Here is a 72,089-nt window from a genome sequence, read left to right on the forward strand (position 1 = left end):
TATGAGATGAGACAATTTGAGCCATTCTTTCTGGCTGTCTCTGAGGTAGGAAGGGAGGAAAGCTAGCATGTATTTTTAGTTCCTGTGAGCCAGTTTAAGAAAGAGAACGTCTGCATTTTATGACCTGCCTTGGGGAGAGAAAGAAGGAGGAGAAAGGAGGGCAGGAGGGCAGAGAGAGAGATTTTGCTTTCTGAGTCCTAAAGCACTCTGACGTTATTCTAGTCACTTAAATAATAAGAACTATGGGAGGTATGAGTCACAGACCATGGCAAAATAATTAAAAAGTATATGTCAAAATACCACACTACTAGTCTTAACTTTTTCTGTGTGAAAGAGCCCATGGTTGTAGGTTTTCTTCTTTCTTCAAGTTGAATTAGTCTTTTGTCAATTAATAAGGAAGACCCAAAGGACCACAATTTCTGTCCTTTGGCTATATTAAAATATTATGTTGGATAAGATCAGGAATATTCAGGATGGTTTGTCCACTGACAAAAAAAAAATATCATGTTGGACTTTTCTCTTTTCTGTGTGTGGTGGTGTGGGGTGGAGGTTGTATATGTTGACTCCATTTAGTTCCATGCCCTGGATGGGTAAGCTGTGTTATTCCTACTTGTTCTGCAGCTTCCCACATACACAAGATGTGCTAAGACTTTCCCATGCTTTAACTCAATATTTTCTGACCCATCTCTTAGATGTCAGCTGCTGATAGCTATATGCTTTCAAACATTCAGATAATCAGCTATAGTTCACCCAGATAATCCCTGTTTAATGTCTGTAATCTTAAATATATGTGCAGAGGTCCTTTTTTCCCTATCTAACATAATAGTCACAAGATGATCAGTGTTTTGCCTGTTGGCAACATTCAGTCCTATGCATGGTGGCGTGTGCTTAAGCAGAAAGGCTCAGCACACCTATAGCTCACAGACAGCAGCTATCAACTCCAGGCTTCCTAGAGCTTTGAGGCATAAGAATATTATAGTTTAAATAAGAAAGGTACCCTATATGCTCATGTGTTGAACGCTTGGTCCCTGGAGGTTGGCACTGTTTGGGGAGGTTCTAGAAACTTTAGAATGGGAGGCCTAGTTGTATAAGAAGGCCACCAGGGATGGATTTCTGATGTGAGATTCCCCTTTGCATACTGTGAACATGTTTCATTGCCATTGGTTAATAAATAAGCTACTTTCAGCCAATGGCTTAACAGAGTAAAGGCAGGCAGAAAAACCAAACAAAGATGTAGAGAGAGAGTAGGCAGAGTTGAGAGATGTCATGTAGCCACTGACGGAGAAAGATGCCCTGGAACTTTACCAGTAAACCACACGCATCATGGTAAAATTCAAAATAATAGAAATGGGTTAATTTCAGATGTAAGAGTTAGCTAATAAGAAGCCTGAGATAATAGGGCAAGCAATGTCGTAATTAATATAATTTCTGTGTGATTATTTCAAGTCTGGGCAGCTGGGAAATGGACAAGCAGCCTCCGACTACAGGTCTCTGAAGTTCCACCTGGCCCGCAGTCCCTTCCTGTATTACGCTTCTCTCCTAGTTAGGCGAACACATTCCTCTTCTTCGTGTTCCCACCACCGTACTATATCTTACCATGAGCCCAGAAATCGGGAAATCTCAGAAATCAGGAGCTAAAAAAAGTCCTTGTTCTCTTAAATTGTTTTTGTTAGTTGCTCTGTCACAGAGGTACAGAGGTAATCAGTATAAAGAGGAACCGAACCTAGAGGCTGGGATGATGGCTCAGCAAGTAAAGTGACCTCCATGCAAGTGTGAAGACATGAGTCCCACCCCAGAAGCCATTAAGGAGCCAAGCATGCTACCACACTCCAGGAATCTCAGTTCTGGAAAGGCAGAGACAGGAGGATTCCTGGCGCTTGATGGCCAGCCAGCCCATCCTAATCCTTCATGAGTCCCAGGGCTCAGAATGAGACCCTGCTCAAAAATCAAAATAGGGGATAGGTAGGTGGCTCATTGTTTAAGATCACTTGATAAGCAAGCATGTGGACCCCAGTACCTATGCAAAAGCCAGGTGCAGATGCTTGTATGTTTATAACCCTATGGAAAGTGGAGACAGGTGGATTTCTGGATGACAGTCTAGCTTTAGGTTCACTGAGAGACACTGTCTCAAGGGAATAAGGCAGAGTGATAGAGGACATCTGACATCCTTTTGTGGCCTCTATATGCATGTGCACAAGAACATATACATGCCCTGCCCTCTTCCCCCACATACCCAAGGTGGATGACTCCAGAGAGTGACACCCAAGGATGTTCTTTGGAATAATAAGAAGAGTCCATGGTGGTGTATGTGCAACTTAGCTTCCTAATAGCCTCAGTTGGGAGGCCAAGGGTATTTGTTCCTGATTGGATACAGTTTCCCAGCAGAGCTGAGCAGCAAGCCAAATGGAGGGCATGCTGGTAAGGTCCATGGTGGAGATTGTTTCATTTTCCATCTGAATCTTTCATTCTTGATCTCTTATATTTCCTGGAATCAATTTCCAGATAAGCAGCTTGAACTTAACTCCGGATTTTAATGGTCTGCTTCTTAGGAGGTATGAACTAATGTAGCAATATACTCCCCCATGGTATCTATTTTTTAGAAAATAAAATTATTACTAAATTATAAATAATTTTAGAATACTAATAGTAACAAAAATTTTCAAGACTATGTCATATATCTTCATATTAGCACCATTGTATATCCATCATGTCCATATTCTCAATGGAAAGTCAAAGAGTCAGGGCTAAAGAAATGACTCATTGAAAAAGATTACTCATTGCTTTTCCAGAGGAGCTGAATTCAGTTCCCAGCACCCCAGCTTAGGAGCAGACAACTTCCTGTAATTCCTATTATCTGATGTCTTTTTCTGATCTCTGTGGGTATTATTCTCTCTCTCTCTCTCTCTCTCTCTCTCTCTCTCTCTCTCTCTCTCTCTCTCTCTCTCTCACACACACACACACACACACACACACACACATACACACCCCAAAAACTCACAGTTGAAACTGGATAATGTCCACTGCGCTGAAAACCTGAGGCTTAAGATGATGTAAGTTGGTCAGAGGCTCATGTGTGTTGCAAAGAGGAGATTTATATCACGTCTACTTGATTCTGAAAGTCATTCACCTCAGCAATCCTTAGCTTCCATGTTAGCATCTCTGCACAACATATGGCACCATGAAAGATCTCCAACAGGCTCATGTTTTGAATGTGCGGTCCCCAGGTTGTGGTTCTATTTCAGAGAGAGTGGATTCTTTAGGAAATGGGACCTGACTGGGAAAAGTAGGTCATTAGGGGTGGAACCCTTGGGTTACACCTGTGTCTTGTCTCAGCCAACCTGGACTTTCTATATTCTGTCTGCTACCGACATGAGCAAGCCTCCATTTCAAAACCCTGCACCAATAACAGGGCCACCTCAGCCTCCATTCATTCCCCTCCTTGATGGACTGAGACTCTCTGAAACCATAAGCCAAAATAAATCATAACTCATTTAGAGCTACATTTATTTATTTTGTGTAGGGGTTATAATATGCCACTGCACAGTGCACAGGTGAAATGACACCTCTCAGGAAACTAGTACTCTCCTCTGCTACCGCGTGGGTCCTGGCACTGAACACAAGCCACCAAGCTCTACCTGAGCCAGCTTGCCAGTTGGTAAAGCCTTGCTTAGCCTAACAATATAGAAAGTAATTAGCACAGTGTATAGGCTGTAGCACTGCTGAGTCAAAGAATCTTTTTCATGAAATTCTATCTCTAAAGATTATGTGTGTATGTGTGTGTGTGTGTGTGTGTGAGAGAGAGAGAGAGAGAGAGAGAGAGAGAGAGAGAGAGAGAGAGAGAGAGAGAGATCCCATCAGTTTCAGTGAAACAGATCCCAAGCTTTAAGGACTAGGCTTTCTCACTGCTCAGTCTCCCCTGAAAGAGCGCCAATGTGTGTTTGTGAAGTATAGGGACCCATCTCCCATCTCTTCCATGGATTATAGCTCCTTCGCTTCAGGACCCCAGTTAGGTTCCTTCTATTTCCTCATTTCCATCTTAATCAGTATGTTATCTCCGTAGACTCTCATTAGGTATGTGAGCAAAGGCTGCTTTGCCTGGCTAGTTCCTCACATTTCCTGGGCTGTCTAGTCCTGCCCTGAGATACCTTCTGCTAAGCTTGAGCACAGGCTGAAAGCGAGATAAGAGGAGCAGCCAGGCATAGGCTCCCTGCTCCTTTGTAGGGAAACCCTCCCTTCTCCTGTTGTCCCCCAAAGGCTATTCTGCCACACCAGCTTGAAGATACAGGGTAAACATTTGTATGCATTATTTTGTACTTCCCTGCAATCTCTCCCAAGAACTGGTCATGAACAGATGGCAGGATTGGCAGAGAGATCACGAAATGAAATTCTTTACTGAAGATCGTCCATTGAAAGAGTGATAACCCGGTGATAGTGATAACCTGCTCAATTTCTCCTAGCTTCAGGCTCATGGCCAATACTAAATAGTACTGCATAGTGAAGTTTCTTCTTTAAACACAGGTTCATGAAATAACACTTCTTGCACAGAGGATTTTAAACACTTTACAGCATTTATTCTCTCTCTCTGTCTTTCTGTGTGTGTGTGTGCGCGCGTGCACGCATGTGTGCGCACACGTGTGTATGTGTGCTTGTGTGTGTATCTGTGGGCATGGCATGGCAGCCTTGTGACAGTTAAAGGCCTGCTTTTCAGAATTAGTTTTCTTTTTTTTTACTCTGAGGGGCCCAGGGATCCTTCTTGGGTCATCAAGCTTGGCAACAAGCGCCTTTTCACCTAGTCCTACGCAACGCACTTTTATAGGGATCCTGAAGACCATTATCTAAAATAGACTTTGAATAAATTGTGTTTCCTTTGGGTAGAGTAATTCCTCACGCTCAGCCCCAATCAGACATGAGAAAACATTAAAAAAAAAGGGGGGGGGGGTAGGAATAGGTGTCGCCTTTCAAAACAAAGGAAACAGGGAGCATTAACATGAAATTGGCTCAAATAAGTCAACTTTTGTAAAATATTAAGCATAGCATCTAACAATTATCAATCCCCATAAATGCTAGCTCGTAGTATTACCTATCACTTTACAGTGTATGCCAATAGTTGAAGAAATGGCGTGCCATCAACACAAATGCTAAATAACCTCACAGGCACATGACTTCCAAGCCCCATGGAACAGGTTGGCCCAGCAGACACAGAATGACTGCTTTGGGACCTCAGCTCAGTGTTATTCTCTTGGCACTTCTGGAGAAATTTGCTCGTCTAGTATAATAGTCAGCTCTGGCTTCCATGGCAAAATATGAAAGCTTATGGAATTTACACAGCAGAAATGTATTCTCTCGCAGTTCCAGGGGCTGGCATCTCAGACAGGAGACTGATACGGTTGTAGTCTGATGAGGACTCCCTTCATGCCTCGAAGATAGTTGCATGCTGCCTGTGCTCTCAGGGATGGATAAGAGGGATGGAGTGTGAGCCTCTGCTCTCTCTCCATTTGCACATCTGAACTTTTAGTCTCACAGCAAGGACCCTGTGTTACTGTCCTGATCTAATCCTTTACATCTACCAACGGCGCAGTCCCGGAATACGTTTGTCATTAAGACTTAAAGTTTCAACATTTTTGAGTTTTAGGAGGAGATGCCAACATCCAGTTCATAATGATAGACTATTAGTTGTTTGTTGTCCTGTTAGAAGTGACAACTGTGTAAGGTGACTCATGGGTGTGGACTGGAGATTACTCACCCAGGGTAGGAGGTGGGTGGTCAGGCTCCCCTCCCTCTTCAGCCATGTGGGACACTGCATCCATGGACCATCTCAGTAAGGAAAGAGTCAACCAGGCCATCCATTACCAAGTCCTAGGTCTCAGATTCCATCTGAATAATTAGCTGTGAGGGCAGGAGTTCCAAACTTTGCTTCTTTTGCATGTTGTGTTACTATTAAATTAGGTTTTCCAAATAATTGATGTTTTACACAGTATGCAGAATTTCAGTAGGAAGAAAATAAATATTAAACCTAATTAAAGCCCTGAAAAATATACTTAGGACTAGATTTGATTATGCTATTATTTATCATAAATTATGAAATAGACATTCTAATATTTTTCACAGCTCTTCTGATAATTTTAACCAGAAACTATCTACCTCACATTAAAATAGTTTAGTGCTGTCTAATTTCAGAAAATAACTAGCTACAAATTAAATTGAAAGTATTATTGAAAATAGGATAATTTCAGCAAATTATTACATTATGTTCAGTGAGAGCTCTAGCTTTGCCTTATTTTGAAAAACATAAAATTATTTAAAATATTTTCAGTTGCCTATTACCTAAGCATGAAATAAAGGCACAAAAGAGCATAGAACAATGTGCTGAGAACATTGAACTTGAAAGAAAAAGGTTTCTCTTATGCTCCTCAGCTATTGAGTAAACAATGTGAATTGACTTTCTGGCAGGCCAATCCACCATCATGAGAATTAGTGATAAGTCTTTCTCAATGATAACCTCGGTAGCATGCACTCAAGAATAAAAATTCGCAACTGTTAGGTTAAGATCTCAAACATAACCTTGAATTTTTCCAAAAAAGAAACAGTCAAGGAACAAAGGAATCAGTTGTCTAATTAACATCTTCAGAGGTTTCTATTTTCTGTAACAATACTCCTTGGTACCCAGGCATTAAGCTGGCAAATTAATGGAGGAGGGTGGTGAGTGCATCTTTTTAGTTTTGCTCCATATAATTTTCAACTACTAAAGTCTTCTAAAAGTATCTACCCAAGCATGGCTGGTGGGAGAAAAAGTGAAAAGCTAAATAAAAAACACATTATGCAGCAGGACTCATTTGAATGATTTATTTTAAAATGTTACTGAAGAGAAGAAAGAAAAAAATCCTTTAGTACGCAGAATCTATCTCTGAAATCCTTTGGGGAGATACAAATTTATTTTGCTCACATAATCTAGGCAATAAAATTATGGCATAATCATGGAAACGTTTTGTAAAATAATGCCTATGACTTGAGCAATGCAAATCACGAGACAATTTCCAGATATCCATATTATTTGCATATTTGGAGCAAGGCTACCTCTAGAAATCATTTATGGAGGGACTGAGATGTGTGCACCAATGAAGTAACGACGCTAAGAGTTATTAAGAAATTATTCTGCCTTTCCGCTTACCATACATAACACTGACAAGCATACGGCTCCATACATCGCTTTTCTCCCCGTTTTCAGCACCCAACAAGACCATTCTCCCTACAAGCAGACAGGGACACACACCTGCCTTGCTGTTTGTCCTGGTAACAATGACCAGAAAGTAGTGATTCTGTTTGTAGAAAAAGAAATATTTCATTAATGTCATCATGCCTATATTTGGGCTGCTAGATTTGAAGAGATGAGAAGCATACAAAAGTAGTAGATTAGTAAAAAAAAAAAAAAAAAGTTCCATTTTTATGAGCCGTAAGGCACAATGGATTTCTTGACTCTTTGGGTCATGTATTTAGTTTATTCCTATTGTCACATCATTATAAACATAGGCACTTAAGCAACAAGGAATTGACGATCTTAGAGTTCTAAGAAGCTGATATAATCTTACTGGCCTGGCATCCACAAGCAGTAGTCATCCTAAGCAGAATTTTACAGTATCAATTTCCTTCTTTTTTCATGTATCTAGAATTTCTGGGCATGGTTTGATCTCTTGCTCCTCTTCCATTTCCAGACCTGCAAATGCATCACTTTGACCTCTGACTTCTGAATAGTAGTTGGCTTCAGTTTCTGTTCTGTGGACACCCACCCCCCCGCCCACTTCCTCCCTTGCATTCTAAGGAATATTCTGCTTACTGTGTGTCCATCTGAGTAGTTCAGGGTAACCTCCCCATTTTGAGAGCCTGAACCACATTTTCTAAGTCTCTTCTGCCATTCAGATTAACATTCGCAGACTGTAAGGATTAGAATGCAGAACTATTTGGGGGCCCATTATACTACAATCATGGGCAGTTATGCAATTTACCATCATAAGTGGAAAAAGTAGGGCTGGCTGCTGAGTATGACTCAGCCCCCGCTTTTTTGAACAAGAGTTCCTTTTAAATCTAAGTATATATATTGGAATGCTTTACCAGGATTTTCTAAGGCAAAGGTTTTATTTGCAAACTGTATACATTTTACAAACTAGGCAATCTGAAGTGTTTTGCTCAATGTACATTCGTGACTGACCACAGCAGTCAAGACAAAAGGTTTTTCAAATGCTCTAAAATCAAATGCCCATAGAGCTTATTCTACCTCTAATGTCTTTTTATTCTAGAAACGTCTTAGATGGTATTTATCTGATCTACCATTACAGGTTTTAAGAAATGCACATGTATGTATCTTGTGTGGGTTCCTTGTTTTTTTTTTCTATTTTCTAGACCCTGCCTGAATTATTTGACACCATTTCCCTGGGTTTTAGCTAAAAAATGCACCACACCTAACTTTCCTGGATTCCACGTGTATGCATCTCTCACTTTGATATTCTAGTATATACACCTGATTATAGTTTCTGCATTATAGCTTCTTTTAATTTATTTTATTTTTTAAAAACGAATCTTTTCTCATTTTACATACCAATCCCCAAACCACTCTAGGGCATATACCCAAAGGATGCACACTCATACCACAAAAACATTTTCTCAACTGTGTTCATAGCAGCATTATTCATAATAGCCAGAACCTGGAAAGAACCTAGATGTACCTCAAATGAAGAATGGATATGAAAATGTGGTACATTTACCCAAAGGAGTATTACTCAGAGGTTTAAAAAAAAAAGCAATGGCATCTTGAAATTTGCAGACAAATGGATGGTACTAAAATTTTTTTTTTCTGAGTGAGGTAACCAGAAAGATTAACATGGTTTGCATATAGTTTCTAGAAATTTATTTAAATTCTCTTAAAGGATACGGATATTAAACTCTAAATACCAGTGGGCTACAATTATTTGATAAATTCACTTGATTTTTTTTTCCTGAGATGAGTCATTGTTACCTAGATGTTTTTTGCAGTACTTGGTTTGAGCCTGGAGCTTTCTTCACATATGAAAGTCATCCACCAGTGAGCTACATGCCAACCCAGACTATGTTTCTCAGAAAAAAAATATTTCAGTGTATATCTGAGATCTGTGAAATAGAATTATTGCTAATGCAATACTTTTTCATGTGATTCCTGTATGCTTACTTTTATTTACAAGACATGTTGATAAAATTAACCACAAAATCTTGCTTTTAAGAATATGTTTACAGCCAGACCTTGATTGATGTCTTAAAGAGACAACTAGTTTTTTTTTGGTTGTTATTATTTTTTTCCAACTTTAACAAATTATCTATAAAACCATCTCAGACATATAATAGCAAACAAAGCCCTAGAAACTGAGCATTAGATCAAGTGAAAATGGTACTTTGAGCTTCAGCCATGATCATAACTCTGAACAAGTTGGCAAACACAAATAGAAGCATTTCATTTGGGATCTTAGTGAAGGACAGGAAGAAAAATGTTGCTAGACCTAAGTCTAGCAACTAGCGGATGGTATGGAAGTTTTACCAATGGTCTGAGTTAGCACAATCTGCAAGGTTCCTGAAAATAATGACAGGAAAATGCTCCCAGACTAACCAAGAGAAGGGACAGTGTAGAAGCTTGTCCTCTGGATGGGCTATTTAAGAACAAAGAAGGTGAACGCGTCCCTCATGGTTCTGACTTTCTCATGATCTCTCTCCATCCGCTCCTCATCAGAACTTTGGGAGCTCAGTCCGGTGCTCCAATGTGGGGCTCTGTCTCTATCTCCATCCATCGCCAGGTGAAGGTTAAGGCTCACAGTGAGCCCGTCCATGCTGTAGAGTTCACATTCATTGCCGTTGTCCTTGGTTTCTCAGTCCTCCTCCACCGTCAGCCACATTCAGAGAGCCCGGTTTGGTCCCCTGTTCCATCAGTTCCATTCCAACTGGTCTTGGTGGTCTCCCGTTAGATATGTCCCACCGTCTCAATGGGTAAACGCACTCCTCACGGTCCTGACTTCCTTGCTCATGATCTCCCTCCTTTTGCTCCTCATCGGGACCTTGGGAGCTCAGTCCGGTGCTCCTATGTGGGGCTCTGTCATTTTCTCCATCCAATGCCAGGTGAAGGTTCTATGGTGATATGCAAGATATTCATGAGTATGGCAATAGGATCTGGCCATTTCTGGCACCCTCTCCTCAGCTGCCCAAGGACCTAGCTGGGGGCATCTTCCTGGACACCTGGGAACCCCTCTAGAGTCAAGCCTCTGCCAACCCTAGAATGGCTCCCTTAAGTAAGATATATAATTCCTTGTTCCCATATCCACCCTGAGCAGGACAGAACTAATGGGAGACCACCAAGTCCACTTGGAATGGGACTGATGGAACATGCGACCAAATCGGACTCTCTGAGGGTGGCTGATGGTGGAGGCTGACCGAGGAGCCAAGGACAATGGCGATGGGCTTGGTCTCTATGACATGGACGGGCTCTGTGTGAGCCTTGTCAGTTCGGTTGCTCACCTTCCTGGACCTGGTGGGAGTTGGGAGGACCTAGGTCTCAACATAGTGTAGAGAACCCTGATGGCTGTTTGGTCTCAAGAGGGAGGGAGTGGGGGTGTGGGTGGAGGGGAGGGGAGGGAAGAGGGAGGAGGAGGGGAGGAGATGGCAATTTTTAATAAAAAATAAATAAACTGGAAAAAAAAGAACAAAGAAGGTACCACTGGTTAATTTAAAATAATGGGAGAGACAAAACTATTGTAAATGAGTGAAGACTGACCGCAGTTCTTTTTTTTTTTTTTTTTTTTTTTTTTTTTTTTTTTTTTTTTTTTTTTTTTTTTTTTTTTTTTGGTTTTTCGAGACAGGGTTTCTCTGTGGCTTTAGAACCTGTCCTGGAACTAGCTCTTGTAGACCAGGCTGGTCTCGAACTCACAGAGATCCGCCTGCCTCTGCCTCCCGAGTGCTGGGATTAAAGGCGTGCGCCACTGACCGCAGTTCTTATGGAGAGATGCAGTTAATCATCCCAGATACACAGAGGGGGATGGCCTCAAATGGAAATGAGTGGTTCATTTTAAGCAGCTCACTGTTAACATAAGGATGCATCTGCTATGCACGACAGTTATTAGCTGGGCTAATGACTTCACACTTGTGTAAAGAAGAGTCAAGTTTTCATCATATTTATGCAACAAACTTTGAGACATGATGACAAAAGCTCTTCTTCCCAAATTGCCTTTTACATAAAAACCACTTACAATAATAAAGAAATCCTTAATGGTACACCTACAAACCAGTAATGGGCTTTGAGTAATTACTATTGATAAGATTGTATACATAATAAAAATTATTCTACAGTTAAAACCGTTTGGAACTTGTCTGTAAAAGAACACAACTTAAGGAACATGCTTTCTGATGCCAGATAGTCAGGGGGTTGGATTTTGCTGGCCTCGGCATTAGCTGTATAAACAGAGCAAGCTGTTTAATTGCTGTCGTTTCAGCTTTCGTCATGTGTGAAATGGAAATGACGTTGGTCTCACCACATCCTTATGAAGATTAAATGTGTTCTTAGTTTTGACATGCGTTTAAATTCCTTCACTGCAGCAGCTTCCCATCAGGGTTTCCTTTTCCTCTATCACCTTTAGTCGTTCTTTGGGGAAAGGGTAATAGTTGTATATTTTAAACTCCAGAAAAGGAAAAACAAATTAATAAAAAAAAAAAACAAATAAGGCTCACCAGAGCCAAAGGAGTCAGGGATCTCATGCTCATGCATTTATGGACATTTGCTCTGTGACGAAGAGAACCATGCTCTCACAGGCACATTGGTCCATGCTTAAGCAGTTCTTTAGCCAACATGGAAGACCCTCCTTAAATGGCATGGGCATGGGTGCAGATATACACAATTCTGCATGATCCAAACCTGGCAGCAGAAGTCTAGGGACTGTAAAGACTAAAAGCTGTCATCCCAAGAAGACTAGAAGAGAATAGAACCCTACCAAGATTCAAATGACACATAGCCTGGAGAGACTCAATTTTCTAGCCGCTTGAATTTCTTCTGATGTGCAGTAATATTTTCTCTGTATAAGAGAGGCATCTAGAAATAGATTGTGCCATGTGTTTTTGTTTGTTTTGCCATGCAATCCTTGACTATGGGGTCTCAAACAAGCTAAGCAAGGATTCTACCACCTAGCCACACCCCTAGTTCTCTCTTCTGATCTTTTTAGTAAGCTGAACACACATACTCACTCACCTATTTATTTGTTATAGGTCTAAGCACAATTTAAAAATCATGAAGCATTGCCTCCTGAAATAATTTACTAGGGCTAACATTATTACAAATGTATACATTTTAAGTACGTTAGTGTTGTCCCTGTTGTTTCTGGTTACCACCACTGCAAATAGACCCTTTAAAAATACAAGACCAGGTTTGTCAATAGCTAATTGTGGATCAGGGAGGGATTTATGGGCAGCTGTCCGACCTCACTGAAATACTGGCAGTTAACAGGTGAGGTCTAAAGAAGGGACAGTCATTTCCTTTACTTGCATACCCACAGGGATCCAACTTGATGAGGATACAGATAGTCCTGGTTCACAAAACAGAACAACAATAACGGGAATGAATGTGGGAAGGGGCCTGGTGGGAAGAGATGAGAGTTACAGAGGTAGGAAGGAGATAAGAACAGATAAAGGAATTAAAGTAAATAGAATTCACTATACACATGTGTGAAATTGTCAAAGAACAGATTTAATCAATACGAAATAAAAAATAACGATGTCTGAATACAAATTTGAATTATCGATTCTTCTGTTTTTTATGGAATAAAGAAAGCCCTTTGTCATAATTTGATGGGTATGTTTACCGTTGGTGGTTTATCATGTTGGCATCATGATTTAGGAGGGTTCTAGTGTTTCATTCTTAAATGTGCTCAGCAACACTCCTCAGAGTCCTCTGGGCAATCACAAAGTATGCTACGGATGCATAAAGGGAAAACAAGCAAAGCTATTAGTGTTCAGAGCAATTGGCCACGTACATCTTTCACACACCAGTGGAAGAATAGATTTCTTAGCATTGCAAAGGACAAGATTACTTGAATGTTATAGATTTATGATTAAATTAAAACTTCAAAATTTACTGAAAACTTGTGTAATGAAAGGCTTTTGCAAATGTGGGATCTTCATGCTTTAAGAACAACTTTTATTTTTCTTTTCCCTGCTGCTCTTTCTAATGACCCCATTCTAGAACATTCCATGGTATTAAGTTTTGAAATGGCAGTAAATGAACGAGCACCTCAAAAATCAATTCAATTGATTTCCATTCATGCAAATGCATTAACTTTTACACGGGTGGGTGTTCTTCCTTCCAAGTGGATTAGAGTCTGACTGAAGACTATGACTGAAGACCAATTGGGTAGAGTCTGCCAAATCTCACTTCCCACCCTCTACATATCCATGATCACATCAAAAATATCCTGAGAGAAGCACCAGAGCACATAATCTCTCTTGTAATTTGTTTATTTAAAATTGTAAGTATAGCATTTTTGCTAGCATGAATTATAGTAACGATCAACTCCAAACACAAATAATGAAAATATAAGGTAGCAAACAAAGGAAAGTAAATGCAACATGTTTATCACTGGGGAGATAGTTTAGTCCGTAAAGGGCTACACAACCATCAGGATCTGCCTTCAGCTCCCTTGTGTTCAAGTAAAAGCCAGCATGGTTATGGGCTTCTATTACTTTAAGGATGAAAAAGGCAGAGATAGGTTGCATCCTGGTTTCTAACCAGCCAGTCTGGCCAATTATTGAGCTCTGGATTCAGTCATAGACCTTCTAATATGGAAGACTATATTAGAAAACATTTAGTGTGACCTCTAGCTTACACACACACACACACACACACACACACACACACAGAGAGAGAGAGAGAGAGAGAGAGAGAGAGAGAGAGAATTTTCTTATGAAGGTAAAGTTCTTATATAGAATTGTCCTTCCATCAGGAGACAGTCTCAGTCTTCTTTCATAATGGTTTAAGACTCTGGCAATTCACCCTATATCTTTTATATTTATTCTGCTAAGCAGCAAACCTGCTTATTGAATCAATTCCTCATTATCTCAGCTGAGGGTCTCCACAGTCACCTCCATGTCAACATCTCCTTCCACGTGCCAGTTTCTTCTCAGGGTACCAACCCTGATTTTGTCGTTTAGTTGGTGGCATTAATGCCCACCTTGTCAGCTAATCTCAGCTTCTTGAGACATTCCTTATCTCATTGGACCCAGACCTATTCTACACGTTTACATTTGATGGAATGTCCAGACCTATGCATTCCAACTCTCTAGGGAGCCCTTAATTTGTCTCTTCTTTTCCATTCACTCGGCAGCTGCTTATGTCTGGGCCTTCACTCCTTCTAACCTGGATCCTCTCAGTGAAGTCATCATAGATCTCCCTGGTGCTTCCGCTGTTTCCTCATCAATTTTTTCCCATGATTTCATTGTCATTGTAGAAAATGAGAATCTAGTCACGTTACTCCATTTTACTCTGATTGAAAGTCTTTAACTGAGGTTGGCGAGATTACTCAGTGATTAAGAACACCTGCTGCAGGTTGAGCAAGTCATGGTGAGCAAGCCAGTAAGCAGCACCCTTCCTTGCCCTCTACATCAGCTCCCGCCTCCAGGTTCCTGCCCTGTTTGAGTTTTTGGCCTAGCTTCTTTCAGTGATGGGCCACAAGGTGGAAATAGAAGCCAAATCAACCTTTTTCTCCACTCCTACCCCCAAGAGAACACCTGCTGCTCTTGCAGAGGACCAAGGTTCAGTTCCTGGCACCCATATCAGGCTGTTCATTACCATCTGTAACTCCAGTTGATTCTGCCCTCTTCTAACCTCCAAGGGCACTGCACTCACATCTTGTTCACACACACACACACACACACACACACACACACACACACACACACACACTAAAATTAAATAAGTAAAATCTTTGAAAGTCCTCAATAGTTCCTGCTCAGATGTTATGGAGAAATCTTCAGGGCAGATAAAACCTGCACTAATAGATTTTGAGAGAAATAAATGGGTCACAGGACCAGATTTTTCTATACAAAATTCTAGAATCTCACATATTTCAGTTGACTCTCAAATATTGTAGTGCAATGGATGGAAATTCCCTACCTTCCATTCCTATCACTGAAATTCACCTGTCTTTCTACCACTGGGCCGTCTTTAGTGCTTGCATCTCTTTTCTTCCTAGCTTCCTAGCTTTTCTTCCTAGACCACAGAGAAGAGGTGGTTCAATGAACCTAAAGATATTTTTTGAGACTGCCAATTCCCAGGGATATCGTGGAGCCAGGGTGCTGTGTCAAGGCTAGTGGTGGAGAGAAACATTCATGTAATTTTCAGAGAATACCTCTGACCGCACTGAGCTGTTAATCTCATCCTTTCATTTCAGGCATTGTGCAATGCACATTAGCATTGGAAAGAAAACTGGGTAACATGAAGATATTTGCTGCTTGCCTTCGAGAGTGCTTATCTGTTGACATTTCAAGCTGCACACACAACACTATTAAGACAGCATAGGCCCTCCGACTACTCCAACATGTGCACTCATGCAACTCAAAGAGATATGACTCTCCATCCACCACATCAGTAGACAAGAACCTAGAGATCACAGTGTCAATGTGCATGTCAGAAAGAGGAGAAAAGCCAGGAAATGGCTATGTCACTTTCAAGCGTTACATTTTGTCGCCCTCCTTCTAGTTCATGAGCTAGGTGCTATTAATAATTCCTATGGTAGGGTTGTGGAAATGGAGGCTTATAAAATTAAATGACTTGGAGCAAAATCTTAGACATGGTCATTGGCAGAGCTTGGAGGTGGATCTGGCTAGTCTGGTTACAGGAGCTCTGTTTTTACCTACTGAGCATTGATAGTGTGCACTAAACCAAACTGCCACGACACCTTCAGGTCCTGTATTTAAATCCCTTACCCTAAGCAAGGGACGATGCTGCCATCAGAAACAACTCATTCGCATCCTGATAATCAAAATAATTCTAAGCATACTTATGCTTAGTTTATTTTTTTAACATACCTTGAGTTTTAAAACCTAGTGATTAAAACTTAGCCAGCAAGCACAGAGTCCATAGCAAATAACCATATACCATGTACACACATAAGTCAGTGTCTCAGTGTTGGCCTGACTGATGTTTCGGGCATGAGAATCCTTTCTCGTGAGGGACTGTCCTGTGCACTGTGCGCTACTCGCAGCATTTCTTTCTTCTCCCTTCTAGAGTGCCAGTAGATCTTTCCCTACCTATGACACGTCACAATGTCTCCAGCTGTTGCCAAGGAACCCTTTGAGATTAGGGTAAAAAATAAATTGTCACTGATGAAGTACTGATCGTGAGGAACAGAAGACATGGTTTTTTAAAATTGTATTTTTTAATTTTACATGTCAATCCAAGTTCTCCATTCCTCCCCACCCCCATCTGCTCCTCAGAGAGGTTATGACCTCCCATAGGGAGTCAATGAAGTCTGTCCCATCACCACATTTAGGCCTGACCAAGCCTCCCCACCCTGCCATGTCTAAGCTGAGCAAGGTATCTCTCCACAGGAAATGGGGTTCCAAAAAAAAAAACAGTTTATGTATTAGGAATAGATCCTGGACCCACTGGCAGGGGCTTCATAAACTGCCCAATCCACCCACTGTCAGCAGCATTCAGGGGCTTTAGTGCGGTTCTATGCAGCTTCCACAGCTATCAGTCCAAATTGGTGAGCTCCCACTAGATCAGGCCAGTTGTTTCTGTGGGTTTCCCCATCATGGTCTTGACCCCTTTGCTAATATTATCACTTCTCCCTCTCTCTTGGACTAGACTCTGAGAACTTGGCCCAGTGGTTAATTGTAGATTTCTGCATCTGCTTCCATCAGTTACTGGATGAAGGTTTGAGAATTATGATAGTCCTCCATGTGATTACAGGAAAAGGCCAGTTCAGTCCACCTAACCACTATTGTTGGGAGTTTTATCGGGGGTCATCCTCGTGAATTCTTGGGAATTTCCCTGGTGCCAGGTTTCTTGTTAATCCCATAATGGTTCCCTCTATCAAGATATCTCTTTCCTTGCTCTCCCTCTCTGTCCTTCCTCCAACCAACTTGACCTTCCGGATCTCTCACGCTCTCCTCCCCACTTCCCGTCCCTCCTCCCCTCTCTTTTTCCACACCTCCCTCCCCCAATTTACTCAGGAGATCTTGCCTATTTCCCCTTCCTAGGTATATTCATGTATACTTCTCTTAGGGTCCTCTTTGTGACAGTCTGGTTACCCTTGGCGTTATGCCTAATATCCACTTATAAATGAGTAAATGTCATGCTTGTATTTCTGGGTCTGGGTTACCTCACTCAATATGCTTTTTTTCTAGTTCCGTCCATTTGCCTACAAATTTCAAGATGCCATTGTTTTTTTACCTGCGAATAGTACCCCATTATGTAAATGTGTCACATTTGCTTTATCCATTCTTCAGTTGAGGGGCATCTAAATTGTTTCCAGGTTATGGCTATTATGAATAACACTGCTATGAACATGGCTAATTTTTTAAAAAAATTATATGTATATGTTTGTATAGGGATTATGCATATCTGAGTGTGGGTGCCTGTGGAGGCCAGAAAATAGCAGTAGATCCTCTGGAGTTGGAGTTATAAGAAGCTGTGAGCCACCCAATCTAGTGACTCAGACCCAAGCTCAGGTCCTCTACATAATCAGCACAGTACACACTCTTAACCAATATGCAATCTCTAGCGACAACATGATTGGTTTGAATATATTATTTTATTATTCAGTTTCCTGTTACTAATTTGTAAAAAAAAATTTATTAAAGTTTTAGTTTGGTTTTAGAGGCTGAAAGTCCAAACATGTCACCAGAGCTTGTGTGGCAACAGTCAATGGCATCACATAATGTCAGGGAGCTTAGTGGCAGGGCCTGGCAAGTGGCATTTCCATGGAGATGCAGGAATTGAGAGCATGATCAAGGTGAAAGGTTTACTCTTTTTTAAATCACAATTCAGTATTGAGAAGGCAACTAACTCATACTCAATATATGTCATATTCATCTCATGTGAAGGTAATATCTCTGAGGATATTCCAATGAGTTATAGCTCATATTACCATACTAAGGAAAAAGCTCCCAGCACACGACCCTATGAAGGACATACATGAACCACAGCAGTGACACACTGAACTACTTTCCAATACTATTTCCTTTCATATATAAGAGGAGTAGTCTCCATATTTACAAGGAAAAGAGAAAATATCGAGAAATATAAGCAACTGTATTCTAAATTCCAGTTTTTTACATTATCCATTATGTCTGTGAGTAGGACTTCTTAGGAGCAAGTTTATCCCTTCCATTGTTTAGCCATTCATGGGAATAAAAAAAGAAGTATAATAGAATCATATTCACTGAGCAACAAAGACTAATATAAAGAGAAATATAAAACAAATCCTCAAGGAAAAAGGAACAAAGGACAAGGCAGGGTACGATAATAACATTTCATCTACTGTTTCATTAGTACATTCAATTATGTAATTATAATTCTTACTATGAGCCAGGAAGTCTCTACACTATTTTCAGGTGTTCTGTTACGTTACCCTTCTCATCGCTTAGTGAGCCAGGAGCTATTAATATTTCTATGGTGGTAGAGTTATGGAAACAGGGGCTTATAGAGGGTAAAAAAATTGGAAGAAACTTGTAGACGTTGTAATTGACAGAGCTTGGATGTGGTTCCAGCCACTTTGTGTAGAGGGCCTCTGCTCTCATCAACTGCTTTAATGATGCTCACTGAATCAGACTGTCACTCTGCTGCCTTCAGCTTCTGCATTCCAGTCTCCTACTGTGATTGGTGCACATCTACGGAGCACATCTACTGGTATAAACCTACTGGAGTGTGCTCCTGGGATTGACACTTATGGGATGGGAAAGGAAGTATAGCGAGCAAGCAGAGGAATTGGGAGGGATCATAATGCTGTTGCATGACTTTGCCTGGGGAGACATGAACAAATATCCATTCACTCCATAATGAATAGCAGATGAAATAAATAATTCTGCCCAAGTCTAGTTTCATAAGCCAGTGAGATTACTGAGGTTACTTGAAGGATTATGTGTGAAAGTTTTCTTGAAGAAGCACAGGTGGCTCAAAGACAGCTGAAATGCAAAATATAAATAAATAAATAAATAAATCTTTCCATGATGGATGAATGATAATTTATGAAAGCTGTATCCCTGGAAATCCCAAAATAATTGACTAGTCCTAGAATCTCCCCTTCTAGGATTATTATTGCTTACACAACCTCTGAGAGGGGCTTGTGAATCTTGTTAGTTTCAGGGACTTCCTGAGCCTTGTGAGTTTTATTTATGTCCTGGTACTTAAGGGAATGTTTCCTCTTAGAGGAAGAGCTCCATCACAGGTCTATTTTCCCGAAAAGCCTCAGCTGGTCCTATTAGATTTGTAGCAGGGATAGCCCTTCAAAATAACCCTTCCTGTAGTGTGTAGCTGAGTTCTGCTAGAAAATTATGTATGAATCCCTAAATATAAACTGTCCACAGAAAATGTCATTTTGGTAGGGCAGAACTTTCCAAACCAATGTTTAGGGGGAATCTTGGCTGAAAGTCATGAAATAAAAGGTCAGGTTCAATAAACTTGTTCTCTCTGCATTTTCTGTTGTCACCAGGAAAGAGAAAAGCATATTATTTGTACAGCGTAGTGGGCAAATGGAAATGCCTGCTCATAAGGATAAGAGATGAAACAGTCACTTTGGACATCTCTGCTATTCATTTAGCCTTAGAAACAACACAGAAAACTTCAGTCATGATGCATCACTACCCATCCTCACAAATGAACCTGACAGGGTGGAACTATGAAGTACAATGTTATATGACAGCCTTTATATGTCTATGACCCTGGTTGAAGTAGCATCTTCTGATGTAATGTTTTCTTCTGAGCTGAGAAGACTGATGTTAGCTACAAAGTTGAAGGTTCACCTGCTATCCATAGATCCATAAAGAACTTCAGCAAAACATCAATTTACTAGCCTGAACTACAACTGAAGAGTTGGAAGGAAATCAACCAAAACTGACATTGTCTTAGAATTTTGCAGGCTCTCTCTCTATCATTGAGTTGGTGACTCAATGTGTTTCCATCATGTAGGGCTATCATCTTTAACACATAACTCTCAGTGGTCCTGGGGGTGGTCTCCCATCCAGAATTCTTTAGAAATGCAATTGTCTCCATGGAGAAAACACACCTTTCTTGTGACTTCTCTTAGGAGATCTAAGTCTAGAACCTCCTTGTCAATCAATAGGAACTCCATAATGATGTCAGTCTCCAGCATTTTCCTATTAGAACAATGAGAGAGAAGAGTCATTCAGTGGAGATTCTTTGGGGGTACTGGTAGGAATTAGTGCTGATAAGAATTAGGAAGGAACTAATGAGAGATTAGTTTGCAAGCTTTCCTTCTAAATGTGGAGAATCAAAGGCCAGGATCAGGAATACCAGAGAGTCATGGAGACAGCCAAGTTCATCAGTCATTTATTTGTTTGAAAGGGAAATTATTATCAGTAGCAAATGAACAGGTCACGTAGGTACATCTGTCTCTCCCTGCTCTGAACTACGGGTGCAAGTGACCTATTTCAAGATTTTGCCCCTGATGCCCTTGGTACCATGGACTATAATCTGAAATTGTAATCTAAAAGAAACCCTTTCCTAGCCTTTTATTGCCTTGGTCAAGGTGTATTATCGCAGTAGAAATGATACCAGAAAAATCACCTACTAGGTGTTGAGCTCCAAAGGGCCACAGCATGGATGGTTGCTGCTCTATGACTGCAGAACCCACGGTCTATAGAAGACTCTTTACTTCTCTATCTCCTGCTTCAGCCGAGCCTACAGATGGTGGACATACTGGGTTTGATACCAGGAGGTAAGCAGAATGGGGATGGTGGCTGAGGCTAGAGACTTCAAAAAAGACATTCTTCCCGAGGTCTCAGTTAATAGAGGTCATGAGTCCCTGTCTTTATTTGGACACTACGAAACCTGACAAATTTTGTGTCAAAAGTTCACAGCATCCACATCAGCCCTGAACCAGGCCCCAATGGACCCGGAATCTTTTTGGCCCCTAGAAAAGCCAACCACAAAGGGAGACATAATTCTTGTTAAAATCTTAATTGATTTGTTGTGGATTCTTGCCCCCCAAAAGTCATTTTCAGCCAAGTCAACACACTGTAACATCCACCTAGATATATTCTTTTTTATTGTAACTATTAACAATGTTCCCCCAAAGTTTTACTTTCTCAGAATGGAAAGTGTACTCATTTTGCTACTGCTTAGTTTTCACCTTGTTTATGTAAAAAAAATTCAAATTTATTTTTCTTTTTAAGTTTCTTTTTTAGACAATTTATTTTACTTTATAATGCTGGTTGGTCAGGAACCATGTATCCCAAGATAATTCAAACTTACAATCCTCCTGCTTCAACTCCCTAAATACTGGATAACAGGCATGCACTACTGCAGCTAGAAAGTGTCGTGATAGCTTTTTTGTTTTGTTTTGTTTTTATTAGTGCTTTCATTGTTATAAATTTTGTGTAATGTTTCCTCACTAGCCCATCTCCCCAGCCCCAAGTTACCACTTTCAAGTAAAAGGGTTTAGAGATTGGGTTTCCAAGCATTTCTAAGCAAAGGATTATTTTTTTTTTTCCAAAAGGAAGAGAATTGGGCACAATATGGAAAGTAGACTAACACTTGGATGTTTTTGTGAACTTCACAGAGGCTGAATTATTTCTGGGAGGATATGATATTGTCAAGTTTACCTTTGGAAACTTAACACTTGAAATCTATAGTGGTTAGGAGGGACAGGGAATCAGTCCTTGTTTCTTTCTTTCTCCTATATTTTCATTGTTTCATTAGTTTGGTAAAGACAGTTATATTTTGCTTAAAAACAGCTATGCTGTGCCTTGCAGGGAAGATATGTAAGAATATTATTTGTTCTCAGTCATAATATGCTTTTTACAGGATGTCACAAACTGCCCTGTCTGAATACAGAGCAGAACAAGAGAAGTGGCCTTAATTTATCTCTTCAGCATGTGCCCTCAACAGTGACTGTGTTGCTGCATCCAGTAAGCAAATGACTGGTTTCTTTTGAGTCTTGTCATACTTTGGATCATTAAGCAACTCGCTAGACATTTTCTCTGGGCAATAGAATATCACGAAAACATTCTGGTTCTGGTTCTGTAAACATGTGAGTATGTAACCACATCAGTGCAAAGAGGCAGTGCAGGAGACAGATGTAAACACCACTCAGGGTTCTGCTGTTGGCTAGTGAGAGGCATGTATTTAATTGGAATGTCAGGCACATGCGCCTGTAGAATGCTGTGTGCTATGTGGTTCCTCACGGTGCTGTTAAGTTCTGTGGTCCTGTGGAAAGCAACATGCTTAGTCACAAACCTCTCACCTTGTAATCTCTAAAATTCATCATTTAAAATTTGCACTTTTCATTCTGTCTTTAAAAATATATAAAACCTACTGCATGCATCTCACTTCTGCCTTAGGCTCCCAGTCTTCTAAGGTTAAACATCGTTACTAAATGTATATAAATTTGGGTTAGGCATGATGTCTCAGGGGGTAAAGATACTCACTGCCAAGCCTGATGCCCTAAATCACTTCCAAGAATACCCAGGGTGAAAGAAAAAAACAACTCCCTCAATTTTCCTGACTTCTAAACATAGCCAAAACATATACAAGACTACACACACACACACACACACACACACACACACACACGCACGCACAAGCATACTTACACATGCACACATGCACAGACATGCACATGCGCACTCCTTCAAAATAAATAAGTAAATTTAATAGTTTTAAAAGAATGCGAATTTGAATTTATATATCTTCCTTTGCTTTAAGGTCATTCATTTTATCTAAGAAAAGCAAAAGACATTTTAGCCTATATTAATAAGTATTTTCTAAATTTTTGGTTGGCAGGAGGGTGTCTAACTATGATCTAAAGTTGGAACCATAAAGGAACATTTGGGTGCTTTGAATTTGTATAAGCTAAAATCATCTGTATAAGAAAAATATTTACTTGTAAAATCAGAAAGATATTTACGATTTATATTAGACAAATAGTTAATATGCTTAAATGATAGAGAACTGGTTATTTTGAAATCATATGAAACAGAATAAAAACTGCTGGGGACACGTTCAGTTGGTAAGTAGCACGTGTGGGATACTAGACTCCATTACTGCATCACGTAAAATTGGGTGTAGGAATTTTCTCTTGGCTGTTGAAACACGCATGGACAGCCTGTATATGGTGGTTCTGTTGAACTTATCCTTATTGGTCTTTGTGGTCTAAGTTGATGAATGCATGCCTCTTTTCCAACACTCAGCAGATAGAGCCAAGAACTTTAACGTGAAAGGGCATCTTCCAACATATAGCAAATTTGAGGCCAGTCTTGACTATGTGATACTTGATTTGAACAAACAAGCAAAGGGTATAGATTCTAAGAGGAAAAAGTAAATTCGAATGCCAACAAACCTATGGAAATGAGTGCTGCTTGACAGCCAGGGAGGGTATAGAAGTGGGTCAATGAGATATAGGATCAATTCCTCAGATTGACACATATAGACAGCTTACAGGTGACATCATTGAGTATCACTGATCAGTCCTGACTACAGATCTGTCTTGAACATAATCAGTGATTAATCTGATATTATTTTATCTGTCTATCTATCTATCTATCTATCTATCTATCTATCTATCTATCTATTATGTATAGTGTTCTGTCTGCATGTATGCCTGCAGGCCAGAAGAGGGCACCAGATCTCATTACAGATGGTTGTGAGCCACCATGCGGTTGCTGGGAATTGAACTCAGGACCTCTGGAAGAGCAGACAGTGCTCTCAACCTCTGAGCCATCTCTCCAGCCCTAATCTGATATTATTGTTGCAATCATTTCAGCTCATCTTACCAACAAGATGCTGCTTGCAGTACCTGAAAACCTTATTCTGACTCAGCAGAATCTGTTCTCAGAGGGGTGGAGATGGGGTAATAAGGAACATTCTTTGCTTTGGTAGTCATCTCCAAATGTTCATGTTCATGAGTTACTTTTGAAAACACTCATGTTGACGGAGATGTTCAAGAACAGAAACATACAATGATACACACCACTAATTATTTTGACTGCTCACTGAGTACAATCTCTAGGCACAAATCCTCCCCATACTTGAATTTTCTGGTCAGAAGGATTTAACTGAAATTGGCACTGTGCAACTATAGACAACCTTTGAACACAAATTTCTATTTACTTTGAATTTTGTGCTGATATTGGGGATTTGAACACAGGTCATCACACAAGCCACTCAAGTGTTCTACCACCAAGTTACACCAGTGATGTGGGATTCCCCTCTGTATGCTGTGATTACCATTGAGTAATAAAGAACTGTTTTGAGCCTATGGCAGGGAAGAACAGAACTAGATGGGGAAAGCTAGACTGTATGCTGGGGAAAAGAGGGTGGAGTCAAGGAGAAGCCATGTAGCTCTGGCAGAGACAGATGCTGGAAATTTAGCCAGTAAGCCACAGCCACGTGGTGATACACAGATTAATAGAAATGGGTTAAATTAATATTTAAGAGTTAGCCAATAAGAGAGCTAGAGCTAATAGGCCAAGAAGTGATTGAATTAATACAGTTTCTGTGTGATTATTTCGGGTCTCAATGGCCGGGAACTATCTAGCTGCCTCCTTTCAACACACCAGTGCTCTACCCTAGGCCCTATTTATTTTCTAAAAATCTTTTAGTGTGCATTCTATTGCTAATAGTTATCTTCATGCAACTGCTATGGTTTCAAACACTGTCATGAGGCCTTTCCATTCTCCTGCTATGAAAAGCACAGTTCTACTTATCACGGTCTGGGGTCACACAATTGGAAGAACTACTCACTATATTATGATTGTTTCAGTCAGAGGGGGCAAATCTTTCTGTCAACTTATCTGCTACTCAAATGCTCAAGGTTATAATTAACAGGGAAGAAAGAATGCAGAGAAAATGCATTTCAAAGATAAATCTAGTCATTGAGCAGTTCACTATGCCTTATAATTTACTCATTTCTATAGCAACTGCGAAGTTCATGTTCGTCTGAAAAAATGGGACAGAAGAAATTACTAAAGAGGAATTTTTAAGGACACATAACCTTGCAGTAAACCAAAATAAAATAAGAAATATCTGACATTTACATATTTGTAACAGCATGTTAGAAATGTCAGAGAGATCATATAATACTCTTGGGTATGGTTTGTGACTGAATCTTTAGGTATTTGTTGTATTTCATGTTTATGAAGGATACATGAAGACAGAATACATATCATTTTGCCATTGAGGCCTAGAACTAAGCTCTGAATCTTCTGCAGGCTGTGAATATGTCACATTACCATTGGTTAATAAATAACTTTATTTGGCCAATAGCCAGACAGAATAAAGCTAGGTGGGAAATCCAAGCAGAGAGACAGGGAAAGTGGAGTTATGGAGACACCAGCAGCCAATGAAGAAGCAAGATGTGAGGTAGCAAGCCATGAGCTTCATGGTAAAGTATGGAATAGAAATGGATTAATTTAAGATGTAAGAGCTAGAAATAAATCTGAACTAATAGGCCAAACAGTTTGTAATTAATATTAAGCCTCAGAGTGGATATTTGGGACCTGGCAGGTGGGAAAGAAACCTCCAGTTACAAAACCCATTACAGAGTTAAGGAGATTTGTATCCTGACGAGCAAGTTCCAAGTGGGCAGGGCCTAACCCACTCTCTTCATTTCTCATGAACATCACAGCTAGGCTGCACAGATGCAAAACCCAGAAAGCAACCCCAAGTAGTTTATTCTGCACTACTGTCATTCCAGATCGCCAAATCCAGGGCACCAGAACATTTTATATCATTGTACACTACGTTCACTGGACTCACTATTTCCACTTCTTCTCCCCAGACAAGCTGTCTCAAATAATGTCTTAAACCAGGCATGGTTTTATAAGCCTAGAGTCTCAGCAATGGGCATGCTGAGAGACAGGAGGATTGTGAGTGTGAGGCCAATGTGATGAGAACCATGTCAAAAAGGGAGAAAAAGAAAAGAAAGAATGATCCCTATATAAAGTTGTAAGCTGTATTTATTTATTTTTAATTAATGTGTACAGAATTTAAGTGTGTGTGTGTGTGTATGTGTGTGTGTGTGTGTGTGTGTGTGTGTGTGTGTCCACAGAGACCAGAAGAGGGCAACCAGGTCCTCTAGAGTGGGAGTTACAGGTGGCTGTGAGCCACCCTACCTGAATGCTGGAAACTGAACACCGACCCTCTAGAAGACCACTGAAATATATCTGGGGTCCCCACAAAAATAGTCTTGAAAGCATAAATGGAATTTTAGCATCTCATGTCGAAATGCAGCCCATGACTTCTCTCATATCAGAGCAGCCTTTTCCAGATCATCTAAATTTCTCCCTCTTCCCTCTGTTTATCATATGCAGGGCACAACAGCTTTCTTATTATCTTATGCATGAGTCCAGTTTCCTTCTACCTTAGTGGGTTTACACTTTTGTTTCTCTGCGCCCAGAACGCAATCTTCCTAGAAACTCTTGTTTTATCACTGGAGTCTCTGCTCAGATTTATGCCCTAGTGAAGAGGATTCTGTGCTATCTCATCATCTTCCCAACTAAACTATCCTCACATGCAGTCCCTCAGCACTCTCTCCATTTCTGTTCGCTACGCTTCCTTTTCTTCTTGCGCTTGTCACGGCCAAAAGGATGCTGCTTGCTTGCTGATTCAAGTATTCCCATATGCTCTCTGAGCACCCCCTGCTCTATCCCGTTTCTTTCAGGTACCTAGGGTACACGTGTTGTCCAAGAAATGTTTATGGGTTAAATTAAACGCTTAAATTCACTGACATGAAATTAAAGATTCATAAGGCTCACATATATTAATGAAAGTCTCATTGCCAACAAATAAATACAGAAAGGAAGCATAGTCTGAGTTGTACCTAGTGAAAAAAAAGACTCTCTCTTTTATTCATTCCCACCTCTCCCTTTATTTCCCATGACATCCCTTCTCCTTCTATTCCCTCCCCTATTTTCACTTCCATCCTCTTTTCTCTAAATGAGACTTTAAAGTAATTTTCGGGAAAGTTCACAATTTTATACGAGGCATTTTCAACGTATCCAGCATCATGATCTCTCCGACTATCCCTAGAACCTTCACCTTTTCTCCCTCCCAACTAGGCATCCTCATTTTTCCTTACTGATAATGCCTGAGTCCAATTAGTGGTTTCCATATGCACTTGGGTGTGTGGGGCAATCCACTTGGTCATAGGCAACCTACAGGCAGCCATGCCCCCAGAGAAGAGAGACTCTCCCTCCCTCAGCAACCATCCATTATCAATAGCTCCTTAACCAATGATGAAATTGTTGCAGTTTTGAATGCCTTGATCTCATGTAGGCCTTGTGCATGTAGCCACAGTTGCTGTGAGGTGGTGGGTGTGTGCAATAGTCACATCTTGTCCGGGAGCCAGCCCTCACAGCTCTCCTCTGGTGCATTTTGTCCCCTGTGTTCTTATTTTAGAGAAACGCTCTTACTGATGAGATCGATATAACCGGGTAGGGACTAGCTATGATGCATGAAATAAGCCAAGCAGGCAGACTACATTTTGGTCTTGCTAAATTGATAGACTCATTTATTGAGGAAGTAGAGAGGGATGAAAAAAACGTATGTGGGCAACCATTCCTGTACGTTTGACTATCAAGTTTTTATTCTCTTAACTCTTAGGAAGGACGATTTAAAATAATCCATGGTGGAGTATGTCAATGATTATAAGGAAAGCCTCTTTTTCATGCTTATGTATTCCCAAACTGGGACTCAGAAGAATGAAGGTAGACTTTACAGGTGGGTTGCACTGCTCCAGGAAAGACAGAGCCCCTGCTGCCAAGTGGGCAATGAAATTCCAAGGAAGAACACCACTGCATTGGTTCAGAATAATCTGCCATGGTTATAAGGAGGAGCCTCACCCAAGTTGCTCTAGCAGGGAGTGGATTCTCTAAATAAATCACTTAGAGTCGCAGTGGCAAAAGTAAGCAAAGTCGCCATTATTACATGGCTTTGTTATAAAGGTCACAAGTGTGTTGTACTGGGCATGGTATAGTCTTCTATTTGCCCCTGTTTCAAACGCCCATTCTTTAGACCATGTGACCATGGGAGTGTAAGTCACAATGCCTTTCCTGTCCTAGTCCAAAAACATGGCATCTCATCTAAGCCTGATATATTATGTTTTCTCATTGTTCAGGTCTCATTTCTGTTGCTGGGATAAAATACTCTCACCAAGAGCAACTTAAGAGGGGAAAAGGATTTATTTGGCTTACACTTCCAGGTCACAGTCTATTGTTAAATGAAGTCAAGCAGAAACTTGAGCAAAAACCACAGAAGTATTCTGCATGCAGGCTTGCTTTCAGTCCCATACATAGGTACCATATATATGTGTGTGTGTGTGTGTGTGTGTGTGTGTGTGTGTGTGTGTGTGTGTACCTGTTTAGGGATAGTGCCACTCACAGTGGGCTGAGAAAATGAAGATATAGTGGCTGATCTGCCAAATCTCAACATCCCTATGCCAATCTGCCCAAGTTAAACCAATGAATCAAGTAATGACTACCTGCCTTTCAAACCTATGATTTGTTTGGTGACTATAGCTTCCTATCAAATAAATTATTATTCATGAATCATTGGTAAATATGATAGCTTGTTATATTTCTTAAATATGTATTTTAAATGTTTATGTTTCAGTGAAATTGTACCTAATTTATTTATAGTGGCATGACACGTTCTTAGAGCTTTTTTATAATTGAAGATTATTTCAATTCAATTTTTGTTCATTGTATTTACCGTGGATATATGCTCTGTCTGTCTCACAAAAGAAAAGATACAAACAGAAACCGTTTTAAGCATATGTTGTTCACATTCTAAACACTGTGTGTGTGTTCATGTGCATATGTGTGTGTGCATGTGCATGTGTGAGTGTGTTTATATGTATTATGTGTAAGTGTGGATATGTAGAAGTCAGGGGAAAGCTTCAGGTGTCATTATTCATCTTCCACATTGTCTGAGACATTTGCTTTGTCATGTGTAGTTGTGTGCCAAGGCAGCTGAGCCTTCTGCCTTCCAGAGTTGCTCATCTCTAACAGTAGGAGCACTGGTTACAGATGCTCACTTCTGTGCCCATATCTAAGTATTGCTCTTAATAATACATTTTCATGGTTGTAGGAGTCAAGAAGGTGATCTCTGTGGTTCTGACAAACAGAGCCCAATTTTGTCAAGAAAAATAATTGTAAATCCTAATGATAAATCTCTCAGAGGTGTTTGATGGCTCAATACTTTGAAGCAACTGGTGTTCTACCCTCAATTTCATTTTTATTGTGTTTGAATGATTAATGTACAGGCATTGACTAATAATTGCTTTTGCAGAATAGGATCGCACTGTTATTGATGGGTTTAGAAATGGTACTTGAAGATCTATTAGAATAACTATAGAGCTTAAAACATTAAGGCAATGATGCTAAAAGGAAAATAAAAACATATAAGTAAATCTGAAGCTCAACTTCAGAATAAAAATTATGTATGACTGTTATGACACTGGATGATAAATTGTTATTGGTACAGTCCTCAGTCATTTAAAAGCATCTCATCTAGCTGGAAAAGCAGGAACATATAAACTTCAACCAGACTCTCTCTACTGGCCTTTCAATCTTCCAACGAATTGGGTGTGAGGCAGATGACGACAATCATGTTGCGTCTAATAAAAGATTGGTTTTAAATGGACCTTCTGGCTCAATTCCATAGAGAAATTGTGTACTGCGGAGAGATGGGAAGACTCCAGAGTGTTGGCCTCTGTGAGGATTCTTGCATATAAGCCCATAGATCATTTTAAAAATAATCAAGATTACATTGGAGACTTTCCTGAAGTGAAGATACCATTAGGAGGGGTGGTGGCCTCTGTCTATCTGGGGACATATATTAAGATAGTATTACATGGGCGCAGGAGATACAGGCTTCCACTGAAAGTCAAGAGTCTATTTTCCCCCAGCACTAAACAATACACTGAGCAAAGCAAAAACAATATAATTAATAATGGCATTAAAAATTTGTCTCAGTTGTCTCACCTGTGCCCCTTTCTCCTCACAGAGAGGCAAGGACACAAGGCACTTAAAATATGTACTTGAAAGACTTTGCCACCACCATAAATTTGGCCCCATGTATTTTTCTTGATTCCCACATTGCAATAAGGCAGGATGACTTTGGGAAACAAGGTCACACCAGAAATACCAGGTAGGGAAGCAAGAATATAATTTAGTTTCTTATTATCTCATATCAGAAGGAATTAATACAGATTTTTTTAAAAAAAATTCACTGCCTTTTTCACCTATGAAATCAGAAGTGGATGGAATTGACTTTTTATTTTCCCTCTGTGTTCTAAAAGTGGGTGGAAACTATATCTATCCCGATGCTAGAAGTATTTCATAAGCAGAATCTACAGAGATATATGCTTTATATGCTATAAAATGTAATTTAAACATACAAAGCAAAGTATGTAGCAGAAAGTAAATCTATTTTTATTCTATTAATTGTATAAATTTGATTCCTGTGATTTTACCAGTGACTGTCACACACATGTATTGAGATACAAGACTTGACACTGAAAGACTTTGATTTTTTTTTCTCTCAGACTTTTCAGCTTAAGATGGCAGGTTATGTGTGTGGGATGGTTGCTTTTCTCTGCCCATTATACTCCGTTTTTATATGAAAACTGAAAATGTAATGGTATTCCAAAGTTTGACTTACCTAAATTCCAAAGTGAGTCAGAAGAGGGCTTACATTTGCAGACAACACCTGCAAATGAATTTGGCATGCTTGTCTGAATATGGTGGCATTTAGTAGTGTGCAATCAGATAAGATATGGTCCCATAATTAACCCAGTAAGGCTACAAACTATATTCATTATTTATGTATTCTTAAATATTTTTTCTTAGCTCTCTGCTGTTTTTCTAAAATGCTCTTTATTTCTTGAAATTAAAATATAATTTCATCATTTCTGCTCTTCCCTTTTCTCCTTTAACCCTTCCCATGCACACTCCTTGATCTCTAGCAAATTCACAGCTTTTATGTCTTTGTTCATGCACACATGTATAAACATATTACATATACTCAAGAATACATATATAACCTTCTCACTCCATGTAAAGTTACTTCTATATGTATGGTTTTAGGGATGACAACTTAGTATTGGATAAGCAGTTTGGGGGATACTCTTTGGGGAAGACTATTTCCCCTGCTCTCAGCATTCTTTCACTGTCTGTAATTCTGAGTGTGGGGAAAAGTCTCCAGGAGATTTCCCCTTCCATGGTAATGTTTCTATTGGTTTCATCCTTGTTTGGGTCTTGTTTCAGGATCCATGCTAATGAGACTTCATGGGTATAGCTTCACTGCCATTTCAGGAGTCAAAAACCTTGCAATAAACTTTCTGTTCTTCTGACCCATACAATCTTTCTCCCCCGTCTTCCTCTATGATCCCTGAGTCTTAAGTACAGAAGCTGCACTGTACAAGTACCCATCTGGGGATGGGCACTGTATGGTTATTTGTTCTCTGCATTTTGATCAGGATTTGAGTTGATTTCCTGTGATGATCTCACAAAAAACTATACATTTTACTCCTCATCAAAGAAGAGTGTCCTTGCAACAGATGGAAGTAATTAAAAACAAACTCTGCTGATGGAGGAGTGCTCCATCTACACTCTGCAATTCTGTTGAAGAAACTTGATGATGAACAGGACATTGTCCTGTGAGTCTTGCGAGTGGCAGAGAGGAAAACAGGCATGTCAAAGAGATACTGAGCAAATATCACCTTAGCCAGTGGCCAGAGTTCATAACACCAGGGATGGAATGAGATGACATTACTCCTTTCTCTTAGGCCTTGCTGGAAAAAAAAAGCATCGTCAGTACTGTGATGCTCTTGTCAAGAATACAGACTATGAACTTAAGCATGAAGAAGCACCAGGCATGGTCAAATAAGTGGCCCGTGTGCTTCCAAGACATTAAAGTCACACAAAACAAAAGACAGTTGAGCAATGGTTACAGGCTAAAGCTTGACAAATAGACATGACAGCTTACTGGGATGTGTGAGCCCAAATTAGATTCCAGCCTGAGGACCAAAGTAGCCAGAGATATTTTGGGTGTGTTTGGTGAGGTTTGTTTATAGGCTGAGGCTTGAACAGCAATGAATGTGGGTAGCAAATCTCTGCTTATTTCACACAATACATTTGTACTTAGGAACTATAAATGAAAGTTTAGGGAAGTAAATAGGACCATGTCTCCAACTCAGTCTCTAAATGGCCTAATAATGTAGAGAAAACAAAATGTGTGTTAAGTGGTATGAGAGAGGAGAGAGTAGGGGGAAGGAGAGGGAGGGAGAGAGAGAATGAAGAGATGAGAGAGGTGGAGAATGAGGAATAAAGGAATGAGAAATAATGCAAGTGAAATTTATCAACACATTCTCAGATCACTGCAAAAGTATTTGGAACCAAGATCAATCTGAGATTTATAAGAGGTGTCTGATATTATATATAAGATCCCTGCCACCTGGGATCTTATAATAAGATAATAATAAGAGATATTACAATGGTTATCTTAAAAACACAGTTGAAAGCTACTGAAAGAAGTCACTGGGCAAAGCCTGAGTTCTACCCCCAGGACTCACCTGGTGGAAGGAAAGAACTGACTTGTGAAAATTGACCTGTGATTGCCACACATACACCAGGGTTCATACATGAATGCAAAAAATATAGGTGTGTATATATCTCCCATCACTAACCAAACATACACATACAAACACGCACACACACTCACACTCACCATACATCCACACTCAATAATAATAATAATAATAATAATAATAATAATAATAATAATAATAATAGTGATTTTAAGCCAATTGGGAGACCGCCTCATTATTTCATTTTAAAGTTTAAGAAACCTGAGAAACACTGGAGCTGTGTTGACACTATGCCTTTTAGACTATTTCATTAACTGGAAGGCAAGGACTCCAGCATGCAAGACCAAGTCTGATTAAGTAAAGGGTACAGTAGGCAGTAATCGTTTTGAATGCTTTGTAATGCTCTTAAAGCTCTTGAAACCAACTCTCATTTTAAATGATCAACTCATACAGAGTAATTGGAGTGCCGCCTTAACTCATTGAATATTACTTACATCCTTAAAGCATCTATGTCAAAGTAAGCACACATAATTTTATGAAGCTATTTTGTAGACACTTGGGAGTTTCCTTTTTAATACCTCAATATAATTATAATTAGTTCAGAAGGCCCAGTAACACTTTGAGATAATTGCGCATAAATTAATTGCTAAAGGGCACAATTAACTTTTTATTAACGTTTGCGATAATAAACATTCAACTTGGTTTCTAATATTTCATAAATTATGCTCCATATTTTAATTGTTCCTATATTAAGTTTTATTACTTAATGTCCTTGAATATTTGCCTTGGGGACCAAAGCAAACACTGTAATATGCTTAATCCAAGAGAAAACCTGCATTTAATTAGACAATGTGAGACAAGGCAATGGCTTGAGTCTCAGTTACTGCCATAAGCCAAAGAGGACATGTTCTTAAACCAGAAGAAGACAAGCCCACAGCCATGCCAGACTTTCATGAGACAGTATCTCTTTAAGGGAACCTCGATGTTTGGACTATTGAAACATCACCTTGGAATTGCCAGTGACTCAATTGTTTTCAAAACAGAGTTGAACAGCAAGGGCATCTCTGATGATTCATCTTTGAGAAAATTAATGAGTGTAGCATCACAGTCATAGGGCTGTTCACCTATGAGGCTTGCGGTGAAACCGTCCACTGTATTGAATACCTCTGGTCATTTGTTCAAACTGTATGTCATTCCTCAAAGGGCTATCTTTTAAGCTCCTTCTTTTGTGATATGGCTGACTGTTGCATCAGTGTGTGGGGTGGAGAAGCATTGTAAGGAGAGCAGCAGGCTGTGTCCCGTCATACTACTGGCTTACACCCCGTCTGGCAGGCTGCTTGTTGTCCCGGCCACCCGGCTAGCCTATGCTCAAAATAAACACACAGAAATCTGTATTAATTAAGTCACTGCCTGGCCCATTAGCTCTAGCCTCTTGTTGGCTAACTCTCACATCTTGATTCAACCCATTTCTAATAATCTGTATGCCACCATGAGGTCGTGGCTTACCGGGAAAGATTCAGCATGTCTGACCTGGCAGCTTCATGGCAGGCAGCTCTCTGCCTTCCTTCTTCCTCCCAGAATTCTGTTCTGTCTACTCCACCCACTTAAGGACTGCCCTATCAAAAGGCCAAGGCAGTCTCTTTATTCAACCAATGAAAGCAACACATAGAAAGAAGATCTTCCTACACCAGAGAGGATGGCAACACCACAATTAAGAAGATTTCAAAGAACCCTGCTACTTGTGGTAAGAGTCACTCTACCTCACCCTCATTTCCACATGAGCCCAAAACCTCTCTGTAATGCTGCTCTTAAGGAAAAGAATACAAACGCCCTCTACGAAGAGGCATCTTCATAGTTGACTGCTATAATAATTGAATACACTTGGATGTTTGGAATCACAGTGGCATCTACCATGAAGTCATGTGAACACTGTTACCAGGAGGACACTGGGAAGCATAGATTTAGATGCAGCTGGTGTGTCCACAGGGAAAGCCTGCTGGTGTTGGAGGCTGGGATAATGGGAAGACTTTGGAGAAGGAAGAATGGAGTAAATGGTCTTTGTGATCTCCTGGGGATGTGGTCAGAGAGGAAAAAGAGGCAACAACAGGTTTCCCTGTTGTTGAGGATGAGAATGAGATTTGGAGCAAAGGCTCTTAAGAGCAGTAGGAGAGGTGTGAGCTTGCCTTCAGCCTAAGGGTTGCTTGGGAGGAGCACCCCATGGATTACAAGGGGGGACCTGCTGGAGCTGGAGTCTAGGACAAAGAAACAAGTCAGGGGAGATGGAAGGTGAGGAAGGGAAGATCTGTGAGATCTACAGTGAAGGTTGCTACGGGGGTACTGCTGCATACCTCATCTGCAGATGAGCCTGGGGGGTTGTATCTGGGGAATCAGAGAGAGTGGTGAAGGTCTGCAGGCAGCCTACCTAGTTTTATGGCAAGCATGGCCTGTGGTTTAGCCTGCTAGAGTTGGGAGCTGGGATCCAACACAACAAATGGGGTAGGGAGGTCAGAAGGGGATTCACAGCTCATGTGGTCAGGGAGAAAACAGACTGCAGCTGGTATTCTATTGCAGCATAAGGAATGAGACTGCGGGATTGGGTCTGGGGACCAGATAGTGGAGAGAAGGTCTATAGCAACACTGAGAGCTCTAAGTAAACTATGAAATGCTCACCAGGAAGGATGCTATGGACATCACATACTTTGTGGGAAAAAAAAAAAGCAGGAAAAAGTTTTAAAAGTATCACGTTTGTGGAAAGAGCTCCGTCCAGTCATCTTACATGTAAAACTCTGTGCATGTTTTATTATTTCATAGGTATGCAATTTAGGATTATATGTAGCCATGTGTATTTTCAAATTTGCAGGAAATTTTAATTCTCAGAAGAGTGGTTGGGGTTGTGATAGGAAAAATTATAAAAATTAAATTTTTGTTGTATTATTTTATGTTTATATTGTTAATCTTATTTCATGCTTCTAAATCATTTTGGTCCAAGGTAACTATAATATAAGCCACTTATGAGATTTTTAAAGTTTTGATGGCAATGGTAGAAAAAAGAAGCATGTAATATTTAGACTTCTACATGCATTTTATACACATTAAGCAAGCATTAGTGCCCAAGTGTGTAATCAATGTAAAAGTGCTGAGATGCACACACACAATGTTTTAAATATTTTAAATATGAATTTTTAATTTTAGTATTAAATATTAATAGGAATATGTTCTAAAATGGCTGGGTACAATTAAAATGAATGTTCCAACTGCCATATTTTGCAGACTTTTAATTTTTTAAAATTTTATCTCTGTGTGCATGTGTATGTGGAGAAGCATGCAACACTTTAGAAGTCCATTGTGTATTTAATACTTACAATTTAGACTAAACCATATTCAGGTGTTAAGTAGAAACATGTGGCTACAGGCTATAAAACTAACAGGTGTAATTTCATACTATTCCAATTATATCATAGGCTAGAAATGTATATACTTCATTTGGCAGAGTGTTTGCCTACTGTGAATCAAGTCCTGGTTCAATCACCAGCTCTTGACAATAAGTTATATATCGTGGTGCACATCTCTAATTCCAGAATTAGATAAAAGATTAGGTCTTCAAAGCTTGCTTTGACCATGTAGTGAATTTGAGGTTAGTCTGATGTGATAGCTTTGTCTATTTGGCACAATCTGAAATTACCTGAGAAGAATCTCACGAGAGATTGTCTAGATCAGGCTGGCCAGTGGTCATGCCTGTGGGGGATTGCCCTGATAACCTTATGTAATATGGGATAGCATAGCCTGAAAGTAGGTACCAGCATCCCCGTTTTGGGGTCCTGGACTGTACAGGAGTAAAGAAAGTTAGCTGAACTATAACCATACCACACACACTCATTCTCTTTCTGCCCTCATCATGGTTGTACCCAGTTGTCTCGAATTCCTGCACTGTGACTTTGCTGTTGTGGTGGCCCATAACCTGGATTTGTGACCGAAAATAAACCTTTTATCCCCTGAAAGTACATTCTATTTTGTCTGAGTATTTTTACCACAGCTGTATAAACAAAACTAGAACATATGAAACATACTGCATCCTGTTTTAGGATAAATAAATTATTATTATGAGTATATAGGTTTAAAATGAAATATTAATAGGGGTAAGTTCTAAAACGATTATGTAAAATTGAAATGAATGTTCCAACTGCTGTATTTCATGGACTTTTTTATTTTTTACATTTTTACGTGTGTGTGTGAGAGAGAGCGAGCATGCACAGAAGCTTGTGAGTGTCTAGGGAAGCCAGAAGAAAGCGTCAGGTCCGCTGAAACTGTCATGACATATATTTGTGGGCTGCCCTATGAGGGTGCTGAGAACTGAACTTTGCAAGAGGAGTGCACACACCACTTAACCCCTGAGCTGTCTCGCTAGTACCTCTGCATTTGTCCATTTCCTAAAACAGTAAGTGACCTTAACTACTGAGCCACCTGTCCATCACTTCTCTCTCCCCGTTCCCCGTCTCTCCCTCCCTCTCCCTCTCTCCCTCTCCCTCTCTCCCTCTCCCTCTCCCTCTCCCTCTCCCTCTTTCCTTCTCCCTCTCTCTCTCCTGATGTAAATATAGCTGAAAACATCTTTCTCATTAAGGGATCTTATTCATCCGAGTAGATCTCTTTCCTGGTCAAGGTCTACATCATTTGGATAACAAATAATGACATGATTTGTAATTTTTTTTCAGCTTGATTGAGTTCCAGATCCAGTAAACATGTGAGTTTCTCATTAATATTGAAAAATAGGGAAGGCAATAAATTACAATGTCTATGCTCTGGGTACAGCATAGGGCAATTGGAAAAAAAAGAGAGTGTGCCATCACCATCTCTAGGAAGGCAAATCGTGGGGTTGTTAGCAAGCTGAGTCTTCGAGCACAGGGAAGAAAAATCGATGTGTCAGTGACAGGCAGAGAGGTTTGCAATGGGCAGATTGAATCAAGGACAGTTCATGGCTCTGTCAATAAAGAGGGAGGCCTTGCATCCTACAGGGAGCATCAACTGAGAGCCAATACTACTTCCATCTGTTTTCACTGTCTGTGAATTTAGTCACTGGTGGAAAATGACACGGAAACTCGAAAACATGCTTTCATGGAAACACATGCCCTCTGAAATTCTCTTCCCTCCTGACCAGAGCAATCTACCAACGGACATGCTCTTCCTTCTAAGAAATACATCTGACAGTTTGACAGTTGTCCCCTACAGGCTCGTGTTTGGACACTAGGACTCCAGCTGATAGTATTGTTTCGAGATACTTGCGGATGTAGGGTCTTTCTGGGAGTGATAGGGTGACTACAGAGAGACCATTGGAGGATATGCTGACTTCTTGACTTGGGTCAAGCTCCCTGCTCTCTGGTGCAGTTGTTGTGAAAGTTGTCCCCTAAAACTCTCCCACTGCCATGGATGGTGCAACCCCACCACCATGCCTCCCCGACAATGACTAAAATGACTCTGAAACCATGAGCCAAAGCGATGCTTTCCTTCCTCCACTGTCTGGCAAAAATAAAATAAAATAAAATAAAAACAGTAAGCAAGCAACACAGTTAATGGGATGAAACAAAGCAGGCTCTGTTTCTCAAAGAAGCTTTCCACGTTGTTCCAAACCCAAAGTCCCATAGTTTTTCTGAAGACCTTATGGGAAAGGGGAATTTAAGTCCTGCATGGGTTCCTGCACAGTGAGGATCACAGCACGGCACTTGCCAACTCTGCTGCTTAGTTTTAAAGATGAACTTGCTACTAGCCAGAATCACAGAAAAGAGGGACTCGGAATTACATAGGTCAGGTTGGCCTATGGACATGGCTATGGGAGATTCTCTTGACTGTTGACTGAGGTGTAAAGGCCTACCCTGAAATTACTTTGGGTCAGGATATTTTAACATAGTGGCAGAAATGAAATTAGAGCATTGAAGAATTTCATCTGGCTCAGAATGCTTTACAACCTTGAACATGCATACAAGCCACAGAGCACATCCAATGAACATCTGCACATATGTGTTTCTACCACGTAAAGCTTGCAGACACACAAGAGCTACATGCTCTTACATGAGCATTCTAAAAATAGTAAACTATTTTTCTGTCTTTTAATAAATTTTACTTTGATTCATAAATTTCAGATGAAGCCTTATCCAAAGTGTAAAACAAATTCAAATAGCCACACACCTACATCTATTTTATTTCTTTGGCCTTAAGATTTTCCAGAGCCCAGGACCAGATGGTTTCAATGCGGAATTCTACCAGAACTTCCAAGAAGACCTAATACCTATACTCCTTAAGGTATTTCATAATATAGAAACACAAGAGTCACTGCCAAATTCCTTCTATGAAGCTACAGTTACCCTGATACCTAAACCACACAAAGACTCAACCAAGAAAGAGAATTACAGGCCAATTTCACTCATGAACATGGACGCAAAAATTCTCAATAAAATACTGGCAAACCGAATCCAAGAACACATTAGAAAAATTATCCATTACGATCAAGTAGGCTTCATCCCAGAGATGCAGGGCTGGTTCAACATACGAAAATCTATTAATGTAATCCATCATATAAACAAACTGAAGGAAAAAAACCATATGGTCATCTCATTAGATGCTGAAAAAGCATTTGACAAAATTCAGCACCCTTTTATGATAAAGGTCTTGGAGAGATTAGGGATACAAGGGTCATTCCTAAATATAATAAAAGCTATTTACAGCAAGCCGACAGCTAACATCAAATTAAACGGAGAGAAACTCAAGGCTATCCCACTAAATTCAGGAACACGACAAGGCTGTCCACTCTCTCCTTATCTCTTCAATATAGTGCTTGAAGTTCTAGCAATAGCAATAAGACAACATAAGGGAATCAAGGGGATTCAATTTGGAAAGGAAGAAGTTAAACTTTCATTATTTGCAGATGATATGATAGTATACATAAGCGACCCCAAAAACTCCACCAAAGAACTCCTACAGCTGATAAACTCCTTCAGTAACGTGGCAGGATACAAGATCAACTCCAAAAAATCAGTCGCCCTCCTATACACAAAGGATAAGGAAGCAGAGAGGGAAATCAGAGAAGTATCACCTTTCACAATAGCCACAAATAGCATAAGATATCTGGGAGTATCGCTAACCAAGGAAGTGAAGGATTTATTTGACAAGAACTTTAAGTCTTTGAAGAAAGAAATTGAAGAGGATACCAGAAAATGGAAGGATCTCCCCTGCTCGTGGATTGGGAGGATCAACATAGTAAAAATGGCAATTCTACCAAAAGCAATCTATAGATTCAATGCAATCCCAATCAAGGTCCCAACAAAATTCTTCACAGAGATCGAGAGGACAATATCAACTTTATATGGAAAAACAAGAAACCCAAGATAGCCAAAAAAATCTTATACAATAAAGGTACTTCTGGAGGCATTACCATCCCTGACTTCAAACTCTATTACAGAGCTACAGTATTGAAAACGGCTTGGTATTGGCATAAGAACAGAGAAGTTGACCAATGGAATCGTATAGAAGACCCGGATCTTAAACCACAAACCTATGAACACCTGATTTTTGATAAAGGAGCCAAAAGTACACAATGGAAAAAAGAGGGCATCTTCAACAAATGGTGCTGGCATAACTGGATGTCAACCTGTAGAAGAATGAAAGTAGATCCATATCTATCACCATGCACAAAACTCAAGTCCAAATGGATTAAAGACCTCAATATTAATTTGAACACATTGAGATTGATAGAGGAGAAAGTGGGAAGTACTCTACAACAAATGGGCACAGGGAACCGTTTCCTATGCATAACCCCAGCTGCACAGACTTTAAGGGCAACATTGAATAAATGGGACCTCCTGAAGTTGAGCAGCTTCTGTAAAGCAAAGGACATTGTCACTAAGACACAAAGGCAGCCTACTGACTGGGAAAAGATCTTCACCAACCCTGCAACTGACAAAGGTCTGATCTCTAAAATATATAAGGAACTCAAGAGACTAGACGGTAAAATGCCAATTAACCCAATTAAAAAATGGGGCGATGAACTGAACAGAGAATTCTCAACAGAAGAAGTTCGAATGGCCAAAAGACACTTAAGGTCATGCTCAACCTCCCTAGCTATCAGGGAAATGCAAATCAAAACAACTTTGAGATATCATCTTACACCTGTCAGATTGGCTAAAATCCAAAACACCAATAATAACCTTTGCTGGAGAGGTTGTGGGGTAAGGGGCACACTCATCCATTGCTGGTGGGAATGCAAACTTGTGCAACCACTTTGGAAAGCAGTGTGGCGGTTTCTCAGGAAATTCGGGATCAACCTACCCCAGGACCCAGCAATTCCACTATTGGGAATCTACCCAAGAGATGCCCAATCATACAACAAAAGCATATGCTCATCTATGTTCATAGCAGCATTATTTGTAATAGCCAGATCCTGGAGACAGCCTAGATGCCCTTCAGTGGAAGAATGGATGAAGAAACTGTGGAATATATACATGCTAGAATACTACTCAGCGGTAAAAAACAATGACATCTTGAATTTTGCAGGCAAATGGATGGAAATAGAAAACACTATTCTGAGTGAGGTAACCCAGACCCATAAAGATGAACATGGGATGTACTCACTCATATTCGGTTTCTAGCCATGATTAAAGGACATCGAGCCTATAAGTTTGGGATCCTTGAGAAGATAATAAGAAGGTGAACTCCCAAAAAAGATATAGTAATCCTCCTGGATATTGGAAGTAGACACGATCGCCAGGCAAAATTGGGAACTTGAGGGTTGGGCAAGACTGGGCCAAGGGAAGATGGGGAGAGAAAAGTGTGAAGGGGAGAGCGGGGGGAGCTCGGAGGAATGGGGTGCTTGGGATATAGGAAGGGTGGATATGAGAGCAGGGAAGCATATATCTGAATTTAAGGAGCTACCTGAGGGTTGTCAAGAGACTTGACCCTAGAGGGGTTCCCAGGTTTCCAGGGAGACGCCCCCAGTTAGTTCCTTGGGCAGCTGAGGAGAGGGAGCCTGAAAAGGCCAGTTCCTATAGCCATACTGATGAATTTCTTGCATATCACCATAGAACCTCCACCTGACGATAGATGAAGAAAATGACAGAGCCCCACCTTGGAGCACCGGACTGAGCTCCCAAGGTCCTGATGAGGAGCAGAAGGAGAGAGAACATGAGAAAGAAAGTCAGGACCGTGAGGGAACCTCCAGCTGGCGACAGATGGGGAAGGTGACTGAGCCCCACATTGGAGCACTGGACTGAGCTCCCAAGGTCCCGATGAGGAGCAGAAGGAGCGAGAACATGAGGGAGAAAGTCAGGAACGAGAGGGGTGCGTTCACTCATGGAGACGGTGGGACAGAACTAATGGGAGATCACCAACTCCAGTTGGAATGGGACTGATGGATCATGCGACCAAACCCGTCTCTCTGAGTGTGGCCAACAGCGGGGGCTGACTGAGAAGCAAAGGACAATGACTCTGGGCTCTGATTGTTCTTCATGGATGGGCTCTGTGGGAGCCTTCTCAGCTTGGTCGATCACCTTCCTGGACCTGGGGGGAGTTGGGAGGACCTTGGTCTTAGCATAGAGTGGGGAACCCTGATGGCTCCTTGGCCTTGAGAGGGAGGGAGGGGAGGTATGGGTGGAGGGGAGGGGAGGGAAGGGGGAGAAGGAGGGGAGAGAAAGGGGAGAAGGAGGGGAGGGAGGGGGGAGGAGGAGGGAAGGAGATGGAAATTTTTAAATATAAAAAAAAATAAACCATGAGGAAAAAAAAATAAAAATAAAAAAAAATAAAATAAAAAAAAAATTTAGTTACGTGTATGTGTGTGTCTAGGTATGGATATGTGCTCATAAGTATAGGTGCTCACAGAGGTCAAAAAAGGCCGTTATATCTCCTGATATGGAACAACAGGCAGTTGTGAACTACCCAATGTGGGTGCTAAGAACTAATTATAAGTCCCCTCTCTCCAGCCCCATCAATATTTGACTTTTATTCTGCTAACCTATTTATTGTATTTTAAAAATGTAATCATTAAGATAAAAGAAAAAATATTCTTAAGCAAATGTCTCCTTACCACATATGCTACATATATGATAGATATATAAAAATGTGCATAAACTAAATAATATGACTTAAATTTATATATATATATACAACAGTGTGTCATATGTTTATGTACACACACACACACATACATGCACATGCCCAAAGGTACATACACACACACGCAACAGAAGCACATACACACACACGCACACACGCACACACACACACACACACACACACACACAATGAAGAACATGACAACCCACGTCTTAATGCCAAAGGCTGAGAGCATTCCTTTTATTCCTTCTTTGTTTCTCTGAGTACAAAGCAGATGACACGCCTGTCCCAAACTCGCACATCAAAACCTTTCCTTTCAGGCAACTTCAGCAACATTAGCTCTTGTTCTTATGCGAGAAATCTTTGATCTTCCTGAAGGAGCCTCCCTTCTTCCTGAACATGACAAGGTGGCAGAAAGTACTGCACAAACAATGTAAGAGTGCTTGTCATGGATGACATGACACTTTACAGACTGATGCTGAAACACAACCTGCATCCACTCTGAAGGACTGTTCTGTGCACTGTGATTTGTTATATTCATCAATATTTCTCTTTGGATGCTCAGGTGTCTCTGCTGTTTGTGTTCTGCTCTCGCTGGGGTATGATGTTTGTGTCTAGGAAGGCGTTTTTCATCTCATGGGCTGGCGTCTTTTCTCCTCACACCCCCATCAGTGTGCATTTTCCTATTTCTGTATCACTTTATATGTTAGCCCGATTTCCTGCTGTATTAAAATAGGAATGTCTTCATTGAACAAATGAATGACAGAAGAAGTTGGGCCTTCTTTTGGATGGTCATATGGATACCTATGCTATTGGACCAAAGTTTAGTTAACATTTTCCTTTTTACAAGAAACATACACCACATTGATATTTTATAGGCACATATATTCTTTATGGTCAGATGATGCATTCAATTGTGCAGAAGCAACATTCCCTACATTGTGGGGGAGGGTATGTTTGAAGGTTTGAAAGACTGGAAATATCGCTAGGAAATACTATTTTAAAAAATAAAGTAACTTTTACACATAAGACATGCTAAATGAGCTTCAGTAAGATTGTCTTATTGAGAAACAAAGATTGATAAAGCCATTAGGAGAAAGGAGACAAAGAGGAAGATTTTGCCTGTGGACCAAATGTGTTATTTTATTCACTGTTTGTGTTTATGTCTGTTCATATAAGTATGTATTTATGTGTACAGGGGTGTGGGCTTGCAGAAGTGTGTGCATGTGTCTGCAGGCCAGGGGGTCAACCTTGAGTGACGTTCCTCAAGAGTTATTCACCATCAACATTACCACCACCGCCACCACCATCACCATGGCCACCACCACCACTGCCACCACCACCACCACCACCACTACCACTGTGATTTTGATGTTGAAACAAGGTATCTCACTGTGACCTAGGATTCATTGTTTAGGATAGATAAGAAGGCCAGTAAGCCCCCAGAGATTTATCCATCTTTCTTTCCTGAATACTGGGATTAAGAGACGCTAGTATCACTCAGCATTTGATGCGGATACCAGGGGATGAACTTAGGTCTATGTGCTTGAATGGCATGTACTTTACTGACTGGGTTAGTGACCCTATCCCTGTGGACAAACAGTTTTTACAGAAGGAGATTTCAACGTTGATTTTGTTTCCCTTAGTCACCCCAAAACACATTTACCCAGAGCCTAGATGCCCTTGGTGAAGTCTCACACTGTATGTTTTTATGGTTGTGTGTGTGTGTGTGTGTGTTGTTATAGTTCTTATTTGTGTGTGCATGTGGGGGGGGGCACCTGGTACAGTGAAATCGTTCAAAGTAATATGGGGGCTGCACTTTTCATCAACCAAGGTAGAAATGTCAGCAATGAATAATGAAGAAACCATTGACAAGCCCTGCTTGACATCCATTCCATGCCACACGCTACAGTCTGTGAGTCTCCTGGATATCCTACTGAAGGCCAGAATATTCCGATTTTTCAGGACATGCTATGGAAGACAGTTATATCCTCAGGACACTCTCTGGTTCTCGCGTTTGTATAAAAATTCCTATCCTAGAGAAATAAATGACCTTTCCTTTCAGAAGTCCTTTGTGCAATCAGTCAACACTTCAAAACTACAGACAGAGGTCACACAAATAACTGCTCTGCAGGATCCTCCATCAAAAAGTGGCTTCTTGGGTTCCAGTGGGGTATTTACTTCGGAAGCATGATCGTCCTGGCAAGACAGTTTTACTCTGGCAGACTGTGGTAGGTGGGCTTTCTTCAGACATTGACTCTCCCATAACTAAACAAGACAAAAAGATTTTGGGTAACAACTGCATTTTTAATCAGGAAAAAACATTTAAAAACATTTTAATTATATACCAATGATAGAGTTACATATTTTATATAACATGTCATTGCACATAATTGTGTATAATAACATAATATATATAATTATAGATACATAATTAGATATAAGTGAGTGAAGGGAGAAATAGAATTTCTAACAGGCCTTTTAGCTCTGGTTAGCTACACAAGTTTCAATTATCCTGACAGGTGTATGAAAGCCACCTGGATCCTTCTTTGGAGATTTCTACATCTCTCTGGCATGCTGGGTTGAAATCTTAACATTTTCTTCTTTTCGCACAGTGCTTAAGGCCAGTTTCTTTGGTCTATTAACTGACTTGTAAGAAGGGAGAGTAAATTGTCCTTGACTGTACAAACACCCTGATTTTTTTCCCCATGAATACAAATGGAAGATTTTTAAAGCTTGGCAGTTTGCAAAGACATGACTCCCAAGACAAATTAAAGATCACGAAACTTTCTCTTGTTTATTATTGAAAGCTAGGTTTGGGGAGAGGTAGTCCAGGTTGTAATTATGATTCTGACATTGCTTGGCAATCTTAGGCAAGCCACACAATCTCCCTTGGCACTGTTTTTTTCACGTTAATTAAAAAAATGTGTGAATTTGATGCAGGGAGGATAAACTAGATGACCTCAAACATTTATGTAGTCTGAACAGTTGATGGTTTGATATTCCAATGTGCAGAGACTTAACACCCATCTTCTCCTCCCCCTGTACTTAAAAGCTTATTGGTTTTGTTTTTATGGGTATGAGTACTTTGCCTGCATGCATGTGTGTTACCACATGTATGCCTGGTGCTCACAGGGTTAGAAGAAGACATAAGATCTCCAGGAGCTAAAAATGGTTGTAAGCCACCATATACGCACTGGGAACTGAGCTCAAGTCCTCTGCAGATGCAACAAATGATCTTTACTGCTGAGCCAGCTCTTTGGGGCCTCCTTCCTGCACTTTTAGCAGACACTTTTAACACGTACTCCACATAACAGTCGGTCCATAGTAGTGATGGCTTGATCAGGTTGACATTCTGCTTTGGATGTCTGTTTTCCCATGCCTTGTTCATGTAGACCCAAGGCCTGAATCTCTTGGTGCCTTTGGCATCTTTACATTCCAAATTCCAAACATAGCTTATACCGTAAAGTGATCTTAAATATGAAATTATTCAATTAATGGACACAATTGCTTGGTAGTATTAAATAATTAAAGTGTATTTACTTGTGATTCTTAATTTATGTTTGGGCAAAGAAAACCGTGTTTGGCCTTACCCTTAGGCAGCTAAGAGGGACACAGTCCCAGGAGACCCTTCAGTGCTTCTGGCCTCAGTATCCAAACATTGTAACTGTAGAATTCCACCAACATGGTAACCCAGATTTAATTAACAGTTTTTAGTCCTCAACTGCCACTTGTAAGAATGCAAATATCTTTGTAGGACAGAATGGGTGGCATTTATAAGAAAGGGTTAAAATAGACCCAAACTTGATAATGACTCAGAGAAAGGAGCTCTGAAGAACTTCTTTTTTTTTCTACTTTTATCGATTCTTTGTGGATTTCACACCATGCATAAAGATCCCACTCTTCCTCCCCCATCTGACCTCTGCCCTTGCAAACTCATCCCCAACATTTAAAAGAACTAAAAAACAAACAGACCAAAGAAAATAAAGCAAACAAAGACAAGGCGAAACAAAATAAGTGTGGCAGAGGGGCTGGGGAATGTCATCCTGGAAGCTCTAGTGTGGCCCATTGAGTGACAGCATTAACCCTTTCGTCTTGTCATCTTCATTTGCAGGTGTTCATTTCCATGTGTCATGGGCCTGGTTAGTGTCTGCAGCACAGTCTGTCAAGGACCTTCTGGCTTGGATGGTTTCCACTGAGAAGTCGTGTGTAATTCTGATAGGTCTACCTTTATATGTTACTTGACCTTTATCCTTTTCAGCTCTTAATATCTTACTATGCTTTCTTTAATCTGTATGTTTTGTGTTTTTAATTACTTTATGGTGAAGGGACTTTTTTTTTTTTCGTCCAGTCTATTTGGTGTTCTGTAAACTTCTTGTACCTTTATGGGGATATTCTTCTTTATGTTGGGAAAGTTTTCTTCTGTGGGTTTATTGAATATATTTTCTGTGCTTTTGAACTGGAGTTCTTCTCCTTCTATCCCTATTATTCTTAGGTTTGGTCTTTTCATGGTATCCCAGATTTCCTTGATGTTTCGTGTTAAGAATCCATTGGATTTAACATTTTCTTTTACTAATGAATAGGTTTCCTTTATAGTATATTCAGCACCTGAGATTCTCTTTTCTATCTCTTGTGTCCTGTTACTTATGCTTGCCTGTATAGTTCCTGTTCATTTACCCAGATTTTCCATTTCCAAAATTCCCCCAGTTTGTGTTTTTTTTATTGCCTCTATTTCAGTTTTTGAGTCTTGAACTATTTGCTTCACCTGTTTGACTGTCCCCCTTTCCCCCCGGGTTTCTTTCTTTTTTTTTTTTTTTAAAGAGATTTATTGATTTCTTCCCTTTTTTTGGTTTTTCTTTTCCTCCATTTCTTTAAGGGATATTTTTTCCTCTTTAAAGATCTCCATCGTGCTTATAAAGTTACATTTAAAATTGTTTTCTTCTGGGTTAAGAAGATCAAGTCTTCCTGTTGAAGACAAGTATGACCACTGGGTTCCAGTGTCACCATGTTATTATGTTTAGGTAGTTAAATGAATTTTTGCATTGACGCAATTGGTGCCATCAGTGTCTTTGCCTCTTGGTCTGATTTTTGTAGCTGCTGTTTGTGTACTCGGGAGTTGTTCTTGGTCTGCTCTGTACTGTCACTGTTTGTGTGTCAGGGAGCCACTGAGGTCTCTCTTGGCCTACTCTCTTGGTCCACTCTCTTGATCTGCTCTCCTGGTCTGCTCTCTTGACCTGCTCTGTGCAGTAGCAGCCTATGCTTCAGAGCTCCTCTGAGGTCGCAGTGATAGGAGAGTTTGGGGGCAGAGTAGGACTTGCAGCTTACAGGGTCCTATTGATGGAGTCGGGGTGTTGGAGCAGCCTACCTGTAGGAAGTTTACCTGCTGATGGGCTAGAGATGCTGAGTCAGGTGGGGGAGGGGCCCTGGGGTTTGCCCTGTTACTGAGGGCTTAGAAAGTGGGGTACCTGCCTGGGTGGATGATCACTCACCTCCTGGTCTGCTCTGTGCAGTCACAACCTGTGCTTCAGAGTTCCTCTGAGGTTATGAGGGCTAGGTCACAGGGTGTGATTTTAAGACCATTTGTTGATGCAGAGAACACCAAAAGGAAATGAAATGTCTAGAAGACACTGGTAAAAATGTGCTTTGAATGCATTGGTTTTAAAGGCACAAGGTGGATTTTTAAATATTCTATTAAGTTTCTTTAGTGTGTGTACGTGCATTGCCTAGGCTTGCAAGTGGAGATCAGAATGCAACTTTGGGGAGTCAACTCTCTCCTTCCACCATGTGGGCTCAGAGGACCAAACTCACCAGGCTTGGGATCAAGTGCCTTTATCTGCTATCTCACCTGCCCCCGAAGTTCTAGATGGGCAGAAAAGAGAGATTAGAAGTTTTGGATAGTGGTAGTATCCTTGAAGACACACATGTACCTTCTTTTTTGGACATTTTGATTAATGTCTTTCATAGGATTTCTATTGCTGTGAAGAGACACCGTGACCACAGCAACTCTTATAAAGGAAAGCACATAAAAGGGGCTGGCTTACAGGTTCAGAGGTTTAGTCCATTATCAGCATGACAGAAAGCATGTCAGCATGTGGGCAGACATGGTGTTGGAGGGGTAGGTGAGAGTTCTCCGTCTGGATTAGCAGGTGGCTAGAAGAGAGAAAGAGATGCTAGGCCTAACTGGAGCATCTGAATCCTCAGAGCCCATCCCCATTGGCACACCTCCTCCAACAAGGCCACACCTATCCCAGCAAGGCCACACCTTCTAATAGTGCCACTCCCTATGGGCCTATGGAGGCCTATTGCATTCGAACCACCCCAGTTAAGTTGTCATTCCTCTTCCTACTCCAGTGACCACCGTTCTGATGGCAGCTGTTTATGCGGCCTCAGCAGGAATCAAGAGAGGGATGCTGAGAGAGCCCAGAGAGCCCTGGTCTGTAAAGCTGTGTGAAGAAAAGGCATCTGGCTACAGAGCTTCTGAGGAATAAAGAGAGCGGGCTAAGGGAAACTCCAGGAGCAAAGCAAATGCTCGCTCACCTTGTAAGGACAGCGCGGAGACCATTGATTTACGGAACAAGCTCTGCGGCTGACCGCAGGGATCCACACTTTCTGTGCTCTTTCCGTCTCACTGCAGAGCTCCAAGGCAATGCCCAAGCTTTACCATTGGATGAAATATAAGCACTGCCCAGGTCCTCTGTGGAAGGCCGGGCAATAAATACTCCAGGCTCTGCCGGTCATACGTACAGTCCCGGTTACAACTATATATCTTTGCTTTTCTGTCTCAGAAGCAGGTGTAGACAACACACAAAGGAAGGTAGTCCCGTAAAACATTACTTTCCAAAGCAGGCTGAGATTGGATTTGACCCATAGGTAATCATTTGTAAAACTTTGGAAACAATATATTCGCGGAAATCACAAATGATAGTTGCTGCAGACTCCGTGCCCAACTGTTTTTTTTTTTTTTGACATTTTTACTGAGCTAGAAATGCAATGATAAAGACCAAGCAATTGAATATTACTAGTACAGAGGTAGCATCTCCACCTCAAACCTTACTCAGTGTTTACAACATGAATCGTGGCAAACCTAGCATCCCCACGAAAGTACTAGTTTTTTTAACTTTCTGTTTGCAAGTTCTAAGATGCCAGTCACAATCTTCTATTCTACTTGATCTCCACAGTCTCTCCCTTGTGATTGCTAGGTCTTTATTTTTCATGACGTTGACATATTTGGAGAGGACTGCTTACTTATTTTGCATGACATCTCTCAAATGGGTGAGTGTGATAAATTCAAGGGATCGGACGGAACTTTGCACACTGTCCGCAGAAATTTAAAGGAGGTGACTGCCACATCGGTGGGCACCTGATGTGACCACATCTTCCCCCTGGTGGTGTGAACCTGACATCCTGGTTATGGTTTGTTTCTTCACATGAAGATCGCTGGGTGGTTACTGTCAGTCAGTGGCAGGAGCTAGAGTCGCCTGGAAAGAAGGACCTGCCGCTGAGTAATTACTTTCAACAGATTAGCCTGGGGGCTTGTCTGCAGTGCTTATCGATTGATGTGAGAGGGCCCAGCCCGCTGTGGGCAGTGCCAACCCTAGGTAGCCAGTCCTGGACTGTATGATGAAGCAGACTGAGCAGCAAGTCAGGGAAAGCAAGCCCTGAAGAGCATTCCTACACGGTCTCTGGTCTCTGCTGGTTTCTGCCTCCAGGTTCCTGTCTTGAATTCCTGCTCTGGCTTCCTTTGATGGTGCCGGATGGTAACCTGTGAGCCAGACAAGCCCTTTCCTCCCCAAATTGTTTTGCATCTGATTTTTATCACTGCAACAGAGAAACAAAGCAGGACAATCCCTAATTTTGCTTTTGCCATTAATAAACATTTCAGGGGAGATATTTCAAGATCTACGCAGTTAACTTCTTCTAAATACGTTAAACTTAGGCCCACTAAGTCCAGCAGTAAAAGATTGTTGCGTATCGTAATTATTACCATGATGCTCGAACCTTTCTCTTAAGGTTAAAAAGACAGACAGGAGGACTTAGGAGAAAAATAAGGTTCCCATGTCTACACAACATTGTTGCGAGAATGCAAAAAAAAAAAAAAATACAATTGCTTCCAGTGGAGATATGACTCACAACCCAGGCAGGCAGGCAGTGGGAGGCCACCGTCAGGAAGGTTAATTATTTGGAAGTGCTGGAGAGCCCCGCTAAAAGCAAGGTTGGCAGACTCTGAGAAAATGCAGGTGGAAGGCTGTCGCCAAAATGTCCTGGAAGGCCATGCAAGCTGCCAGGGTCCAGAAGAGCATAAGCTGCCTTTGGCGAAGGTCATTTTAGTGTAAATTTGTGAGGTTCTGTGGAGACTAAGCCTTTCTCCTTCACTCAGGGCTGCTTTGCCTGTGTAATACAGGGACTCTCTTGTCACCTCTTTGCAGTGTATGAGGGGAGGCTATGATGAAAAGGAGAAGATTGGAAAGTCTATGACCTTAACTGGCGACCCAGTCACCAGGATATTTACCGGTACCCACTGAGTACAGTTTGGGAACTGTTCCACAAGACAAGTGTGCAACTTACTAATATCGTAAACCACTTAGAAATGATCTGGATTTTGTTTATTCCTCCCTCCCTCCCTCCCTCCCTCCCTCCCTCCCTCCTTCCCTCTCTCCCTCCCTCCTTCCCTCCCTCCCTCCCTTCCTTCCTTTCTTCTTCCTCTTCCTTTTTTTCCCAAGATAGGGTTTCTTTTAGTAGACCTGACTGTCTTGGAACTCCCTCTGTAGACCAGACTGGCCTTGAACTAAGAGCTCTACCTGCCTCTGCCTCCCAAGTGTTGTGATTAAAGGTGTGCAGAAACGATCGATTTTAAGGTGGCATATGTCCTTTCAAGTCCGAAAGCATAGAGACGTAGAGTCAAAGAAAAAGAGATTGATTCAATGGAAAGAAATGTGATGTGTTTCCAGTCAGAATAAAAACATTATCTGAAGAAGACCCCTGATAACAAAACTGAATTCTTTTTATAATGATTTACTTTTCATTTTATAAATGGTTTACCAAGAGGGCTGGAGAGATGGTTCATGGTGAAGCGTGCTAGCTGCATAAGCATTGGGACCTGAATGCAGAGACCTTGCACCCATATAAAAATCCAGATGTGGTTACACATCCTCCTGTAATCAGTGGTTTTTACATATTACACGGGAAACACCACCTAAGCTTGAATCTGCTAGCCCCGGTAGGTCACACTGTTTGGGTTTTGACAGAGGCAATAAAAATAGGAAAATAAAAACCTGGCACTGAGAATCTGTACAGAGGAGGATGGATCTCACTGCAAACTGTCAACTATCTGACGGTTTTAGAGACAGAACAGTGAGATGATATAAGATCAGGAGAAGAACCCGGAAGATTCCGTTCTATCAGTTAATCACCGGGAGTCACTTCAGTAGTTAACTTTGGATTCTTTGCTATGGCATTCTTTCCTAAAGGTTGCAGTGATGATCTTGTGATTTCCAGAATGTTCTACAGCACAGCCCTGAAGCTGTTCCGGAGTAAACAGTGCAAAGAGTGAGAAGAAAACTGGCCCTCACTAAGCGTGGTCTTCATAATGAATACAGTGAAGCAGTAACGACCTGGAACCTGTTCCCACAAGCACCTACTGATTGACAGAACCTGTATTTTCCCACCTGCACTGATGGCAATATTAATGGTTTTTGCTTGGGAAGTAAGGTCTCATGTAGCTCAGGCTGGATTCTAAATTTCTATGAAGCCAAGGCTAGCCTTGAACTTCTGGGTCATGTGCCTGCACTGCTGTCCCCCCTCCTCAACTGCTTGAACAATTAGGTACACCACCAGGTCTAGCTTCTTAATTTTTCTATCATGAATGCAGACGGAGCATGATTGCTTTAACCTTACATGACTGTTCTTGAAAAAAAAATGAAATTAGAAAGAAAAAGACATAAGTAGTGGTTATTCTTAATATGGCATCCTAAATTATAAAACATTTCCTCAGGCATTTACTCACCAAGGAACCCCTATTAAAATAGACAGTGGAATCTACTGACAAAGGGTCCTAAGTGGCTAAATTGGAATCTAGGTACCTTGTTGAGAACCCAAATCCAGACAACTTCCCAGGCAAACCCCAGATACTCCACAAGGCAGCCCACTCACTGCTTTGTTCCACTGAAAAGCCAATGTTTCCCTCTTGGGTAATTCCTCAGGAAGAACCAGGTCAAGTAATTAATTCCTTGTTTGTTCACCTTTGCTGACCTCTGCTTGTTTGTGCAGCGTTGGGCTGTGAGGACTGCAGGACTAGAGGAAAGGGCATTGGTAGTGGTTAGAGGATAGGTTCTTTTTAAAAATTGTTTTTATTGGGTTATATTTTTTTCTTTGCTCTTCTCCCTTCCTCTCCCCTCTCCTACCCTCTCCTATGATCAGCTTGCTCCCAGTTTACTCAGGAGATCTTATCTTTTTCTACATCCTATGTAGATTAGATCCATGTATGTCTCTCTTATGGTCCTATTTGTTGTCTAGGTTCTCTGGGATGGTGAATTGTAGGCTGGGTTTTCTTTGCTTTATGTCTAAAAGCCACTTATGAGTGAGTACATTCCTAAATACAATTTCAGTAGCATAGATACTGAGAGAAACAATAAATGAGACCACCTGAAATTGAGATGCTTCTGTAAAGCAAAGGACATGGTCAACAAGACAAAACGACAGCCTACAGAATGGGAAAAGATGTTTACCAACACCACATCAGACAGAGGACTGATCTCCAAAACGTACAAAGAACTCAAGAAATTGGTCACCAAAAGAACAAATAATCCAATAAAAAAAATGGAGTACAGACTTAAAAGGGACCTCTCAACAGAGGAATCTAAAGTGGCTGAAAGACACTTAAGGAAATGCTCAACATCCTTAGTCATCAGAGAAATGCAAATCAAAACAACTCTGAGATTCCATCTTTTACCTGTAAGAATGCCCAAGATCAAAAACACTGATGACAGCTTATGCAGGAGAGGTTGTGGGGTAAAGGGAACTCTCCTGCATTGCTGGTGGGAGTGCAAACTGGCACAGCCACTTTGGAAATCAGTATGGCAATTTGTCAGAAAATTAGGAAACAACCTACCTCAAGACCCAGCAATACCATTTTTGGGTATATATCCAAAGGATACTCAATCATATCACAGGGACATGTGCTCAACTATGTTCATAGCAGCATTGTCTGTCACAGTCAGAACCTGGAAACCACTTACATGCCCCTTGGCTGAAGAATGGATAAGGAAAATGTGGTACATGCACACAGCAGAAAAAAATAATGACATTTTGAAATTTGCAGGCAAATGAATGGATCTAGAAAACATCATATTGAGTGAGGTAACCCAGATCCAGAAAGAGGATAGGCTTTTAATGCCCATGAGAGACTCAGAAGGCATAGGGTCAAGTTTGTAAAATAACTATCATTCTTACATCCTGAGTAGTTACTTTATTCTAATATTTATTGTGCTCTTCCTCTTAATGAGTCGGCTGAACATGTGACCATTCAAGAGCTGGCTCTGATCAAATGGTTGCATGTGGCCACTGATTATAGACAAAACCTCCCTACATAACAAAACTGAAATAAACTATAAACACTAATACATCATTGCTTAGGACAGTTACTGTCTTGACATTTTTGATTATTTATTTATTGAGCCAAGTTCTCTGTATGCTACCAATGACAGCTTGCAACTTACTATATAGCTCAGGTTGACCTCAAACTCATAACCCCTATCCCCCAGCCTCCTGGATGCTAGGTGTACAGTGTGAACCACCACAGTTAGCCTTGCATTAAAATTTACCGTTAGTCTAACAGTGCTAGATATCCTCAGTTCTATTTATCATATGCTCTTCAAATGGTTGCAGCTCTCTATGAAGTTATTTGTGCTCATTTCTGGGAGGACCATGCTAAGATGGTGCATCCTTATGGTATCAATATATTAAGATAACATAATACTGAGCATATCTGTAAGTGTTTTAAATTGCTGGATGAAGTCTAAAATCCATCTTTGATGACAGTCAGTAAGGTGACAATAGATAACAATTATACACTAAGTATCTTAAAAACTAAGATAATAGTAATGAGCATTTTATTACACAGAAAAAATAGGTTATGGTGATTAGATATGGTTAATCTGATTTATATATATATATGTATACATATATACATATATATATGATATGTCAATCATATACATCATATGTCAAGCATCATGTTGCACTATGCTTACAGAAAACTTTATTATGGTTTGTGCATCCAATAAAAATATTTTAATACAAAAGGTTTTATGTTACCACTTAATGATTTATATTTTCCACAGACAAATACATGCCAGTTATGAAGGAAATGGACTCCATGTCTCTGGATCAATTGATAGATAGGTGCTATTGCAGTTTGGATATAACATGACCTCCAAAGGCTCATACATTTGAAGTCTTGTTTCCCAGCAGTTGGGGATATTTAGGGGAGGTTATAGAACCTAAGGGGCTGCTGGCAGAAGAAATTCACTGACTGTAGGCTTTGGGTTTCAGAACCTGACACCACTTCTTGCTTTCGGAGTGCTAATGAAACATGATCACCCAGCTTCTTGTTTCTGCCACCATGACTTGTTTGCCTGCTGCCATTTCTTCAACTTCATAATAGACTCCTTCCCACTGGGAGTCCTGGACGTGTAAATCAAATAAACCCTTTTAACCTTAAGCTGCTTTTTGAAAGGATATTTTTTATCAGAAAAACAGAAAAAGAAACCTTGAAAGACAGACAGATGTTAGTTAGATAGTAGATAAATAACTAATAGATGATAGCTAAATTATTGATAGATAATCGATATGATAGTTGCAGATATTATACAGACATACACAATAAATAGAACTATCATATGTGTTTTTTATATATAAGTCATTTGTAAATCACCCTGACAGTTTTTAAGACATTGTCCTCATCCTATGGTTAGGAAGCAATAATTTCACTATTCATATTTTATTATAGACTCCTATATGAAGGAAATATTGTAACTTGCTATAGGGCTATGGTTTCGTTGGCACATACAGTTGCACTAAAATAAAATTCAGAGCAAACTTTTGTCTCTAGTTAGGTCTCTGTTGAGTATTTTTTAAATATTTTAAAATTCATGGGAATAATCAACGCCCAGAAGAATTACATCTTTGGCAATGAGAACTACATTGAGGGATTTTAGAGCCTTGCAAAGTGCCACTCAAGCTTATTATTTATGAACCCTTTGCTCTTTCAAATCAAGAACAAAGCAATTAACTACAATTTCACACCTTTAGGAAGACTGGGAACACAGGCTGCCACCTATTGCAAATTCCAGAGTGTATTCCTTCACTTAAATTTATAATTCCATTGTGTGGAGCATTTTTTCTTGTAATCCAAGAGAAGCTTCAAGATGAATCTTTCATTTTGTTCACAGAAAATGGGAGGTGTGGGCCAGTTTTGTTCTTAAAACAATAAGCTTAATAGATCCCATTGTGAAGCTAATTGTGATTCCTAAGAACACGACAAGCACAAGGAGGCTGTGAAGGGAGTGAGGATATGGTCCACTGCAGTTGCTTTAAGGTGGAGTTCTGAATTACAGAAAGATGAAGCTTTGACAGTAACTTGCACAGTGGCATCTAAGTAAGTACTTCCTGGTGCCAGGGAACCACGCGTGTCCTCCCATCTTCCACAGTGATGCACTATATTACCAGAATATGCTAATCATCTTCAGTCTTCTGACACGGAGCACAGTAAGTAGCCATGTCTAGCTTGCCCAAGTGGGAAGGTTTGGGTTTGAATGTAGGTCATCCGCCCATAACTAGAACATGTCAGTTCCTTTCTGCTGAATTCTGTCCAACTGGATGTGGGATGGAGAAAAGTTAACCAAAATGTATGACATCCCAGAAACCTCAGTAACTCAACTCTGTTTCCCCACAATGGGACAGAAGCAATGTCCTCTATGTTCATACTTGAGAGCTACTCAAAGACGGAATTAGAATTTAAGGTCCTTTTCGTATGTGCTTTGGGTTTCAATGTTGTTGTTTTTCTTCCTATCCCTATCCCTGCCATTGGCCCTTGATTCCTCCATCAGTGCTATCACACATCAAACTAGACCATCCGCCTTCAGCCCCATGCTCAAAGCTGACAAAGAGAGCCGTTCGGCACATGACCAACCTACTGCTCAAAACAGAGTGTGTGTTTCTTAAACTTCCAACTCCCCACATAAGCTTCCTCATATTTCCCCTTTTGTCTATCCGGTTTGCCTGGTCTATAATTATTTTTATTTTTAAAGTGTTTGCTAAATTTATTTTATGCATACGGATGTTTTACCTGCATGTACGTATTTGCACCATGTGTATGTCTGGTACCGATAGAGGCCAGAAAAGAGTGTCAGATCTCCTGGAACTAGATTTACAAAAGACTCTGAAACACCACGTGGGTGCTTGGAATTTAACCGGGTTCTCTGGAAAAGGAGCAAATGTTCCTGACCACTAAACCATGTCTCCCGACCACTAGAATTCTTTTTCATATTTTCTGCCTCTTCTAACCATAATATAACATTATATACAAAGACCTCAATGATCAGCACACAATGCTGTCACGATGGCTCAGTGGGTGAAAGGTGAGTGCTGCTAAACCAGATGGCTGAGTTTGGTCCTCTGGGCCTCTATGGAATCAGGAGATAACCCACTCCCTCAAGGTGTCCTTTAATCTCCATGTACATACCATGGGGTACACATCCCCCCTACTCAACTAAATAAATAACTCTAATTTTAAATTTTTTTAACGTACCCCCATCCAACTGTAAAATGATCTTTCTCTGCTGTGAGGCCCAGAAGTCACCATAGTTACCTTTCAATGTACATTTCTATCACGAACACACCACATCTGATGTATCTGTAATCTTGCCAGAGCCTAGATTGGGGACCTAATTGTAAACTCGTAGAATGTTTCTTCTTCAGACACCCACTGCTGTGTCACTGACACCGTTATATTTTTATTTTTCTAATCGTTTTCGTTTATCCTCTTTTTTATCATTTGTTCTATCCAGCTTGCCAACATCACTTGCCTCAAATGCTGAATATATCAAGTCTCAGTTTCCCCACCTCTACATTGAACGTGCTACCTCAAACTTACAGTTATTGGGGAATCAAAACTAACATGGAACATTTACACCTGGCTACAACTAAATAATTGACGAGAAGAGGAAAAAGTTCTAGGTTCCAGGGAAGAAAAACAAGACCCATCAAGTCCAATTGCAGCTACCCGGAGATGCATGGGTGTGGGGCCAACCACTGGAGATGGTCAAACTACCAAGGGCCACACCTGTAGAGAAAACTGACCCACCCCCAGCAGCCATTAGCTGTCAGAGCTCTCTACTAGAGATGGGAGTTTGTAACCCCATCCCTGCCCCAGGCTAGAGCGTTAACTGACTTGACCTTGGGCCAATCATCTGCAGGCAACCACAGCTACTGTGAGTTGAGAGCAGCAATTCTGTCACGCACGTTTCAAAGATATTGTTCCACCCTAGACCTCGCTGGTGTTCTCTCATAGTCGCTTTAGCCACAACCAATCGGCAGATAAAATGGCACGGACTCAAATAAAAGTTTGAGGTTTCACATAAAAGCATAAATCATTCTTAATCATGCAAATACTTGTTTGTTTAATGCAGCCATCATCATAAATCCACAGATTGATAGCAAAAGTAGTTCATGAATAGCTAGCTGGTTGTCAATCCTTTCTGATGAATGAAAGTAAATTATTCTACCGTATGGAAACTAACCCAATGAGCTGGGTACAGGACTCTTTTACTACCGGGGCCACAACCTCAGGGGTGTTGGTGGTGGTGTGCTGCAGCTGGAGACTGAACCCGAGACTTCATGCATGCTATGAACTCCCCCATTAATGTGTCCCATGACACCCATGGTCATATCTTTTTATAATAAAATGCATGAACTCAAAGACAGCCAACAGCAAATGATCTTTGCTTCCTGCTCCCCTTTGGTTTATCTGTAGATAAAACCAAAATAGCATGTGCCAACACATTGTAGCACGTACTGTTATTTAATATCTGGAGAGAAAAATGCACATGGACACCTTCTCATGCAGTGTTATAAAAATAAGCAAAGGAGAGTTTTTCTTTCAACAGAAATTGTTTTGCTTATATTTGTTACTGTTTTTGAAAGAATCGAAATTTATTTTGAATAGCAGCAACAAAGACATAATATTTTATTATCAAAAATAGAAGCAAATGTATAAGGTTAGGAAAACAAACAACAGTAAATATAAATCTCAAAACGTATTACTCTCTCGTAGCCAACTACTAAGCTATCAAAAAAAATCTAGAAGCTCAGTTGACAGTAGCTGAGGCCTGTGATTCTAGCTACTCAGGAAGCTGAAGCAAGAAGACCACAGTTTCACAGTTCACAGTCAACCTGCCTGACAGAGGCTGTCCTGGCCAGCCTGGGTAACTCAGTGAGAGTCTGTCTGAAAGGTAAAAAGAGTTAGACTATGTATGTATACATATATACATATATTATATACATATTATAGCTCAGTGGCAGAGTTTTTGCTTAGCGTGTCTGAGGTCTTACCATCAGATTTTAGTACTGAGAGAGAAAACCTTAGAAGATAACAGGAGTACATGTTTCCTGTTTTTTCATGGGTCAGCATAACAGGTATGACCAAGATAGTTCTCTATTCATGGTCTCTTAAAGTAACAGTCAAATGTCAACTAGGCAATATTCTCATCGAGGGACTGCACCAGGGAATAATTTTCATCCTAGCTCTTGCAGAATTTTGGGAGATTTCATCACCTCACAGCTGTGTGAGGTCCTGGCTTTTTCTGACTGTTGACTAGAGGCTGCCTTTAAGCCCTAGAAGTCACCCGCAATTCTATAACATGGTGAAGGCATCTCAAACATGGCCACTGAACTCCAGTCAGGTGCGAAAGTCTTTCATGATGCATCATCATTATGGGGGTGACATCCAGCATGTTGGCTATACTCTATTGGTTAAAAGCACCTTGTATGTCCTTCCTGGCCTCGAGGAAAGGAGATTACTCATTGGGAATCACTTTTAGGTTTGTCTACCACACTCATTTATATAGATAATTTACAAAAATATGCTGACAGCATTATTTCAGCGTTTTTAATTAAAGAGTGGATGGAGACAGGTGCAAAATAATATTCAAAGTCTCCATCTCATTTTTTTTTTTTTTGGTTTTTCAAGACAGCGTTTCTCTGTAGCTTTGGAGCCTGTCCTGGAACTAGCTCTTGTAGACCAGGCTGGTCTCGAACTCACAGAGATCCGCCTGCCTCTGCCTCCCGAGTGCTGGGATTAAAGGCGTGCGCCACCGCCGCCCGGCTCTCCATCCCATTTCAGTTGTATTTATCTCGTTTACTTTGTGTAGGAGTGCCCATGTGAGTGTGTGCTCTACCACTGACCTACAGCTCTGCCCTCTCACGTGATATGTAGGTGTTTATAGCTTCCTGGAAGAGAAAGAGAAGGACATTTAAAACAAAAGTGGTCTATGTTTGCATTTCCATGTCTACTCAGGAATTTTGCATTTGAGGCAAAACTTTTATAAGCGCCCTTTTGCTAATTCCTTATTTAAAAACTTGTGCAAGTAATAGACTGATGTGATGGCCCAGATGAAGATGAAGATGAGATGAAGCCGTCTTAGTCCACTGCCAACACCATATCTGAAGGGCAGGGTCTTATCTGGAAAGTAAGTGCCCTGAGTATTTAATAATTCAATAAACTTAAGGCTTTATTAACTCTTATAGATGCTTGAATTTCATCTGGGTTCTTTATAGAGAAGAACGAAGTTTTCTTAGAGAAGAAAAGTAATTCTTGGTGAATAACATATAATCAGAGAACATGCCATTGGAAACCTTTTAAGGTCTGTTCCCCATGTTAGTTATTATTGTAGGTGTTGGTGACTACAGTATCGACTGATGCTTTCAAAAATATGACTCTAGGGCTGGGAATATAGCTCAGGTGGTGAGTACTCACTGAAAGCACAGTGAGTTCGGGTTTCAATCCACAGAATAGCATAAAGTGGTGTGGTTATATATACTAAAAATCATAGAACTTGAGAGTTAGAGGCAGGAAAATGAGATATTCAGGTACAGAATAAGCTCACGACTACCAGAGGTATATAAGGGCCTGTCTAAAAATTAACAGAAAATAAATCATTGTGAACAATAATATAGTTAGTGAAGATTAAGGCTTCAGAAAGGGGTTTAGCTGAGTGGGTTTTTTTTTCCTCAGGATCTCCCATGAGGCCAGGGATATAGTCTTCTGAAGGCCTGCTATGGTTTTAGGATTGCCTCACAGGTCACTCATGATGAGGGTAGGGTTCATGGTTTCTTCCTGTATCTGTCCTCCATGGGGCGACCTATGATGTCACCGGTGGTTTTCCCTTAAGGATGTGACCAAAGACAGAACTAGCAAGCTAGCAATATAGTTTGTTATCTCCATTTTGGAGGTGACTAGTGGCATTGCTTCTACATTAGGTTGATCTCAGAGGTCAGCCTTGGGACAGTGTGAGAGTAGATAGTAAAAGATTGTAAGCCATGGGGAAACAGGCATGGACGAGCCAGGCAGTGATATGCATCTTCCTCTTGTTAGGTAGGTTTCTCTCCGATGACATCCATAGACATTTAAGGTCCAGTAAGATAGAGAATCTGAGTCAGCCAATTAAATGATTCCAGCTCAAGTCAAAGGAAATCATTTATAGACACTCTCCACAACAGTGGGGAGATGTACGCTTCTATCTATCACTAGATTAAATTGAACAAAGTCATGGGTTTCACTAAGACGTCTTCATGCACATAAAGTGCTTTTTATCACACTCATCCCTCTTGTTACCCACACCTGTCACTCTCCCTCCCACAGGCACACTCCTTATTCCCAGTAGTCCCCATGGTCTCGCTTCTGTCTGTGTCCATGATTTTTTTATTTGATCCCACATAGACGAGAAAACGTGTGAACTTAGCTTTTCTGAGTCTGGCTTGTTTTCTGGTTCTATTACATTTCCTACAAATGAAATGCTTTAGCTCTATTCAATGGCTGAATAATATTCAAATCTGTATAATTATATAATGTGTATTATATAATTGTGTGTGTGTGTGTGTGTGTGTGTGTGTGTACACATGCTTGCATGTGCATATGCTATTTTCCATATCCCTTCAGTTACAGGCACCTAGCTGGGTTCCATGACTCTGATATTGTGTGTAGTTTCCCAGCAAATGAGAACAAACAGGTGCCCCTACTTTACTCTGCCTTTATTGCCTTTGGGTGGATACCCATGAGCTCTACAGCAGGAGCCTCTAACAGTTTTCACATTGGTTTTCTGAGAAACTTCCACACTCATTTCCATAGAGACTGTACCAGTTGATAACGCTGGAAGAGTTCGCAGAGACATCGCTCCCCGGCATCCTTGCCAACCTTATTTGCTTAGTATTCTTGATTATGGTCAATCTCACTGTAGTCACGTGGAATCTTGATAGAGTTTCGATTTGCATTTTCCTGATGTCTAAAGATGTTGAAGACTTTTTTCCAAGTTTTTCTTTTTTAGTGTACTTCTTCATTTGGAAAAACAGCTTCTCAGATCACTTTTCCATTCATTGATCGGATTATTTGTGCTTTTGCTGTTTAATTTTTGTTCCCTTTAAGTATTCTAAATATGAATTTTCCTTCAAAAGAATAATCAGGAAGTCCTTCTTTATTCCCTATAGGCCCCATTCTGTCTCAACTCTGTTAATTGTTTTGTTTGGCACAACGATGTTTTTGGTTTGATGTACAGTCATTTGTCAATTCGTTTTTAAAATTTTTACTTATTCTTTGAAATTTTAAGAAATGCTAACAATATATATTGACAACACCCCCACACACAACTCCTCCAGGAATCTCTCATCATCTCTTTTTCAATGCCATTTTTTAGAAACTATTTATTTATATATCTGCTTTTTTGAACCTTCTGAGTTCAATTAAAGCTACCCATATGTGTATGAATATGCAGTCTTCCCTGGGACAGGGCACTGTCACAGTGGCCACATTCAACCACCCCAGCCAAGGCTCAGGGAAAGTTACAACGAGGTGGCATTAAGAATGTAAGATCTGAGCCAGGTGGTGGTGGTGAATGCTTCTAATCCCAGCACTTGGGAGGCAGAGGCAGGTGGATCTCTGTGAGATCAGAGTCAGCCTGGTCTACAAGAGCTAGTTCCAGGACAGACTCCAAAGCTACAGAGAAACCCTGCCTCGAAAAAAAACCTAAGAAATGAAAAAGAAAAAGAATATGAGATCTGTGTACATCTAGAGAACGGGGAGGAGTGCTATGCAATACTGTCTTCCAGATGTGGCACAGTTTCTCTGCCCACTTATCGATTCTTTCTAGTAGTTTTTGGAGTGGTTGGAGTGCCATTCCAAAAAATAAAAACATTGCCTATGCCTAGATATTAAAATATTCTCAGTTGCTTTCCCCTAACAATTTAGAAGTTTGAGTTATATATTTTTGCTGTTGTTGACCACACTCTACTACCTGGTTCTCATTCTAAAATGCATACATTTGATGTTACCTGCTAGCTATAATGCTGACCTACCTCCGTGTCTCCTCCCCCAGTGATTTTAGCACATACAGATGCTTCCCGTAATCAGAATCACGTCAAGATACAGAACTCAATTTTAACACTTTTGACACATATATGAGTTCCACTCTATGCATTTCATAATATTTTCTGTTCATACTCATTTCCATTTTCTTATGAAAATATAGAGATACAATTGGAAAACTATTTTATCTCCATTACATTATCCATTTCTGAATTCTGCTTGTCATGCTGTTTTATTATAGAGCATATAATGTCACATTACATCATGAGACATCAATAAATCCACGGTTTAGTTTGGGAGCCATTGAAGTTCAACAAATTCTTGTTAAAGATTAAACATGAATTGAGATATGAATCTATTTCCATTCTTTAATCTTGGCCTATGTCATTTCAAAGTCATTACTACTGCCTTTGGCATGCCTGTCCTACTGCAATGAGTGTTATTTCCCATTGGCTGTTCTGAGATAAACTATCTTCAGTATGAAATCAAATATTAATTAATTTTTATTGAATAATAAATATATTTTATGCAACACATTATATTTATTCAATATTTTCTATTGAATAACATAAAAGAAAAATAGAATTTCCATGTCTATTTTTGTTTTCACAGATTTCAAACACACAGTTAAGATTTACTAGAACTCGAATAATCCAAAATGTGCCTCTGCCAATTTCATTTCTGACTCCCAACACACTGAGCCATTTCCATTTCTTTTCTGTAAGGTTTACATTATTCCCAATTGTGTATATGTTTGGCATTGTACATGTGAGCACAGCACTGTGGAGGCCAGAAAGGGGTGTCAGATTTTCTGGGGATGGAGTGATAGGGAGTTGTGAACTGCCTGACATGGATGGTTGTGAACCAAATGAGGGTCCTCTGCAAGAAGAAGAGGCACTCATCTATTGAGTCACCTCTCTAGCCCCATTACCATTTCTTAAAGAGACTAACTTTTGCCCATCTCCAGACTTCGGCTCTTGACACTTTTTCTACTTAGCAGAATAGTGCCAGGTTTCCCCAAGGTGGGATAGTCATATCAACAAGTATTAAATAAGTGCAAACTTGAGGGACAATGACTGTACTCTCTGAAAAGAGCCCAACCAACTTAAATTATTTTCCATACTATCACTACCCTGCCATCTATAACTGCAGTATGAAATAAAACTCAAATTCCTTCTTTTAATATATTCATTGAATACTGGACAGACTGGGCTTTTATGAAAGCATACAATAGTACCCCACGGGTACAATGGTGCCACAAGCACACTATAGTGTCACAAATATGGGAGGACTCTAACACCCCTGGTTCCCTCTACATTGTTACTTTTCTGAGGAAACATTTAATCACAGATTTATGGAGTTTCTGTGTGTTACGGTTTACCTAAATGATCAGCCCGTCTAAATCACCGTCTAGGGAATAAAATCAAAGCCATCCCCAGGATGGTATTCATCACATTCACTGTCGGTGGACGCACAGGGGAATAGCATGTCATCATCAGACCTAGAATGGGGAACCGCCACCACAGTGAAATGAGCAAGTTCCCGAAACTGAAACGCAAAAGCCACTAAGCATGAATATCTTGCATATCACCATAGAACCTTCACCTGGCATTGGATGGAGAAAATGACAGAGCCCCACATAGAAGCACCGGATTGAGCTCCCAAAGTCCTGATGAGGAGCAAAAGGAGGGAGATCATGAGCAAGGAAGTCAGGACCGTGAGGAGTGCGTTTACCCATTGAGACGGTGGGACAGATCTAACGGGAGACCACCAAGTCCAGTTGGAATGGGACTGATGGAACAGGGGACCAAACCGGACTCTCTGAATGTGGCTGACGGTGGAGGAGGACTGAGAAACCAAGGACAACAGCGATGAGCATGAACTCTACAGCATGGACGGGCTCACTGTGAGCCTTGTCAGTTTGGTTGCTCACCTTCCTGGACTTAGGAGGAGCTGGGAGGACCTTGAACTTAACATAGTGAAGGGAACCCTGATGGCTCTTTGTCTTGGAGAGGGGTGAAGTGGGGGTATGGGTGGAAGGGAGGGGAGGGAAGGGGGAGGAGGAGGGGAGGAGACGGAAATCTTTAATAAAAAAAATGAGGAAAAAAATACAACAAAAAAATTCTAAAAAAAAAAAGCCACTAAGCATATGTCTCTTTAAATGAAATCCATTTGCAAAGCTGCAAGTTAAACATCTATTTCGAAAGACAGCCATTTGCTGGAGGAGCTCCTTGTCTTTGGTAAACCGTATGGGAACTGCTGGAGAGACTCAAGTAGACTGAGTAGCATAGCAAGAGAGGCTGGAACAGGAAACTGGCGTCTTTTCTCAGGCCTCTCATTTGCACTTGGTATTTGTACTCTCCTTTATATGCCCAGCTCCCAAAACTCTTCCTGCCCTTGTCTCCAGTGGGTCTGAGTTGTGAAAATCACTTGTCTCTATGTGTGTGTATGTATATGAATATATTAATATAATGTATAATATCTATGGTGTTGGCTACTTTTCTATTGCTGTAGTAGAAGACCGTGGCCAAGGCAATTTACAAAAAGAAGCGTTGTACTGGGCTTCTAGATCCAAGAGTTTAGGTGATGGTGGAGGGAAAGCATGCCAGCAGACAGCTGAGAGCACACGTCTCAAACCACAGTCAGGAGGTAGAGAGAGGACACTGAGGAGGGCAGAATTCTTTTAAAACCTCAAAGTCCACCCCTAGTGACACACTTTCTCCAAACAGGGTTATAGCTCCTAATCCTTCTCAAACAGTTCCAACAACTGGGGACCAAGTATTTAAATTTATGAGCCTATCAGGTTCATTCTCATTCAAACCCTCTTGTATTAATTATATACACAAACATATATTATACGTATATTTCACATATACTGTGTGTTCAGCAGTTATACTTTTTCTTTCCCCCAATCTATTGTAAACACGGACAGCATTGATGGGCCACTGTCAAATACCTTAACAACTATAACTGATAATTCTTTGGTCATCATCAAATGTCTTTTATATTATTATTTATTATGTATACAGTATTCTCAGTGCTCTGCTGCAGGCCAGAAGAGGGCACCAGATCTCATTACAGATGGTTGTGAGCCACCACGTGGTTGCTGGGAATTGAACTCAGGACCTTTGGAAGAGCAAGCAGTGCTCTTAACCACTGAGCCATCTCTCCCGCCCCATCATCAAATGTCTTAACAATTATGTCTGACAATTCTCTTGATTGTATAAACACCATCAAAAAAATTGCAGTTCACTTATATAATGTTTTTCTAAATACAGGAAATGAACTTAAACCAACTGGCTCTATTCATATGCTTTAGAAACAGTCGCAGGAGCTGTAAGATGGCTCGGAGGCTAAGAACGCTTACTCCTCTATCAGAGGATCTGAATTCCAGCACTCACACCTGGTGTCCACAAATGTCTGTAAGTGCAGCTCCAAGGGATCTAACACCTCCATTCTGACATCTTGAGATGCACTCTTCCCTCACACACACTAGAAGCATTTAAATAAATAATAAACAGAATGAAGTAATTAATTCTAGATCTGAACACACTTCCTGTAACCCTGAGAATTTCAACTTTAATTTCTTTCAACCAAAAGATCCGGGCAACCAGAAATCTGATCTGCCCCAATAGAATATATTAAAAGATTAATTGTATACTTGTAATGCCAGAAAGGCAAGAACTAAATCTGCACCTCTCGTGCCGTGTTTACACAGACACACCCGTCATAGGGACAGGCGCAGATCGCCTTTAATTCCAGCACACAGACTAAGATGAGTAGATTTCAGACAGCCCTGTGAGTCACCGTCTGAGCGTGATTTATGGGATGTGAATTGCTCTCCTGGAGTGACTAATGCGAGGAGCCAAAGGAATCCAAATTCTGCTGCGGGGTCTCAGCTCAAATGCTGGCTTACAGATCCGTCTCTGACAGCTAGCTTGATTGATGCTCATGTGTGATGTCTATCCAAGTGATCTGGGGAGTAATTGGGGGACTGTTTATTAGATGTTCATACTTTAAATAAGGAAAAGATCTCAACTGTTCTCTCATGGATGACTGCATAGATAATAGAGTGTCGGTGACTTGGTATTGCACGGAGACAATACATTGATGTGTGTTCTTGCATCACATTTTGTGGGAATCTAATGAACTCCTCTTAAATCCCTAATCAAGATTTCTGCCCAGGACAAAATAAAATTGCTTTATTTCTCTGAGGATTTTTTAATCACTAAACAGAGCTAGAATGCACCTATATCATATCAAAAAGGGTATACAGTGTATCATTTGAATAGATTACTATATTTAAATGTGTATGTTATTTACCCCACCATAAGCAAGACCCAATGTAACAAAACAAAAATTTGAAACCCATGAACCTAAATTTGAGGTAATCTAGAATAAATAATTGCATATGAATTCAACAGAATTCACACAAAGAAGAAAAATGAGAAATTACCATAGAAGAAAAAATGTTTAAATCAAAGCCAAAGTATTCATATCAAATGTAAATAAATAACATAAATGTAATAATCTGAAGACAGACTGACAACAGAACAAGGAAACAGAATATACACCATAGTTAGAGAGAAAGTGAAAGTTTGGGAATCAGCATACAGGTAGATTTAGGAGGAGAGAATTTATCTGAAGACCAAGGACCATGTATTAAACATAAAACTGTCAAAATGAAAATAGCACAGAGTGGCCATGAGCCTTCAGTCTTTAACCAGCTAATAACAAAACTCCAAGAGGCATGCAGATAAATCTCACAGAACTGCAAGGGAAGTAGATAAACTCACTATACAGCCAAAATTTTTAAATGTTTATTTACTCAGCATAAACACGCGCTCATATGTTCGTGCATGCCTGTGTGCACATGTGTTTGTGTCTGCTATGAGGCAAGCACGGCAATCAGACAACAGTCTGTGAACTCAGATTTTCAGGCGGCAAGCATCTTCACCTGCTGGGCCATCTTGCTGTCCATATATCTTAAACATTTACACATTCTTTTCTCAACAATTGATAAAGTACACAGCAATCTGGAAGGACATAGAAGACAACCATAGACTGCATCTATTAAAAAATGTGCCAAATATGGCATAAGTCCTTATTCTCAAGTGTACATTTCTGAATAGAAAATTCTACAAAGCTACAAAAATGTCTCCTAAAACTCTAAGTAAATTTAGTAATGTAAGTACAACATCAGTATACAAAAATTACTGGCATTTGCACACAACAGAGGCTAACAAATATTAAAATTAAAAATAGTATCACTTATAATGATTTCAAAATATGTAATTAGGAATACAACTAACCTATGTCATTAACAGAAAAATGTTAAGTAAAACTGCTGGATATTGCATTAGAATATCTATATTTTTAAATTGTATTACACACACACACACACACACACACACTCACTCACTCACTCACACATGCGCTGTGCCTTTGGAGCCCAGCAGAGGCCATTGCATCCAACGGATCTAGAATTATGGATGGTTATGAGTTGTCCAACCTGGGTGCTAGGAATTGAACTTGGATCCTCTGTAAGGAAAGTTCATGCTATTAAAGGCTGTGTCATCTCTCCAGACCCAGCTTGAGCATCAGCAGGGATGAGATACAGCTGGAGTTCTCAGACATTCCCACTGTTCCCACTGCAGAATTGGGCAGCCAATTCGGAATAGAGGGACTGTCTTTAAAAGCAACTTCAGTTCTCCTCCAACCTTCACTGCTATTTATGTCACAGTTATATGCACTGTCACTGTTAGTGATCTAGTCAGGGAGCAGGGAAACCATTGACTTCAGTTGCGTGTGCACCAACATTCCCACCAAGTGAGACTGGGCGCTCCTGGCCCAAAGTTCACACAGATAGCCCTCGTTATACTTAATATGCCACAAAACAAAACTTAAACTTGTGACCCTTGGAAGGGTCTGGTAGGGATACTGGGGGAGGCTGAGAGCGAGGGGATAGAGAAAAAGGAGGGTGGAGGAGAGAAAGGCAAAAAATACATGATGTACGTATATGAAATTGTCAAATAACAAAGCTAATCAATAAAACATTTTTTTCAAAAGTGAAATTTGCATCTAAATATAGCTGGGCATACCACTTTTGTGTGTTTATCGAGAAGTGAATGCCTATTTGAATAGAATGTTTATGCATGAGCACTCATACAATGGTCGCTTTAGATAAAACGGTCCCAGAATAGAAAACAACTGGAGTGTTGATCAATTGGTCAGTGTAGGAACACATCCGATGCAGCGAGACGATGGCATACCACTCTGAAGTAAATGAAATGAACTAGCAATGTATATCACACAAATGAGTCTCACCTGTAGCTGCCTACGCTGGCTCTGCACGAGAAGGAATCCATTTGCAGTAAGACATGGATGGGGGCTTAGTGGGCCCCACCCTTCACTGCTCAACCATCTGCTCCGGATGGATTGAAGGAGATAGGGAACCTTTGCCTTCAGCTGTGAACCCAGGGGCAACTCCACCAGGCTCCAGTGGGTAATTTCATGGGTCCACGTTAAACGAGATGGTCATGTGACAAAAATCTAGAATCATGACTCTTGGAAGGGAGCTAGAGGAGAAGAGGTGAATGATGATGGGGATGAAGAGAAATAAGGGAAAGAATGTAGCAGGTGGCAATCAGAACACATCATATACATGTATGAAATTGTTAATAAAGTACTATAAAATGGGAGGCACTGGAGAGGTAGCTCAGCGGTTAAGGAGACTGGTTGCTCTTCCAGAGCATCTAAATTGGGTTCTCACATGCTGTCTTACAGCCATCTGTAGCTCCACTTACAGGAGAACAAGCTAACTCTTTCTTTCTGGTCTCTGTGGGCACCAGGAACAGCCACTCATTTGGTACACGGACACACATGCAGGCAAAGCACTTATATACATAAATTAATAAAAATAAATAAATCTAATAAAACATACCATGTATAGAAGCTAGAACCTCCTTCTATACACACACACACACACACACACACACACACACACACACACACGACTACATCTTGATACCACATATATAAAATTCTGCAATCTGAAATTTATTATCAGAAAAACCCCATCAGGATTTGAGTATGAGCACCTTAGGTGGGAACTTGGGTTTTTTTAAAGTGAGTATGGAAACACAGATTGACATTTACACGTGTATCTTGGTTATGATGGCAGAATGACAGTTTCATGGGTATTCCTGTAACTCGGAATTATCAGATTGTAGCGTTTCAGTTGGACAGTTTAGTGAATCCAAAACATTTACCAGTTAATCTTGTTTCTAGAACCTTAAGAAAAGCAATCACAGCAAAACCTGTAGAAATTTATAGCTTTCACAGTATATATTAAGAAAATAAAGTAGCAGGCTTACCCCAGACGATGAATAAACTCTGTTTCTGAAATGTGATTAAAGGCAGGTCCTGTCCATGGGCACTTGACCGCTCTCCTCGGCTTTGCAATGAGGTGTGTGACTTTTCCTCCAGTAAGCAGATGTTCAGAAGGAAATTGGAGGATGTTGGTGTAGCCAGCAGCTCCTCTGGTTTCTAAGGCTCCCTATAATCAATAAGAGATGAAATCAAGATGTTAGGCACCTGTCACTGAGTTCGACCTAAGCCAGCTTGTGCATGGTGCGCAGAGAAAGGGCTGAGCCAATGACTTGGGAAGGAGATATTTGAATCATGTCCTATGGATGCATCTTCCCAGATCCTAGCAACCCAATCACTTGAGTCAGTCAATTTTCAGAGATATTCCTAAAGTAGATACGGATCCACACACGTATCAGTTGTGTGTTTATAATTAAACCACTTCACCTCCCTGCACCTTGGCTTTCTCCTCTGTGAGAGTGGATAAAATATTCTATCCTTGTGCTCCGGCCAGCATGGTGGGCCTGTCTGTCTTTTGCTTGTGCCCATCAGAGCACATCATGCTGTGATAATTCCCATTAGAACCTATCCGTTGAAACCACATCAACCAATAGCTGCCACCTGTTTCACTGTCTTTCCATAAAACAAACTCCTTCGGGCTGTCTATATTTGTATCCCTCTTCCCCTCCCACCATCTGCTGTGTTCACTTCAACCAAGCCATTACCTTCATTATCAAACTGCAACCACCGGCGACCCAGGAACCAGAGTGCAAAGGCTCTCATGCAGGTCCCTTTAGGTATATATGGCCAAAAACCAGATTCTGGTTTTGATTGCATGTTAGGAAAATACTCGTGACCCAGGACTCCGTTAGGAGACTTGAATCCCAAGTCCCTATACAGATAGTCCCAGAATTAGAAGCAAGAATATTCTGGGGAGTTATGAAATGAGGTTTAAAATTTAACCAGTTTCTCTCACAGTGGTTTTCAGAACCTTTAAGTCACAGCAGGTCACCAAGAGTGGCAGGGGACACACGCATCTCTTTCCAGAGTTTACTTATGAACAAGTTTTACAAGATTTCTGCAGTATACAGTTTGGGATTATTTAATGGGTTATTAGCGATAATCCTAGAAGGTTGTTTTAATTAACTAGAGCAATTGGGCCATTTACTTAAGTT

Source organism: Arvicola amphibius, chromosome 15 (assembly GCF_903992535.2).
Source record: "Arvicola amphibius chromosome 15, mArvAmp1.2, whole genome shotgun sequence".
Classification (NCBI taxonomy): domain Eukaryota; kingdom Metazoa; phylum Chordata; class Mammalia; order Rodentia; family Cricetidae; genus Arvicola; species Arvicola amphibius.